Source organism: Mobula hypostoma, chromosome 16 (genome assembly GCF_963921235.1).
Source record: "Mobula hypostoma chromosome 16, sMobHyp1.1, whole genome shotgun sequence".
NCBI classification, from domain to species: domain Eukaryota; kingdom Metazoa; phylum Chordata; class Chondrichthyes; order Myliobatiformes; family Myliobatidae; genus Mobula; species Mobula hypostoma.
The window spans coordinates 4,684,679-4,756,767 of record NC_086112.1 but is presented as its reverse complement, the minus strand read 5'-3'; positions in this window follow the sequence as shown (position 1 = coordinate 4,756,767).

The following is a 72,089-nucleotide window of genomic DNA, read 5'->3' as shown; positions in this document are numbered from 1 at the left end:
TGGCTGGAATTGTGTAGACAACAGCGAGTTGATTGTGTTTGCCGCTGGCCTGTGCACTGTCTTCATTTATCAGGTACAGCTTCTCAAATGCGCGCATCCTGGATCAGGCCGTCTCAGAATGCGGTGGTTAGATGAAGTCAGAGCACAGGCCTGCTTTAGCCAGTTGAACAAGCCACCAATACACTTCAAACACTTTAAATGATCCCATAATTCAACAACATTCCAAAAGATAAATATATCTGTGCACCAAATTAGAATTATATATAAATGCACACACATATAACTAGAGTGACGAAGACTTTTGCACGGTACTGTAGTAATTTTATGTATTGCACCACACTGCTGCTCAAAACAAATTTCATAGCATATGTGGGTGATGATAAACCTGATTCTATTGTGGACTGGGAGTGGGAAGGAGGCAGGGAGGGGAGAATCATGGTTGGAAAAAGGGGTAGGGAGACGGGAGGGAGCGGAAAGCACCAGAGAGACATTCTGTGGTCAATAAACCAAATGTTTGGAATCAAATGAGTCTGCCTGGTGTCTTAGGGCTGGGTGTGCCTGCACCCGTGCCACCTCTCCCCCACCCACTGGGCCTGGCGCTCCCCTGCCACCCGTCCACCACCCCTCCAGCAGTGCTCCATTTTTGCCATTCCCAACATCCTTTGCTACTGCCAAATTTACAAATTCACTCTCCATTTCACATTGACAAATACATTACTGTGCAAAAGTCTTAGGCACCCTAGCAATATATTGTATATATGCCTCAGACCCTGCATATGAATTAAAGATAACGCACACAAAATGCTGGAGGAAGTCAGCGAGTCAGGCAGAACCTGTGGAAGTGAATAAACAGATGATGTTTTGGGCCGATGCCCTTCATTAGTAAAAAAAAATAAGAAACGGTTTTTAAAAATTAGAATACTTAAATATTTAAAAGCAAAAAGCCTCAGACAATTGGTCTTCAAAATTCAAGCAAAATGGGTTACTGTTTCTTTTAGTAATCTTAAACACAGATTGGTAATGTAGTGGTTAACACTATCACTTTACAGCATCAGTGATTACTGACTGGGATTGAATTCCCGTTGCTTTCTGCAAGGAGTTTGTACATTGTTCCTGTTACCGTGTGGGCATGGTCAGTGGGCGACACTTGTGTGCTGACCCAAGTACATTCTTGGACTGTGTTGGTCATTGATGCAAGTAACATATTTCACTGTATATATTGATGTTTCAATGTGTATATGACAAATAAAGCTAATCTCTTTAAATGCATACAAGAGGAATTCTGCAGATGCTGGAAATTCAAGCAACATACATCAAAGTTGCTGGTGAACGCAGCAGGCCAGGCAGCATCTCTAGGAAAAGGCACAGTCAACGTTCCAGGCTGAGACCCTTCGTCAGGACTAACTGAAGGAAGAGTGAGTAAGGGATTTGAAAGCTGGAGGGGGAGGGGGAGATGCAAAATGATAGGAGAAGACAGGAGGGGGAGGGATGGAGCCAAGAGCTGGACAGGTGATTGGCAAAAGTTATACGAGAGGATCATGGGACAGGAGGCCCAGGGAGAAAGACAAGGGAGCGGGGGGGAAACCCAGAGGATGTGCAAGGGGTATAGTCAGAGGGACAGAGGGAGAAAAAGGAGAGTGAGAAAACGAGTGTGTGTATATAAATAAATAACGGATGGGGTACGAGGGGGAGGTGGGGCACGAGGGGGAGGTGGGGCATTAGCGGAAGTTAGAGAAGTCAATGTTCATGCCATCAGGTTGGAGGCTACCCAGAAGGAACATAAGGTGTTGTTCCTCCAACCTGAGTGTGGCTTCATCTTTACAGTAGAGGAGGCCGTGGATAGACATGTCAGAATGGGAATGGGATGTGGAATTAAAATGTATGGCCACTGGGAGATCCTGCTTTCTCTGGCGGACAGAGCGTAGGTGTTCAGCAAAGCAGTCTCCCAGTCTGTGTCGGGTCTCGCCAATATATAGAAGGCTACATTGGGAGCATCGGACGCAGTATATCACCCCAGCCGACTCACAGGTGAAGTTAAACGCAAACAACAGGAATTCTGCAGATGCTGGAAATTCAAGCAACATACATCAAAGTTGCTGGTGAACGCAGCAGGCCAGGCAGCATCTATAGGAAGAGGCGCAGTCGACGTTTCAGGCCGAGACCCTTCGTCAGGACTAGTCCTGACGAAGGGTCTCGGCCTGAAACGTCGACTGCGCCTCTTCCTATAGATGCTGCCTGGCCTGCTGCGTTCACCAGCAACTTTGATGTATGTCACAGGTGAAGTGTCGCCTCACCTGGAAGGACTGTCTTGGGCCAAAAATTGCATAATCATTACCCTCAAGTGAAACGTAGCGTAAAATGCTCCACAGTGTAAGTTTGAGAGAATCACTGTAACTTTGCATGACCTCCTCATCTAAGAAAGGATGTTCTGACATTGGAGAGGGTTCAGAGGAAGTACGCAAAGATGATTTTGGGAATAGAAAGGTTATCATGCGAGGAACATTTGATGTCTCTGGGTCTGTACTTGCTGGAATTTAGAAGGATGAGGAGGGACCTCATTGAAACCTTTTGAATATTTAAAGGCCTAGACAGAGTAGATGTGGAAAGGATGCTTTCCACGGTGGGGGAGTTTAGGACAAGAGGGCACAGCCTTGGGATAGAGGGGCATCCATTTAAACAGAGATGCAGAGAAATTTCTTGAGCCAGAGGGTGGTGAATTTGTGGAATTTGTTACCACAGGCAGCTGTGGAGGCCAGGTCATTGTGTGCATTTAAGGCAGTGCTTGATATGTTCTTGATTAAACACGGTATCAAAGATTACAGGGAGTGGGGCTGAAGAGGAGAAAACGGATCAGCCATGATTGAATGGCAGAGCAGACTCGATGGGCCAAATGTCCTAATTCTGCTCCTATGTCTTGTGGTCTTCGGGTCTTATGGTCTGTTGGACTTTACATGGAGTTCAATGGACTAGGTTTCATTGTAAATGCCTATCAAGCAAAGAAGCTTTAGAACCCTTTATCACTACTCATGTCTTCTGTCTTCATATGTTCAGCTCATCTGTCTGAAATTGGTCCTTTATCCCATCAAATATGATATTCAGATTAAACAAAGTAATCCCTGCACAGAACATAATTACTATTTCATCTTATGCCTGTTTGCAATGTCATTATAAGTGGAATTTTAAATTCAGTATCATTGCTCACATCAGTTCATCTTTATCATTAAAATCAATTTTACCCGATGAATTGTTTCTTAGAATACATAAAATTATCACAAATTATTTGGATGTATATTATGTAAAATGTAGGAATACATTTACCACAGGCAATTTTATTCAAACTTCTTAGAATTCTGTGAAAAATAATAAATGTTACTTTACAATCCTACAGCAAATAGTTCTAGCTTTTAAATATCATTTGGGTATACCTTTTCAGATAAATAAATCTGTTATAATAGTTTCTTGTTTTCGCACATCTAAAAAAAATATAAAAGAGTTCTAGTATATATCTGTTTTCACACCTGCTTTCATTACTGCTACCATTCATTTGCACACTTTTACCATGCAGCATTATTCATGACTGAATGCATTCTCTCAAGAGATGCATTTGTACCAAGCAATTTGAGTGCAAACACAGTATTCGTTAAAAGGATGTCTGTGCTCAAAAGTTACTGAAACATGCCATCCGTTTTTAAGATTCAAAATTCAGGATTGTTTAATGTCATTTCCAGTACAAAGGTGTAAAAGAGAACAAAATAATTGTTACTCAGATTGGATGTAGCATAAAAAAACCATGAAAGATTAAAGAAATTACTTACTTACTTACTGCCTGTTACGCTGCTGGCATTTAGGACAGCAATGAAGGTCCCCTAGCCATCTGTCCTCGGCCATTCCGATGTGGAAGGGTTCTTCATTGCTGTTTCTGTAACAACTTTGTTTTTTTAGTCAGGATTATTAACAATGAGCTGAACCCCCAAACCTGGAGGACTGAGAGATAAAGATAAAGGACAAGATTATTGAATACACATTAATAATAATAATAATGATAATAATAATAAACAAAATAAATATAAATGCATAAGATAGTTTATGTACATAAATTGATTGTATGTCCATACAGTGACACTAGGCTATGCGTAACGTAACTAACAGAAAATAAGGAAGTAGTGGTTGGAGGTGTTGATCACCCTCACTGCTTGTGGAAAGTAACTGTTTTTGAGTCTGGTGCTCCTGGTGTGGATGCTACGTTGCCTCCTCCCTGATGGGAGTGGGGTAAACAGTCCATGAGGAGGGTGGATGGGATCCTTCATGATGTTACTGGCCCTTCTCCAGTACATTTCTGTATACATGTCCCTGATGATGGGTAGGCTGGTGCTGGTGATGCGAAGGGCAGTTTGGACTACCCGTTGTAGAGATTTCCTATCTGCCGCAGTACATTTTAGTGCACTGTCATCTTGTCTTACCAGTCCTGGAGACTTACATCAGTAACGTGTGATCAATAGATCATATTAATCAAACAAACTTTTTTAAGAAACAAAATGCTTTTTCTTCCTGACTAGAGTTGTAATAACTTCTGAGATGTCTCTGTTTCGATATTATACCCTTCCTTCATATTCATGAAGACATACATCTTTGAATAAGCAGACAGTAATATATGCAACTCCATCATACAAGCAGCCTTGTGATTATTGTCATACTGGTGGTGGCTTGTTGTATCTACCATTCACTCTGTGAGATGCTAGATGTACATTGAGTGACTCCTTTATTAGGTACATCTGTTCTTTTATACAAATATCTAATCAGCAAATCATGTGACAGCAAATCAATGCATAAACGCATGCAGACTTGGTCAAAAGGTTCAGTTGTTGTTCAGAGTAGGGAGGAGATGTGATCTAAGTGACTTTAACCGTGGAATGATTCTTGGTGCCAGATGGGGTGGATTGATTATCTCAGAAACTACTGATCTCCTGGGATTTTCTCACACAGTAGTCTCTGGATTTTACAGAGGATGGTACAAAAACAGAAAAAGAAATTCATCCAGTGAGCAGCAGCTCTGTAGATGAAAACACCTTGTTAATGAGAGAGGTCAGAGGAGAATGGCCGGATTGCTTCAAGCTGACAGGAAGGTGACTGTAACTCAAATAACCATGCGTTACAACAGTGGTGTGCAGAAGAGCAGCTCTGAATGATCCTTGAAGTGGATGGGCTGCAGCAGCAGAAGACCAGAAATAGACACTCAGTGGCGGCCTTATTAGGTACAGGAGTTTTTTATGAAAGTGGCCACTGAATGTAGATGAGAATTCAAGCTAACAGCAAAGCTATTTAATAATGAAAGTACTCAGCAGCATTCTACTTGGAGCTTTTACAAGTTGCCTCTGAAACTTTCAACGTGGTTGCAACACAGCACGCGGTTAATTACAGGACACAATCTTTAAAAGGCTCATAAATTAAAGCCACATTTTTATAGTGCATAGATTCACATTTGGCACAATGTAGAATATAGTATAGGATTCACAGAACATAGAACAGAGAACATATGTTACTATGCAAAAGTCATAGGCACGCACAGTAAATATAGCTGGGGTGCCTAAGAGTTTTGCATAGTACTTTATTTGTCATTGTGGAGTGGAGAGTGAGCTTTTAATCTGGTGGGAACAAAGGATGTTGGGAATAGTGAGGGTGGAGTGCCGTGGGAGGGGTGTGGGACAGGTGGCAGAGAAGGAGTGCCAGGAGGCACGGTTGTGGACACACCCAACCCTGAGACAAACCCAGGCAAATTTATTTGATTCCAAACAATTGATTTACTAATCATTACAGAATGTCTCTCTGGTGCTTCCTGCCCCATCCCCTCTCCCTTCTCCTTTTCCTAACCATCATTCCCCTCTCCCTTCCCCCTTCCCACTTTCAGTCCACAATAGAGACCCATATCAGAAACAGGTTTATCATCACTCACATATGTCATGAAATTTGTTTTTTTTATGCTTTAACAGTACAGTGCAATACATAAAACTACTACAGTACTGTGCAAACATCTTGGGCACACTAGCTATATACAATAGATGTGCCCAAGACGTTTGCACAGTATTTTAGAATATAGAACAGCACAGGATGGTTTGGATCTTTCCACCCACAAAAAATGCTGACTTTTTAACCTACTCCACGATCAAACTGATCCTGAACATGGTGTTGTGGGTCTTGAGGCTCCTGTACCTTCTGCCCAATGGTAGCAGTGAGAAGAGAGCATGACCTGGATAGTGGGCATCCTTGATAATGGATGCTACCCTCTGGTTTAAGGTGCCTCCATTATGCCCTCCATCATCAGAAAACAATGCAGTTTGTCCTGGTGTTATTTGTGTGCAGTAGGAGAGATAGAAAGGGGTTAATCCTGAGGTCCAGGAAAGACGACCTCCTGGCTGGGTAAAATGGTGGCATTGGACTCCCCTGCCTGAATTCTACCGCATGTTCTACTTGGAGGCTTTGTAGAGGAAAATTGGGAATATTCAAGGCAGAGGTTGATAGATTCTTGATTAGTCAGGGCATGAAGGGATATAGGGAGAAGGCAGGAGACTGGGGCTGAAGGGGAAATGGATCAGCCATAATGAAATCTAGGAGCAGACTCAATGGGCCAAATGGTCTAATTCTGCTCCTATACATTATGGCCCAATGGAAAATTTCACATCTATATTCCGTCAGGATAGCCTTCTGCTTGAAGGCATTAGCATTGATTTCTCTAACTCCTGGTAATTTTCCCCCCTCTATTATTCACTCCATTCCCCATTCCAGTTCCCAGCTTGCCTCTTCTTTTTTCCTTTCCTGCCCCTCACCTCCCTCTGGTGCCCCTCATCCTTCCCTTTCTCCCATGGATCACTTTCCTCTCCTGTCAGATTCCTTCTTCTTCAGCCCTTTACCTCTTCCACCTATCACCTCCCAGCCTCTCAATTCATCACTTCTCCCCTACTCATCCACCTCCCCCATTAGCTAGTCTGACCTATCACCTGCCAGCCTGTACTCCTTCACCCTCACCTACATCTGCAGAATCTCTAAGCTTTCTCGAAGAAATGCAATATCCTCACTGAATTTATTTATTTATTGAGATATAGCATAGAGTAGGCCCTTCTGAGGCCTAGCAATCCCCCAATTTAATCCTAGCCTAATCATGGTACAATTTACAAGAACAATTCACCTACCAATGGGTGCGTCTTTGGACTGTGTGAAGAAACCGGAGCACCCAGAGGAAACCGACACAGTCCTAGGGATAATGTTCAAGCTCCTCATAAGCAGCGGCAGGAATTGAACCTGGGTTACCTGTACTGTAAAGCGTTGTGCTAACCACTACCCTACAGTGCCACCCCTAAATCTCTGAGTCATGACCGCTCGTGAGTGGAGAAGCAGCATTGAACTTGACTGAGAGAAGAAGCACGCTACCTCGCAAACCTCCCCATCGAACACCTCAGGGCACATCTATGGAAGGAACACGTGTTCACTCAGCGGCCACATCAGCCTCCTCTGACCACATAAGATCAGAGAGAAAGCAAATTGTCCTCAATGCCACAGGACTGTATCAGATTAGCTGCAGAAGAAGATGCTATTACACCTCAGGATCTCCGAATGTGATCTCTACCACAGTAATTGCATCAATGGTTTGGCATAGTCATAATGCTTTTGATTCAGACTCAGATTTATCAGTTGTGTATAAAAAAGCGCAGTGAAATGCGTCACTTGTATTAATAGTCAATGGAACCTTGACGAGGTAGTGGCTGGTGTGATGCTATTACTATAAGACCATCCATTTCCCTCTCAGTCCCAGTCTTCTACCTTCTTCCCATAACCATTCATGTCCTCACTAATCAAGAACTATCAATCTTTGCCTTAAATATACCCAATGACTTGGCCTCCACAGACACTGGGGAAACTAATTCCACAGACTCACCATTCTCAGGCTATAGAAATTCCTGCTCAGCTCTGTTCTAAATGGATGTCCCTCTTTTCTGAGCCTGTGCCCTCTGGTCCTAGCTCAGGCCGTCAGAGTTTGGAGTTCAATTCCAACATCATCCGTAAGGAGTCTGTGGGTTCTCCCTGTGGAGTGTGTGTGTTTTTTTTTTCAGGTGCTCTGATTTCTTCCTAAGTACAGTCCAAAGATGTACTGGTTAGAGGGCTAATTGGTCAATGTAAATTGTCCCATGATTAGGATAGTGTTAATTGGGTGTTGCTGGGCCGTGCAGATTGAAGGGCTAGAAGAGCCTATTCCATAAATAAGATAAATAAGGAAGAAGCTTATGTCGGGTCTATCTATTTGCAGAAAGTTAGTATGTTATATATCCAGCATATGGAGATGGGAATTTGACACATTGCAAGTATTACATGGAGATAGGAATTCTGAGTGATTTTTTTTCATTAAATAACACGTACTGCTGACTTAACACTGAAATCAAGTCTTAACCATAGTTAGTGTCGTTTAGACAATCAATCATTCATAACTTATGTAACACATCTAGTGCCAAGCATTGAGAGGGTTGTGATAATTGCTCTGATTTCTTGTCTATTGCAATTACAACTGTCTCTGCAGCTTTTTACTGGTTTAATGCTTTCAATGTACAAAGTGCTGAAGCACACTCAGCTTAAATTTACAGGATAATATAGTTTACATATAGTTGAGTCATAGAGTACTATGACATGGAAACGTGCTCTAAAGCTGATCCAGTTCATGTCTTGTCCCATTGACCAACACCTGGAATGGACCATGTACTTCCTGGTCCCATCAACCAGCACCTGAACCATGGACCTCCTGGTCCCAATGACCAGCACCTGGACCATAGACCTCCTGGTGCAATTGACAGCACCTGGACCATAGACCTCCTGGTCCCATCAACCAGCATCTGAACCATTACCTCCTGGTCCCATTGACCAGCACCTGGACCATAGACCTCCTGGTCCCATCAAACAGCACCTGGACTGGACCATAGATCTCCTGGTCCTATCAACCAGCATCTGAACCATTACCTCCTGGTCCCATTGACCGGCACCTGGACCATAGACTTCCTGGTCTCATCAACCAGCACCAGTACCATAGAACTTATGGTCCCATCAATCAATACCTGCACTGAACCATACACCTCCTGGTCCCATCAACCAGCACCTGGACTGAACCACCATAATCCTCCCAATCATACACCTATCCAAACTTTTCTGAAATGTTACAGTGAAACCCACATTCATTACTTCCATTGGCAGCTCTTTCTACAAATTTATTTACAAAGGAATACAGTAATTGTTTTGGCTCCGGAGGTGCTGTTAATTTTATATGAACATCACTTCTGTTTTTTATCTCATTTCCTGGGTGGGTTAATTTTGGTTCGATTTGGGGCACACAATGGGAAAACATCCATCTCCATCCTCTCCTCATTTGCCCCTAAAACAGCAATCTCTGTGAGTCTTAAGTTCTGGTAATATTGGTAAACATTTAGCAGATATATTTTGAAGGAAATATTATGTTTATCATTGTGCCATAAGTTTACTCTGGTTTACACAGCATGGTTATGGAGAAGTTGCATGTGTGTGCACTACCTTGGATGGGAGAATAATCAGCAGTATTAGTGCATTCAGACACACAGAGATACGATATTGAACTTAGTACATATTTTACATAACTCTCTACAGTTCACAGTAAAAAGATCTCATTAAAAATCCTGAAGAAGCCTTTCATCTTGGTGATTTTTGAGAAGTTATCTAGCTCACTGCATAGCTGTGTATACATGCATACTGAGGGCAGAAAAATTATACTAATTTTCATATTCCCTGAGGAGAAAGGAAGTTCATTGGACTGTTGAATTTAGCCTTCCCATCAAGCAAACTCACGTCCTCTTCTTCTTGTCCCTACTGTCAATTGCTCCTATAGTCTCAACAATTCCCTTCAGGTTCCACCTCTGATCTGCTCGGTGAAGGCAATTCAGAATGGTATATTAACTGGCAAGTTTTGCAAGTCCTATAAAGGATACTATAACTTACCCTGAAGTTATATCCATCAGGTTTATGGGGAGCTGATTCAGTATTAGAATCAGTTTGGCTATCTAATCATAAATGCAAGAGACCATAAATGCAGATGCTAGAAATCCACAGCAACACACATAAAATGCTGGATGAACTCAGCATCTATGGAAATGAATAAACAGTCAATATTTCAGGCCCAAGCCCTTCGTCTGGACTGGAAAGGAAGGGGGAAGATGCCAGAATAAGGAAGTGGGGGGAGGAGAAGCAGTAAAAGTTGGCAGATGATAGATGAAGCCAGGTGGGTGAGAGAGGGGAGATGAAATAAGAAGCTGGGATGTGATAGGTGGAAAAGGGAAAGGGCTGGAGAAGAAGAAATCTGATAGAAGAGGAGAATGGATCATGAGAGAAAGGGAAAGAGGATTTTTTATTTTCTATAATGAAATTTGAAGTATGTTTATTATCAAAGTACATATACACTATGTCACCTACAGTATACACTGAAATCCATTAAAAAAAAACTTTGAAATTTATTCTTTTGTAGGCATTCACAGTAGAATAAAGAAATACAATAGAATCAGTGAAACATTATCCACAAAGACTGACAGTCAACCAATATGTAAAAGACAAACTTCACAAATACAAAATAATAATAATAATAATAAAAAATAAGTAAGTAAGTAATAAATAATACAAGAATGCGAGTCCTTGAAAGCGAGTCGACAGGTTGTGGAGTTAGTTCAGAGTTGAGGTTTTCCTACTAGGCAGGAGCCTGATGTCTGAAGGTTCGTAACTATTCCAGAACCTGGTGGTGAGGGACCTGAGGCTCCTGTACTTCCTTCCGGATGATAGTAGCGAGAAGAGAGCATGGCCTGGAATAGAAGGCCCTTGATGATTTCTTGTGGCACCACTCCTTGTAGATGTGCCCAAAGGTGGGGAAGGCTTTGCCTGTTGTGGACTGAGCTGCATCCACTACTTTATAATATAACTACTATTTAATTATTAATTATATTAATTAATATAGCATATTAATTAGCACAGTAGCATAGCAGTTAGCACAATGTCATTATATCTCGGGGCATTGAAATTAAGAGTTCAATCCCAGCAACCTCTACAAGGAGTCTCTGTATATCCTCCCCTTGGAACGTGTGGGTTGCCTCCCAAAGTCCAAAAATGTACAGGGTAGGTTCATGGATCATTTTAAATTGTCCCGTGTTTAGGTTAAGGTTAAATCGGGGTTGTCAGGGGTTTCTGGCTCAGTGTCACTCGAAGAGCTGAAAGGGCCTGTTCCATGCTGTATCGCTAAGTAAAAGAAAATACAAATTAAATTAATTATTGGAGCCTTGGAGCCCATACCACTAGATTCAGGAACAGTTATCACCTCTCAAACGTGGATTTCAATATTTAAGAGAAGTATGGCTCGGCACATGGATAGTAGGGTTATGGAGGGCTATGGTTCCAGTGCGGGTCAATGGGAGTAGGCAGGTTAAATGGGTCAGCATGGACTAGACGGGCTGAAGGGCCTGTTTCTGTACTGTACTCTTCTATGACTCTATGGCTCCAACCATCAAGCTTTTGAACCAGAGGGAATAACTTCACTCAACTTCACTTGCTGCATCACTGAACTGTTCCCACAATCTCTGGACTCACTTTCCAGGAGTCTTTATCTCATCCTCTTAATATTTATTGATTATTGATTTATTATTATTATTATTATTATTATTGTTTCTTTATTTCTTTCTTTTTGTATTTGCTCAGTTTGTTGTCTTTTGCACATTTGTTGTTTGTCCATCCAGTTGGGTGTGGTCTTTCACTGATTTGATTGTGTTTCTTGTATTTGCTGTGAATGTCCACAAGATAATTGGATCTCCAGGTGCTGTGTAGTGACATATATGTCCTTTGATAACAAATTTACTTTGAACCTTGAACTTTAATTCCTTTTCTCTAGCCTCGTAACTCATGATTTTTTTTTTGTTCCAATTGCCTTTCCATATTTAATGGTTACTTTGCATTTACAGGACTTTTACTCACCTTTCTGGCAGTGCAGCCCACATCTCTGACAGACACCTTGCATCAGCATTCATCCGTTATTAAGCTCTTTCCCATTGGAAACAGTTTCTCTTAATTTATTAACACTCATATCATTTTGATAATGGGTTAGTCCTGATGAAGGGTCTCGGCCTGAAACGTCAACTGTACCTCTTCCTAGAGATGCTGCCTGGCCTGCTGCGTTCACCAGCAACTTTGATGTCTGTTGCCATCATTTTGATCACTTCAATTGTATCTTCATCTGACCTTTGCTCTGAGGAAACAGAAATCAGAATATGCTGTGTTCCCACAGAACTAAGTACCCCCTTCTCTAAAAGAGGCCCTTGATAGGCCCAAAAAATGGGCTTCTTATTTAAGAAAGGATATGCCGGAATTGGAAAGGGTCCAGGGAAGTTTTATGAGAAGATTCTTGGGAATGAAAGGTTTAATGTATGAGGAGCATTTGAGGGCTCTGAGTCTGTATTCACTGGAGTTAGAAGAATGAGGAGGGGGATCTTAGTGAAACCTTTCAAATGTTGAAAGGCCTAGATGAAGTGCACTTGGATGAGGATGTTTCCAATAGTGGGAGAGCTCTAGGACTAGAGGGCACAACTTTACAATACAAGGACAGAGATGAGGAGGAGTTTCTTTAGCCAGACAGTAATGTATTTGTGGAGTTCATTATCACAGGCAGCTCTGGAGGTCAAGTCATTGGGTATATTTAAAGTGGAGGTTGATTGGTTCTTGATCAGTCGGAGCATCAAAGGTTAGAGGGAGAAGGCAGGAGAATGGGATTGAGAGGGATAATAAATCAGCTGCAATGGAATGGCAGAGCAGACTCAATGGGCTGAATGGCCTAATTCTGTTCCTATATCTTATGTTCTTATGATCCCTGTGTTTTAGTGATCTTCCTTTGTATTCTCAAAAAAGGCTTTCATATCCTTGTTAAAGAATAGGACACAACATTCCTGCTGATGTAACTACCCATTTATAAGGTTAAACGGAACTTCACTGCTGTTATTCTCAATGTATCTGTACAGAAAGAAAGAATCCCACAAATGCTTAAAGACCTCATCAATTTTTTTTACACACTACTTTCAAAGATTAGTGTATGCAAATCCCCAGGCCCCCCTATTACTAAAGTGCACTGCCTCCTCTCCCCTTTCTTCCCATCTAAGAGGCCTACACGATAAAAACATTAAACTTATGCATACACGGTGCCATATTCCCAACTGGTCGACAAAATAGAAATGACTTGAATCTCCAGAATGTGATATCTCAGTCTTTGATAAATCATAATGATTTCCATTGGTTGAGCACAATCTTATACAGAGCAAATTAAACACTGGGGATAGAGCGATTTCTATTAGTTCCTCATAATCGTGATGTTATATTTGACCTGGATTTCAGCTTCAGTAGTACGAGTGCCTCCAACAGAGAATGATTCCATCCCTGCCTCAGCTCATCTGCTGCTGAAACGTCATCCCTGTTTTTATTACACCAAGAACTAAAGATTCCAATATTTTTCTTTCTTGCCTCCCTTTTTCTCCTGTCCATAAACATAAGGTCAGATTTTTGGTGTCTATATAACGATTCACATTGACCCTATTCACTCACCAGCTTTCATCACTTACAGTACATTGGCTCCTGAGAAGCAATACTTGAAATTTTTTAAATCTCCTTCGCTGCTTTCAAACCCTTCTCTCTCACTATAATCTTCTACAGCCTTACAACATATGCTTCTCCCTATGCACCACCCATCTCCTTCATCCCTTATGTGCATCCATTAAATTTACTCTCTCTCTTCACTCTCTATCTTTCCAGAATCCAATATTATTAATTTTGCTTCATTTTTAGTGCATTCATCTACCAACTTCTCTGAAACTCCCAAACTTACTCTCTCTCTTTTGCCTCTCTCTCCACTCTCTCTCTTTCCTCACCATCTCTCTTTCTTACTCTCTCTCCTCTCTGCTTCTCCTTCTCTTCCTCTCTCTCTTCTCTCACACTCACTTTCCTCTCTGTCTGTCTGTCTCTCTTTGTCTCACTCTCTCTGTCTGTCTTTCTCTCTCTCTCACTCAATTTCTCTCTCTCACTCTCTCTCCACTCTCCTCTCTCTCCTCTCTCAACAATTTGGCAAAAGCGGAGGCTGGGACCTACCTGATGCAGCAGGAAACAAACCGGCAAACAACAGGCAGTTGGAGGTTATACAGAGAATTGTGAAAGGACACATTGGGGCAGAAGGGATGCAAGGAGAAATAGAAACTTAATAGCTCAGTACTAATCGACAGTATGTGTGTGAAACAAGGTAGTGTTGTGCACATGCGCCGGTTGTGCATACAGCCGGTTACAGTTGCTCTGTTTAACCAATTTCCCCTGGGAACTACCAATTTCCCCCGGGATCAATAAAGTATGACTATGACTATGACTATGACTAAACAAGTGATGTCTTGGGGTTCTTTGAGGACTGTGGTTTGAGAAGAAGGTATAGAATAGAATAGTACAGCACAGTACAGGCCCTTCGGCCCACAATGTTGTGCCGACCCTCAAACCCTGCCTCCCATATAAGCCCCCACCTTAAATTCCTCCATTTACCTGTCTAATAGTCTCTTAAACTTCACTAGTGTATCTGCCTCCACCACTGACTCAGGCAGTGCATTCCATGCATCAACCACTCTCTGAGTAAAAAACCGTCTTCTAATATCCCCCTTGAACTTCCCACCCCTTACCTTAAAGCCATGTCCTCTTGTATTGAGCAGTGGTGCCCTGGGGAAGAGGCGCTGGCTATCCACTCTATCTATTCCTCTTATTATCTTGTACACCTCTATCATGTCTTCTCTAATCCTCCTTCTCTCCAAAGAGTAAAGCCCTAGCTCCCTTAATGGAGAACAATGCAAGGGTCTGCGTCATGGTTCATCCTAAACTTCTGCAGGATAAAGGATTCTCGGATCTACAGGCTCTTCCCAGGGACACAGATGGAGACGGACATCAAGTACTTCTGGCAGATCATCAACTCAATGAAAGATGCCCTTTGGTCTGCCCAAATCTTGCTGGTCTGCCAACCAGTGAGATGCCCTTGGAAGAATGCTGCTGACTGGCATATTCCAAGCTGCAGGAGTACGTGCCAAGAGATGCAGTGAAGTTTAGTGCAGTCACCGCAGAGGCTCAGTGGGGAAGGACCATAATATAGGGTTCTTCCGCTATTGGAGAGGGAGGGGCCAGTTTGGGTGCGGAAGCCACTAAATTATTTTAGTAGATTGCCACCCCAAGGGGGCACATGAGTGGCAACCATGCTATTGGTTTTAGACAATGTAATTTTACACTATGCATCACTACACATTGTCTATTAATGTAAGAATAAAAATACATTGCATGTTTTATTCTTATATTTAATTTTTATTATGAATGGTTATTTTGATATAAATAAAAGATGTCTTAAAATGGAACAGTATATTGAGAGAATTATAATCAAAGTATATCAAGAGCTGGGCTGTATAAATTAAAGAAAGCAATAGTGTGGCCACAAACACTGCTGTGTGTGACTTTGAAAGGATATCATGATCCTTAAAGTTACAACTTAGGTTTGCCAGAAATTTTCCAGAAAAGGAAGAATTTAGCAACAAGGTTAAGATGGAAAAGCTGATGGTATTTCTCCCTTGGAGCAAAGGAGCTTGAGGGGAGATTTAATAAACTCCTGCACAGGAAATGAACAATTTCAAACTCCTGGGAGTGCACATCACACAACACTTGACAGCGGACATAACAATTTCCCCTCCACCATCACAGACCTGCAACTTACCCTCAACAATTTCTCTTTTGCCTGCTCCCACTTCATCCAATATTTTTTCCGTCTATTATCTCCTAGCTTTTTGCATCATTTGGGAAGTCAGGAGAACACTCATTGAGGGGACAACAGCTTTGTGTTCCCAGGTGACAACATCCTGGGCCCAACACATTGTTACAATCACAAAGAAGGCACACCAGCAGCTATGTCTCATAAAGCACTTTCGGAGATTTAGTATGTCACCAGAGAGTCTAGTGAAGAGCATTCTGACTGGTTGCCTTATCGTCTGGAATGGAGGCTCCAATATACAGGATCAAAAGGTTGTGGACCAGCCAGCCTCATCACAATCGTGATGGTTCTTTCCACGATTATTGACATCTTGATAAGGTGGTGAGTCAAGAAGGTGGTATCTACTATTGTGGAACCTCTCCATCTGGGGTGTTTCCTCTTCGCATTACCACCATCAGGGAGGAGGGACAGGAGCTGAGAGACCCACACTGAATGCTTCATCAACCCTTGAACATTACATCAACATTCCTCTTCCTTACTGCTTATGCACTTATTTTGCCTTTCACTGTACTGCTGCCACACAATGACAAATTTCATAACGTATGTCAGTATTACAATGAACCTGATTCTGATTCTAAACTGGTTCAAGTAATAATGGCTTTGAACTTACTGACTGTAAAGGTGGTGAAAGAGAGATGATAAATAATTTAGATCAGAAACTGGTGACATAAGCTTACGGGCTTATGAGGACAAGATGGGGGAAAAGCCTCAATGAGGCCAACATAGAATTAGTAAGTTCAATGACTTTCCACTATGTCCAAATAATTCTTTGATTCTCCTACGTAGTGAGTTGATGTAGTGAGCTCTTCAACCCTGTGCGGGGAGCAGGAAAGCGTTGGGCTCTGAGGTTTTCAGAGCACCTGAATTGGTTAATTGTCGTTTAAGGAGAGTCGTTAATCGTTTAGAACTCCTTGTGTTTTTCTCGCTCTTGGTAATGCGGTCACCCGGGATTTTCTGTTTAACTTTGTTAAATTTATTTTGATAAGCTCAGGGTTTCTGTGTTACTTGTATTATTTAAGTGATGACCAATTAACATAAATTGTGGGGTCCTAGTTCTGAGGATCTTACGTCTCATGGTATCGCTCGGTGACCCACCAATGTTCTGTTGGAATTCTTATGAATAAATTTCGGTCGCCATCTCTACCTGGGAGTCTGTATTTCCTCTGCACTTGGGTTCTGACATTGCCTGTGCACATTGTGACAACTGAGTACCCATCCTATCAGCACTGTTACCTCTCTGTGCGGGAGTGCAGCTACGCAGTAACTGAAATGCTCCCATGCACATAGCCGTTGTTGCTGCGCAGCTGGGACTTGCTTTTCGAAAATGGTAACATAATTTTGAAATCTATCAATATAATTGTGAAATACCCTGCGATTAAATATACATTAAGGAACATAATCCATAAGTTTTCTAAATAAGAAATGTACCACAACCTTTACTTTGAAACACCTTAGAGTTTCAACATACTTACATAGTGAGTATATCAAGATACAACATTGTTACAAATTCTGAAAATAAACCCAGAATGGAAGTCAGTAGCTTATTGTTAAAAAACCATTGGCCCACAGAACACCGATGGTGTAATATGCATCTTACAAAAAAGAGCGTTTAGAATGCTGCGTAGTTTTCAGGTCATGTAAACATTTCATGCTCAGAGCAATGCAGCTGTAATATAAAATATAGGGAACATTGCCTGCCACTTAGCCAATTTCTTTGCTAAAAATCAGTAGCTTTGATGTCAGTTAGATCATATGATATAGGAGCAGTTTTAGGCTATTTGGATCATTGGGTCTTCTCTGGCATTCTATCAGGGGTGTTTTATTATACCTCTCATCCCCATTCTGCTGCCTTCTCCCCATAATCTTTGATACCCTGACTAAAAACCCCCGCTTTAAATATACCCAATGACTTGGCCTCTACAATTGTCTGTGGCAAAGAATTTCACCAATTCACTACCCTCTGGCTAAAGAAATTCCTACTCATCTCTGTCTAAGTGGTCTTCTGGTCATGATAGCACCAGCATACATCGCTCCCTCGGTTGACATCTTCCAGGTAGCTCCCGAAAATATCTTTTTTACTTCTTTTACGTCTGTTTTTTCACCTTAAATGTGATTTTGGAACTGTTAGAACCTGCCATTTACTGATTGGAGATCGCTTGAGCGATCAAGCAATTCCAGGAAGTGAGTGCATACTTGGACAGCCCTGATGCAAAAAAGTTTTGAGACAGGGCGCGAGACAAAACCCTGGATCAACAGTTCCATGTGTGTGGCACTCACCGCGCGAGACAGAGCTTTGGCTGCCTGTAATCAAACAGGAACTCAAGAAATGCAGCTACAATCTACCAAAGTCACCAAGGCAGCAAAATGACAAGACAGGGGTAAGATCCGGGCACATCTCTCCACCAACAACATATTCAGCCTATGGCAAGGTCTGCACACCATCGCAGACTTCAAAGCTAAACACAGTGGTGTAGCCAACATCGCTGCCTCTCTCCAGATGAGCTAAATCTTTTTTATGCTCATTTCGATGTCACCAACGCTGAGCCTCCAAGGAGAACCACTGATGCGACCTGCGCTTTGGTTCTCTCTGAGGCTGAAGTACGCAGATCTTTCCAACGAGTGGACAGCCACAAGGCTGCTGGACCATTTGGTATCCCAGGGCAGGTACTCAGGATGTGCGCGGCACAACTGGCTAGTATGTTTGCAAGCATTTTTAATCTCTCTCTCTCCCAGTGTAGAGTGCCCTCCTGCTTCAAAACATCCACCATTGTCCCTGTACCTAAAAAAGACCAAGGTAACATGTCTGAATGACTGGCGTCCTGTCACACTCACCTCAATTATAAGCAAATGTTTTGAGAGGCTGGTCAAAGGTTACATCTGCTGCATGCTAACACCCACACTGACGCCCCCCCCCCGACAATTCACCTACCAACACAACCAATCGACGGATGACGCAATAACCACAGCTCTACACATCATCCTTACACACCTGGAGAAGAGGGATGCTTTCATGAGAATGCTGTCCTTGGACTACAGTTCAGCATTCAACACATAATTCCCTCCAGGCTTGACAAGAAGCTCAGAGACCTTGGCTTCACCCTGCCTTGTGTAGTTGGATCCTGGACTTCCTGTCAGATCACTGGCAGATGGTAAGAGTGGGCTCCCTCACTTCTGCCCCTCTGACCCTCAACACAGGTTCCCCTCAGGGCTGTGTCCTAAGCCCCCTCCTTTACTCTCTGTATAACCATGACTGTGTTGCCACCCACAGCTCCAATCTGCTAATTAAATTTGCTGATGACACTACATCGATTGGCTTTATCTCAAATAATAATGAGGCAGCCTACAGAGAAGAAGTCATCACCCTGACACAGTGGTGTCAAGAAAACAACCTCTCCCTCAATGTTGCAAAATCAAAGGAGCTGGTTGTGGACTGCAGGAGGAATGGAGACAGGCTCACCCCTATTGACATCAATGGATCCGGGGATGAGAAGGTGAACAGCTTTAAGTTCCTCGCTCTACTCATCACCAAGGATCTCTTTCACCTCAGACGATTGAAGGAGTTCGGCATGAGTCCCCAGATCCTAAGGACTTTCCACAGGGGCACAATTGAGAGCATCCTGACTGGCTGCATCACTGCCTGGTATGGGAACTGTACTTCCCTTAATCGCAGGACTCTGCAGAGAGTGGTGTGGACAGCCCAGCATATCTGTGGATGTGAACTTCCCACGATTCAGGACATTTACAGTGATTGTTGTGTTAAAAAGGACCCGTCCCCAACCACAGACTGTTCCAGCTGCTACCATCCTGGAAATGGTACCACAGCATAAAAGCCAGAACCAACAGGTTCCGGGACAGCTTCTTCCACTAAGCCATCAGACTGATTAACTCACGCAGACACAATTATATTTCTACGCTATATTGACTGTCCTGTTGTACATACTATTTATTACAAATTACTATAATTTGCACATTGCACGTTCAGATGGAGATGTAACATAAAGATTTTTCTTCCCCGCGTATGCGAAGGATATAAGAAATAAAGTGAATTCAATTCAAGACAATGTTCGACTCCATTGATCGCGGATTAAAGCGTAGAGAAAGATTGAGACATTGAGATGAATGTGGGAGGTGAGTGAGAGTTCGATGATGACTGCTTTCCTTTTGATCACTGCCGGAGAGCGAATCTGTGAGCGGCCTATCACTGTGTGGCTTGCTGTGGTGGGCGGGTAGGCCTCTCTATCTTGTGTGGTGTCCCTCCCTATCAATGAACGTTGGTGATTTCAGAGAATAGTTCTGTGTTTATGGACTAAACTATTGTGTTTATAGGCTGTGGACTTTTTCAGGCTTATAGTTTTTATATTCTGTATTTTTATCACCCATTCCTTTTCCATTTAGTTGTGTGAGGGGAGGGTGTTTGGGAGGGGGGTTGGTGTTCTGTTAGTTTTTTTGTGCGGGGAAGGGGTTGGTTCTTGGAGGGTCGATGTTCATGTTCTGTTTTGTGTGGGGGTCGTGGTGTTGGGGATTAATGATCGGGATGTCATCCTTTTTTATCCAGGGGGTGGGTTTGATGTTTCTCTCTAAGTGACTTTCCTGCTCTTTCTTTGTTTCATGGCTATCTGGAGAAGACAAATTTAAAATTTGTATATTGATACATGCTTTGATAACAAATGAGGCTTTGAACGTTGCTCTATTTCGGAGCTGTGTCCTCTGGGCCTAGTTCTCCTGTTGTTTATTTCTCTCTCTCTGTGACTATTGCAGTAACTGGGCTCACACAGTGGGGGTTCTGCAACTCAATCTAATAGTGACAGAGTGCTTCAAACAGATACTAAAACGTCACTTGAGTGACAAAGGCCAAGAATGAAGAGGTGTCTTCATTGTTACATGTAATAATCATTCCATGGTCAAAGTCACTTAGATCATATTTCTTCCCCATTCTGATGTTTGCTCTACACAACAACTGAACCTCTTGACTATGTCTGCATGCTTGTATGCATAGAGTTGCTGCCTCATCTCATGTTCCCTATATTTATTACATATTTATTTTGTTCTTCTTATTATTTATTTCTTTTTGTATTTGCACAATTTGTTGTCTTTTGCACACCAGTTGAACATCCAATTTGATGCGGTCTTTCATTGATTCTGTTATGGTTATTATTCTATAGATTTATTGTGCATGCCTGCAAGGATATGAATCTCAAGGTTGTATACAGTGACATATATGTACTTTACTATTAAATTTACTATGAACTTTGAAATGACTGGCTGTTGAGATATTTGTATTAGTGCGCAGGTTACAGGTGTACCTACTAAAGTGGCCACTGAGTATATTTTTGTTTTAAATTTTGTTTTAGTTAACACTCAAAAAAGTCAGATTTAAGCCTCTTGCTTGAGCCACTCAGTCTAAGGTTTTTTCCATTTGGGGAGACCAGTTCCCCATTTGAGTCATCTCCTAGTGGGCTGATAGAAGACAGCTTTTGACCTGACGTAGACAGTGCTATGGTTTGATCAGCTCATAAAGATGCCATAGCACAATTTAATAAAACAGAAACCAGAGGTCCGTTCGCCAATCCTCATTAGGGGATCGAAGGTGGAGAGGGTCAAGAAATTTAAATTCCTTGGCTTCTCCCCATCAGGTTTAGGAACATTTAGTACCTATAACCATCAGACTCCTGAAGCAGCGTGGTTAACTTCACTCACCTCAACTCTGAACTGATACCACCAACTATGGACTCACTTTCAATGACTCTACAAATCATGTTTTCAGTATTATTTATTTATCTATTTATCTATCTGTCTACTTGTCATGCAATCTCTCTATCCATCTATCTATCTATCTCTCCATCTATATCCATTTCTAGAGTCACAGAGTACAACACAGAAACAGGTCCTTTAGCCCAGCCATGCTGAAACCATTTAAACTGCCTGCTCCCATTGACCTACACCGGGCCATTGCCCTCCATACTCATTACATTCATTACTTAGTCAAACTCCTCTTAAATATTGAAACCAAGTTCACATGCACCGTGTGCTGGCAGTTCATTTCACATTCTCACGACCCTTGATAGGTAGATAAATCAATCTGTCTATCTATTTATATTTGCATGATTTGATTCATTTGCACATTTGTTGTTTGTCAGTCTTTGCTTATGTAGAGCTTTTCATAAATTCTATTATAAAAATCCTCCCGGGAGAGGGGAGCGGATGGCGGCGCGATGGCAGCGCGCGCGGCCACTTCGGTGATGAATATCTGTTATCTGTCAAGTAGGAGACCGTGCACAATCCTGATTTGATGGAGACAGACGTTAGAGCACAGCAGAACATCTGGAAAACTTCTGAAATGTCTGCTTTGCTACCGCTGCTACTGTGTGGTAACCGGAATCTCCAGAGCAGAAGGCCCCGAAATCCTCAACTTTGCGTGTTTCAGCAGCTGGGGAGAGGTCGAAGGCGCTCACCAGAGGATGGCGCTCGGGAGGCTGTATCGGAGAATATGCTCGGAAGCTCAGAGTTTTCAGACGGATGGACTCAGGGTCGGCTGGGGTCGGCTGCTTCAAAGGTATCGGCAAGTTGACGGGGCCTGGAGGTTTATGGCAGGGAATTCTCTCTTTTGCCGCCTGCTATCGGGGACTCGAAAGTCGATCAACTTGAGACTTTGAGACTTTTTTTTACCGTGCCTGTGGTCTGTTCTTTATCAAATTATGGTATTGCTTTGCACTGCCGTAACTATATGTTATAATTATGTGGTTCTGTCAGTGTTAGTCTTTGGTTTGTCTTGTTTTCTGTGATATCACTCCGGAGAAACCTTGTATCGTTTCTTAATGCATGTATGCATTTCTAAATGACAATAAAAGAGGACTGAGTGTTCTCATAATCTAATCTATATTTATTTATTTTCCTGTAATTGCTTGCAAAAAATGAATGTCAAGGGAGCATAAGGTGACATATACACACTTTGATAATATAATTACTTTGAACTTTCATCAAAGCAAAGAAGACATCAGGGCAGATGATCACAGAGGAGGGAGTTGAAGATCTCTCAAAGGGGAAGAGTTAGAAAGGGAATGAATACAAGGTGGTCATATGACTGTTCGCTGCTAACTTGTCACTCAGCTGTAAGTGTGTTACTCTGGACTTCCAGCACCTGCAGAATCTCTGGAAATAGACGGTGCTGCAGAACGATGAGCTCAAAAAGGTGAAGAGAGTCTTAAAGTGACATCGAATCATTTCATGAGTCAGTTCTCATTAGAGGATCAGAGGAGGAAAGGGTCAGTAACTTTAAATTCCTTGGCTCCACCTCACCAGGTTCAGGATTAGTTATTATCCTACAACATTCAGGCTCCTGGACTAGCATGGATAACTTCATTCACCTCAACTCTGAGCTGCCTTCATAACCCATGGACTCATCATTTTGTGTGTGCTACTCTCGATTTCCAGCACCTGCAGAATCTCTTGTGTTTAGGAAATAAAACTGGGCAATTTTTCATTGAAAATTATATCAATAAAATGAAAAGGAAACAAATTTATTACAAACAGCAGTCCTCTCAGCTTTGTTACCAATTATGTGATTAAAAACTCTACTCCAGTGTCAGACATCAAGGCTTCATGAAACAAGAAGTAAGAAAAATATGACTGGAGATTTAAATTTTCAGCATGATAATATTAACATAAAAATAGCTGGTGACATTTTGTGTTGACGCTCCCACATTCTGTGCTGTTTGTAGCAAGTATGCAGTTCGATGCCAATAATGTAAAATTAATAAATAAATTGCTGATGGGGAGATTGGTGCTTGATCACAGGAAGAGTGAAAGCAATACAGGACTGTTTATTCACACCTCCCAGTGGCCATTTAAAAGACAACACTGGATTTTGTCTCTGTTTAAACATTCAGCCAAGAACTAATGTGGGATGGGGAAAAACTGTAACATTAAATTAAAAATTGAAACAATTACTTACAACTGCATGAAAATTTATTTTCAATTAGAGTTTTTTCTAAAAAGAGTTAGAAAAAGGTATAATATCATGAGAGGCAAAGATATTTTGAATACAGATATTGAATCTTTCACAGAGTAGGGGATGTCAAAAATGGCAGAGGAGAGATTAAAAATAACTTGAGGGGCAAATTTTTCACACGGAGGGTAATGAGTGAGTGGAGCATGCTGTCGGAGGATCATATGGAAGTAGATATTAGAGTCATAGAGTCATAGAAGAATACAGCACAGAAGCATACCCTTCAGCGTTTTAGTCCATGCGGAACTGCCTACTCCTGGACCACAGACCTCCATAACCCTACTATTCATGTACCTATTCAAACTTCTCTTAAACATTGAAATCAAACTTGCATGAACCACTTGCACTGGCAGCTCACTCCACACTGTCAACACTCTCTGAATGAAGACATTTCCACTTATGTTCCTCCTAAACTTTTCACCTCTCACCCTACTTTAGTGGAAAAAGCCTGCTAGTATTTACTATATCTATACACCTCATAATTTTGTATATTTCTGTCAAATCTCCCTTCAATCCTTAATGTTCCAAGGAATAAGGTCCTAACCTATCTTTCCTATACTCATCTTATAGCCAGGGAACTGATGACCTCTCCTGTTTGTGGTAACTTTTTTTTATTCTTTCTACATCTCTTCTAATATTTATATCTGTGCAGTTGTAATGGTACTGTGACACTATAATTTCCTTTGGGATCAATAAAGTATCTATCTATCTATCTTTCCTTATAATTCAGGTCCTCCAGTCCTGGCAACAACCTTGTAAATTTTCTCTGTACTCTTTCAGACTTGTTTTACATCTTTCCTGTAGGTAGGTGACCAAGACCGTACACAGTCTCCAAATTAAGCCTCACGAACGTCTTGTAGAACTTCAACATAACATTGCAACTCCTGTACTCAATACTTCGATTTATGAAGCCCAATGCGTCAAAAACTTCCTCTGTGACCCTATGACCCTGTGTTAACACTTTCTGTTAATTATGGACTTTTTAAATTATGTAACTCCAAAAGGTAAAGCTATTTGAAAGTAAAACATGGAGATGGGCATAAGCGTTCTCTACGTTCTCTTTTCTTAGTGAGGCACGCACGTATGATGTGATGTCATAATGACGTATGCCATTCACATCACATTTATCTAAAATTAGTTATATAAACAACAAAGAATGCTCAATTAAACAATATAGTTACAATATTACTCAAATATTACTGAAATATTCATTACATAGCAGATATAATTATGACAGTAAGAAGTCACTTGGAAAGTTACATGGATAGGAAAGGATTAGAAGATTATGTTCTAAACATAGGCAAATAAGACAAGCTTAATTAGACACCTTGGTGAATTGGTTTATTCAAAGTTCAATGTAAATTTATTATCAAACTGCATATATGTCACTAAATACAACCTTGAGATCCATTTTCTTCTGGGCATCCACAGTAAATACAAGAAACAGAATAGAATTAATGAAATACTACACCCAACAGGATGGACGAAGAATGGAAATACAAAGGAGATGAAGAGACATTGAAAGTGACATAGGTTGTGGGAACAGTTTCATGGTGGGGTGAGTGAAGTTGTCCCCCACTGGTTCAACAGGCAGATGGTTGAGGGTTAATAACTTTTCTTCAACCTGAGGCTCCTGTACCTTCTTCCTGTTGGCAACAGCGAGTGGAGAGCATGTCCTGGGTAGTGGGGGCCCTTGATGATGAATGCTGCTTTCCTGCGATAACGCTCTGTGTAGATGGTGGTGGGGGGGGGTGCGGGGTGATCTTTACCTGTGCTGGACTCTACCCATACACATGCTGAGGTACAGTAAAACTTTGTTGTGGGAAAACAATGAAATGCAGAATGAAATGTTGCAGTAACAGAACTTGTGCAGAACAGGCAGACCACAAGGTTCAAGGTCATAGCAAGGTAGATTGTCAAGTCAAGAGGTCACCGTGGGGTGACATGGTAATGCAGCGGTTAGCGTAACACTGTGCAGCACCAGCTATACATTCAGGGTTCAATTCCCACTTCCCACTGCTGACTGTAAGGAGCTTCCACTTTCTTCCAATGACTGAGCGGGCTTCTTCTGGGTGCCCCAGTTTCCTCCCCCAGTCCGAAAAGACGTACTGGTTACAGTTACTATGCTTTGAGCAAGTTATTTTGGTGCTGGAAATGCGGTGACACTTGCGAACTTCCCCCACCACAGTCTTGGAATGTCTTGGTGTTGACTGAAACAATACATTTCACTGTATGTTTCGATGACATGTGACAAATAAAACTAATCTTTAGAATCTTCATCATACAAGGACATTTTAAATGCACAGATATGTTAGGCTGAAGGGCTTGTTTTCTGACTCTAATTATATTACAAGGATGATGAATTTAAAATCTTTTCATCCTTATAACCAATTCAAGTGGTGGTATTTCAGACCTGAGAGATTATCTTTAGATTTATGTGTTGTCTTAAAATTGCTTCCTCTAGTACTCAGCCATACAGAACTGCGTAGGACATGGAGGACCAATCACATCAGCAACTCACCTGGGTTGGGACCCGGCTGTGATGGAATGCAGAGCAGGGGGCCTAGTCTGAAACACCCGTTCAACTCTGATGAGGGGAAACTTGGGAGAAGAGTTCACAGCTCCGATCAAAGCTGTGAGACATTTTAATCGCTTTTTAAATGTCTCTGACATTCAAGGACATTAAAACTATTAATATCGGCATGAATAATTAAAAATATAATCAGGGACTTGCTGTGCAAGTTGTTAAATCTGTAATTTTCCATCAGGATCCTTGGTGTGTCTGACTTGCTAATAGGCTGAGGGATGTGGACATGTGACATGCCTTTTTAGTGAGTTTCATCTGACTGAGTGTGACCACAGGCAGTGCAGACTACCAGACTGAAGGCCATAACACCGTAAGGCATAGAAGCAGGATTAGGCCATTCAGCCTATCAGGTCTGTTCTGCCATTTAATCACAGCTAGTTTATTTTGCCTCTCAACCCCTTTCTCCTGCCTTCTCCCCATAACCTTTGACACTCTTACTAACTGAGAACCTATCAACCTTCACAGATTCACTACCCTCCCGTTAAAGAACTTTCTCCTCACCCCTGCTCTAAAAAGACGTCAGTCGATTCTTCAGCTGTGTCCCCTGGACCTAGACTCTCTCAGTAATGGAAACATCCTCTCCACGTCCACCCTATTGAGGCCTTTCAATATTTGGTAGGTTTCCATTAATTCCTCCCTCAATCTTCTAAATTTCAGCAAGTCAAATGCCTCTCATATGTAACCACTTTCATCCCTGGAATCATTCTTGCGAACCTCCTCTGGACCTTCTCCAATGCCAGGAGATCTTTTTTTTTGGTAAGGGGCCCAAAACTGCTCAGTACATTCCAAACGCAGTCTGACTAATGACTTATAAAGCCTCAGTATTACATCCTTGCTTTTATATTCTAGTCCTCTCAAAATCAATGTCAACATTGCATTTCCCTTCCTTACTATCAATTGAACCTGTAAGTTAATCTTTAGGGAATCCTGCATGAGGACTCCCAAATTCCTTTACAGTTCTGATTTCAGAATTTGTTCCCCATTTAGGAAACAATCTACACCATTATTTCTTCTACCAAAATGCATGCCCATACACTTCCCTACATTGTATTCCATCTCCCACTTCTTTGCCCATTCTCCCAATCTGTCCAAGTTGTTCTGCAGACTCTCTGCATCCTCAACACTACCTCCCCTCCGCCTGTTTTGTACTCTCTGTAGACTTGGCAGGTACAGGGGTGACATCGAAGTGGATAATTATTTTAACTTGATTACATATCATCCCACCCAGTCTGACAATCAGGATATACTCCAACCACCACCACCGGTGAGAGTTACCTTCTTCCCCCAGGCCATAAGTCAATTTGAATTCCCTGCACACACTGGGTCAGCACTTCGACAGGAGGGCTAAACCAGGTGAGGGTAGCTGGTAGCCTCATTCCCTGGTGAGATAGGGACATGCCTGTCCTAGCTTGTGAAGTCAGCTCTGGCAGGCTGCATGGATGAGACCTACAGTGAGATCCAATGGCCCAGAAGGTGGTACTGCAATGCTCCATGCAGAGGGAAGGGCATGACGAGGCATAGAAAACGTTATGGCCATCCACTGCAACCAAGACTGATCCCAGTTTGTGATGCTTGATCATACTACTGGACTTGGACTTCTGAGATTGAAAGAGTGGAACTACCCCAGTGCAGTGGATTTTCCACTTTAACAACTCTGAAGGCTTTCAAAATACATTTATTATCTAAGTAATGGATGCAGTATACAAACCTAAGATTCATCTTACCCACAGCCAACCATGAAACAAAGAAAACCATGGAACCAATTCAAAGAAAGTTATCAACACCCCCCACCCCAGGCAAATGACAACAACAAAAAAAAAAGTGATTAACACAAAATCGGAGGAGTCCAGGCATATTCCGTTCAGCTCAGTGTTCATTGTCTGCAGGCCGCTCCGATTTAAATTACCCAAAATAGCAACAAAAAAGGTTTCTTGTCATCTTCAGACATGATGGACAACCACCATATATAATATGTGCTGTGGTCTGGAGGAATGTTGTTTCATTTGGCGGTATACGTGCGTACGGCTGAATGATAATAAGCTGAACTTGAACTTGACTCCCATCCAAACCAAACTCCTGAACTATTCAACCAAGCTTTATCCCCACCCCTTCCCCTGCTCCAACCTCCAACCTTTCACAATTCATCTGCTGAACTAGATCTGTGTCCCATATTGCACCATTAAGGAAAAATGCTGCGGCTGGGGGAAATGGTATCTTTTTGTTGACCCCTTATTTCAAATTAGATGCAGCAGTATGCTGGCCTGCTTTTTTCAGAGTTCTGATTCATAGTGCATTAAGCCTGTCCTCCATGAGTGTGGCACTGTGGTGAAGAGGCTGGCACAACACCTTACAGAGCTAGCAATCGTGGCTTAATTCCTGCCACTGTCAACTGTCTGTAAGGAATTTGTATGTCCTTCCTGTGACCACGTGAGTTTCCTCCAGGTGTTCCGGTTTCCTCCCACAGTCCAAAGACGTACTGGGTTAGTAAGTTGTGGACAAACTACTTTGGCACCGGAAGCGTGGCAACCCTTGGGAGCTGCCCCCAGCACACCCTCGGACTGAGTTGGGCAAATGACGCATTTTACTGTATCTTTCAATGTACGTATTGTATATTGTACAAAGTACACAATGAAGCAGGCTCTGGTCCTGTACCCACTGGAATTTAGAAGAATGAGGGGGGGATCTCATTGAATATTGAAAGGCAATGTAGAATGGATGTGGAGAGTATGGTTTTTATACTGGGGTGGGGGAGGGGGTCTAAGACCAGAAGACATGGTCTCAGGAACGTCCATTTAGAACAGAGATGAGGAGGAATTTCTTTAGCTAGAGGGTGGTGAATTGGTGGAATTCATTACCATGGAGGGCTGTGGAGGCCAAGTCATTGGGGATATTTAAACAGAGGTTCTCGATTAGTCAGGGTATTAGGGGTTACAGAGAAAAGGCAGGAGAATGGGATTGAGCGGGATAATAAATCAGCCATGCTGGAATGGTGCAGCAAACCCTATGGGCCGAATGGTCTATTTTGCTCCTATGTCTTATTGCCTTATGGTCATATATTACAAATAAAGCTAATCTTTATATTTCTCTTTCTATGGTAGTACACAGAAGAATGCTCTGGATGTATACTGGGTAACCATCAGGAGCAAGAGGTCTAAGCATTTTTCTGACTCAAATGGCCAAAATGTCAGCCAAACCGCATTCTCTCAACACCCATTAGAGATTAATCCTGAGATCACCCTGACTGGGAAGCCAAAGCTTGGGTGACTCACTATGCCTCTGAACGTTTGCTGCCAGAAACCTTATCATCATTCACGGATACCACTTATGCCAAAGGTGACAGCTGAGAAAATCCAAAGTATGCAATGTGCAACTTTGAGGAATTTGCACAATTCTTAACCACACCAGATATTGAAAGCAAAAGCACTTTGGATTACATTTTGCAATCCAAAAAGCATCTTGCATTTTGGATAAACTATAATGATTCTGTGATATTAAATTGAGACGGCATGGTAGCGTAATGGTTTGCACAATGCTTTACTGTACAGTTGACCCAGGTTCAGTTCCCACTGCTGTCTGTAAGGAGTTTGTACATTCTCCCTGTGACCATGTGAGGTCCATCTGGGTGCTCCGGTTTCTTCCCACAGTGTAAAGACGTAGTGGTTAGTAGGCTCATTGGTCATTGTAGCTTGTTCCGTGATTAGGCTTGGATTAAATCGGGAGATTTCTGGCTGGCATGGCTCAAAGGGCCAGGAGAGCCTGTTCCACACTCTGTCTCAATAAATAAATAAAATTTCCTGCATCACTTCCTGAATCGTCAAATGAGATACAAATGCCCTTTGGAGACTGGTTGGAGGGCTGATGCATTCACAAAATTAGCAGGAACTTTAAATAGCCAGCACTGATATCCTCTAGTGGAACAAGTTGATGTCATCTGTCACAGGGCTTTGTGTGAAGAGTCCTGTACAGCAGTTGGGAACTGTGCTACCTAATTGGAGGATGACAAATCTAAGTAGGGTTTTACTAAGCTGACAACCTTATCACTAATACCGCTTTGCTTGATCTACAGGCTCAAGCCCCCGGATATTAATTCCAGAATATAACAATTCAGAAATCCACTCCCTATCTACCATAATTAGGTGCAAATAGTGCCACTGTAGTCAATCACTTTCGGGAGATGTTAAGCAAGTAGCTACAACCGTCATGAATAGTACAAAGTAAGAGATATGCTTTAAGAGTGTTTTAATCTTTTGTCAAGTCTTCAAGAGTTTTATTTTTAACTGATGAAGAGTAGTTCCATAGTTAATGCTGAATTATTAAGCATTTAAATTTGAAATACCACCAGAAACAAGAGGGCAAAGGCTGCAGGGTCTAGGCTTGTGAATCCATATCTCCTGAGTCCCTGCTCATGTTGGGGTTGAAGGGAATGAGGTGGCAGTCATTTTAGCCAAGCAATCACTTAAAATTGAGGATAGTGGTGCTTTTGCTTAAGGAGAAGGTGAAAGCCATAATTAAACAGTGTATTTGATCACTGTGGTAACAAAGTTGGGAGAAGGAAAAGAAAGGACAGCATTTACATAAAATTTAGAAGATGGTGAGAACTCAGCTGAGAGATGGATATAAAAGAGAGAAGAAGTTGGAGTAACTCGTTTACGTATTGGATCTATTAGGTTGAATAATCCCTTATTCAGAATTAATATGCATGATTCAGGCACTTGTCAAGAAACGGTGCAGCATATACAGCATTGTTTAAATGCAGTTCGTGTGAGGTGTAAAGGAAACATCAAATTGCTAAATTGAGATCCTTGGGACAGACACAGTTTAACATGAAAAGTTTGTCAGGATATTACTGTCATCATAATGTATGTAAGTGCGTATTTGACTTTCTGAAAAGCTTAGACTTTTTGATATTATTTAAGGTTTTTTTGGGGTGTGATTAGTGGGTATATTTCATGTCTCTTTGCTCCATGCTCCGTTTCGGTAGGTGGCGGTAATGTACTTTATGTTGGTCTGCCAACCGCCACTAAACTTTGCAAAAACTAAAAGAAGCAAGATGGCAGGCAAATTATCTGTTAATTGTTGTAACCAATTGCAAAGGGTTTTGTTATGGAGTTTAGATCATTCCAATCACTCATTTTTTTTTCCACTGTATCACCTTCTGATCTGAGGAATTGTAAGTATGCAGCCAAACTTTATTTCAGCAAAGTTTAGATGTTATATTATGTAAATTTACCATCAATGCTATTTGACACAATTGCAAAAATTTGCATAAATTTAAATGGAAAACGGGTGCTGAGACCTGAAGACTCATTGCAATGGTATTCTAACCCTAATAAATATACAAACAGGCGCCTTTGCTCCAATTTACACATAGCTTAAAATTCTTTAGAAAGCTACAAGACTTTTCAGTTTGCATCTTTTGGAAGTGCTGTTGGTAAAGGAGAAAATTAGGTGCATAACACACAAAATGCTGGAGGAACTCTGCAGGTCAGACAGCATCTATGGAAATGAATAAAAACAGTCAAAGTTTTGGGCCAAGACCTTTCATCAGCACCAATTAGACAAATTAGATGCATTCATCTTTTCTGTATTTAATTAACTTCAGTTGGCATGTAACCGTTTACTTCTGGAAGTATGGTAGTAATTTTTATACATGTAACTATATACCTAGTCACTAATAGTAATGGTGATGGAAAAGATAAATATAAAATTGTTTCCATATTGCTTGAAATAACATTTGAATTTAGTTTTTTTATGTGAAATAAAAAAGGCAATGGTGAGGAAAGAATTGGCAAAGTGGTATGCAATTTGATTTGAATTAGGTTTGTGGCCATTAGTCGGGACTATTCTTTCTATAAACCTGTTTCTGTACCTGATATATTTGCAAGATTAAAGTCTACGCAATTTGAACCTCAAAAATATTTTTGACAGTGTGTTGCAGAAGCCATGAACTTTTGAAACCACAGCAGAAATGGGGCCCATTATTACCTAATTGGATACACTGTTGATCTTTGGAAATATTGATCACAAAAGCTGATTGGTGCAATTGGGTGTTGATGGATTCAGGTCATTTTCCAATTGCAATGTTATTCTATGCATAATTCAGCAAATTATGCTGATGACCTACAGGGCAGATTAGAGGCAAGTGAGTGGATTTGGAAACATGTGTAGGAAAATCAGTAATTATTATTCCTGTTAGTTATGAATGATGGTGTTTTGATTTCAAAATACATAAGGTTTCCTGACATTATTTACTGAGGTCCTCTGTTTGTCAGGGTCGACCATGGATATTGCACCCTAATTGTCTATTTGTCATACAAACCAGTTGGCAAGCCAGGGCCGTACGATATGGAGAGCAAGCTGTTGCCCATGTAGCAGGCTCCCCGTCGCCACACAGCCGATAAATCCAAAGGAACAGCAAAGACTGGTACAGTTTGGCACCAGCAGCGTCACAGGAGCTGCCAGTGAGTGTTGAACTCAACATAGGACTGTCTTAGGGACTCCAGCTCGGGGTTTTTCTTTGGGGTTTTCTTCCAAAGCCTTCCCCATGAACGTAGACTGCGCTAACCACTACACTATTGTGCTATCTTATAGCGTTACCAGTAGAAGCTTTAGAAAGCGAGCATGTTACACCACCATACAGTAATTTGATGTAATGCTTAATGTGGGTACAAATACCAAACTTGAATTCTCATCAATATTAGAGACATGCAGCCAGTAGCAGAGCAGTTCTGGGGAGCATTCTGAGGGCTGATTATCACTTCAGATTGAATAGATCATTAGCACTTGCTAAATGAATCTATTACAGCACAATATTTGCAGAAGTCACAGGGACATAATCCACTCCATAAAACATTCATGGAGCTTCTGCTAATCTGTATAAGCTCAGCTCAGTTTAATGGAAAAAAAACACCATTCAGAATAAATGTTAATTCTTGGAGTCAAATCCAGCTCCTTCTCCTTGGAGAGAAGTTTGTTATTCTCTTTCTCCATCTTTCTCCACTCTCCCACCAGCCTCTCTCTGCTCTATTTAGTTATTTATTTCGAAGTGCATTGTGGAACAGGCCCTTCTGGCCCTTCGAGCTGTGCTGCCCCAACAATCCATCGATTTAACCCTGTCACAGGACAATTCACAATGACCAATTAGCGTGCTAACTGATAAGACCTCAAACTGTCGGAGGATGCTGCAGCACCTGGAGGAAACTCACACATTCAACAGGGAGGACATACAGACTCCTTACAGATGACATTAGAATTGAACTCCAAATTCCAACAACTCAAGTTATTATAGGGTTGTGTTGACTACTACACCTCTGTGGCACCAAATCATATGCCCTGAATGCAGAAACCGTATTCCAAGGGTAAGGTATCGCCACATCTCACTAAACATAACCGGTATATCTTTGGCCAATGGGAGGAAAGTAGAGTGCCCGGAGAAAACCCAAGCATTCCACAGGGAGGACGTACAGACTCCTTACAAATGGCAGGGAAGTTTATCGGAACGCTTGAGTTGTAATAGTGTCACCCAAACCACTATGCCACCATGGTGCTGATCTGGTCTATTTATCTGGTCAAGGGAAGTTCAAAACTAAAAGTTTAGTAAACAGAACAGTGAGAACTAAGTCTAACAAGTCAGGGAATAGTCTGTAAGCTCATCTGATCTGACCCCTTCACACTTTGACCCCTATGTATGAATTTCAGTAATATTGTTTCTGTTTATGAGGTCAAAAGCCAGCAATGCAGGTATGGAGGGCAACATTTCTAATCATCCAAGTGCATTTTTGCAGGTAAAGTACATTGCCACAGATGGCTATGGAGGCATCAACTCTTTGAGTGATAATGCAGAAAGTTAATAACTCATGTCCTTCTACGTTAGGCCATCACCCTGTCAATCACCCCCGCTGTGGACCACTTCTACAAAGAAGGGATCCGCATGCTCCACGACACTGGACTAAGTGTGTACATGTAGGAGGTTGAAAAAGGTTGAAAAATAAATGTGCTAGGTTTTCTAAAATTGACTCCTTCTACCCTAGGCCACAAACTTATCAATCACCCCTCTTATACATAGACTGGTTGTACGTCCACAAAGTGACTTTAGGCTATATGGGGAGAAGACTGGAGAATGGGTTTCAGAGGGATAATAATCAGCCATGATAGAATGGTGGAGCAGACTCGATGTTCCAAATAGCCTGGCTCTGCTTCTCTGTCTTATCCTCTTATGATCTAAAGGCTCTCTGATTTACAGGTTTGCTTTTGTTTTGAAGCAGTTTGTCTTTAGCTCACAGGCATTTTATTTTAAGGAATCCATTTTGTCTTTCACAGGAGAGATCCAGGTTTCATATTCTTGTCTTGTAGTGTGTGAGGAGCTCAGCTCCTATGAAACCCGGGATTTTTTCTTTTAGTGTGTTTGGAAATCCTATTTATGCTGATGTGCTCACAAGGCTTTGCTATGTACATCCATTTGTGTTCTTCACAAAAAACGGATCTTCATCTTGCAAGGTAAGCAGATGTCACAGCACCCCTGTGTATCTACCATGCCTGCTTTCCCAGCTGACCGAACGTCTTGTGCAAAATGGATGCTAATCGTTTGCACATCCTACCAGCCAGTCATGAAATCTCAAATAAAATCCATGCAGAATTTCTTTCATCTGTATTAGATAGATAGATAGATATACTTTATTAATCCTGAGGGAAATTTGGTTTCATTACAGCCACACCAACCAAGAATAGAGCGTAAATATAGCAATACAAAAAACCCCAACAATCAAACAACAAAATGCAAACTATGCCAGATGGAAAATAAGTCCAGGACCAATCTATTGGCTCAGGGTGTCTGACCCTCCACGGGAGGAGCTGCAGGTTTGATGGCCACAGGCAGGAACGATCTCCCGTGCCGCCCAGTGTTGTATCACGGTGGAATGTGGCCGAAGTCCAACAGTAAAAAGTTCAATATCTGGTCTACAAATACGTTCCTCAATCGTAATATGACCCGGATTGCACCATCCGTTGTTAACCAGATCAGTAAGCACCCAACTCCTTTACGCTTACCGCTCTCAGTGCACTTCCGGTCAGCCAGAACGGTATTACCCACCGAACTCCTCTTCTCCATAAGTTTCTGTTGTCTCGACCCGGTCCTCTTTCCTCGACTTTGTGATTCCCCCTCTGCATCCTTTGTGCGTTTTCCTCCAGATTTCACCAGGGGTGTCCGCCGCTCTGCTCGCTAAACTGGCCGGCTTTAGCGCAAACAGCTGGTCCCTGGAATACACAATGTGACTTTGCTTCTGTCCCGCGTAGTTAATGAAGGGATTTGGTTTCTGGTCCTCTGAGCAAGATGGTGCCAGCGTAAAGTGTGACCAATGGCGACGCCTTTCAGACAGCTCACAAAACTACTTCTTTTACTTCTTTCAAGTATGTTTCTGTGTGTGATTACATTTTGGTGGTGTGCTTTTGAGTCAACAGAGTAATCTGCAGCTTTGCTGTCTCCAAGTGAGTTAGGTGAGTTTTGGAGCAGGGCGCATGGTCTGGAGGCCAAGAGGCGTGGAGATGGGGGCATGAGCTGATTAAAGCATCGGGCCAGATTGAAATCAACGAAGACGTGAGCAGAAGCCGAGCAGGTTTTCAGCACCATTTGACTGGTCTCCTTCTCGCTCTCACTCACATGCTGCCGGAGGATGGTGCCAGAGTCTTGAGGCTTGGGCAAGGTGTGAGCGGCGCGGTTTGTGATTTGGAGTTTTTTTTTGCAGATTATATTTTATGTGTTTCTAGTTTCTGGTTACTCCTTCTTTTATTGCTATTTTGCATGATTTTTATCTGCTTCTGCGGCCTTCTGCCAACGAGTGACACAACGCTAGATTGAACTGAACTAGACTGTTTCACGGACTGTGTTTGATATTTACTACTCTGTGTGTTGCTGGCTCATTTCTTGCAATTTGCATGATTTGTTCATTTTTTTTACATGTTAGGTGTTTGATGTTTTCTCCCAACAGGTTCCATGGTGTTTCTTTGTTTTATGACTATCTGTGAGGAGACAAATCTTCAAGTTATATACTGTATACATACTTTGATAATAAATGTACTTTGAATCTTTGAATCATATTTTCTTGTTAGTTTTTGATACAAAACACACTTCAATTGTGTTTTATGTGGTAACATGCCCTTCCGGCCCAAAAAGCCCGTGCTGCCCAATTATACCATGTAACCGGAGCTCTTGGAAGAAAACCACGGGGTCACAGGGAGAGCGGATAAACTTTTAACAGATGTTGGCAGGAATTCAATCCTAATCTGTGATTGCTGAATAAAGTGATCTTCTTTGGCAATCCCTGTGACCTGTGACGACTGGAAGCAGAATCAGAATCGGGTTTAATATTTCTGACGTAGGTCATGAAATTTGTTGTTTTGCAGCAGCAGTTCAATACAAGACCTAATAATAAAAACTGTAAGTTACAAAAAGAAGTTTATATATATAAAAGTGTGTGTGTATGTATATATACACACACTTAAAGTAAGTAAGTAAGTAGTGCAAGAAAAGAAGAAAAAAAACAGTGAAGTAGATTACATGGGTTCATTGTCCATTCAGAAATCTGATGGCGGGTGGGGAAGATCTGCTCCTGAAACACTGATTGTGTATCTTCAGGCTCCTGTACCAGCTCCCTGATGGTAGCATTGAGAAGCAGGGTGATGGATGTCCTTAGTAAAGGACGCTGTCTTTTTGAGGTAATGCTTTTTGAAGGTGTCCTGGATACTGGGGAGGCTGGTGCCCATGATGGAGCTAAATGAGTTTACAACTTTCTGCAGCTTTTCGCAATCCTATGCAGGCCCCCACCCCCATACCAGATGTTGATACTACCAGTCAGAATATTCTCCACACTACACCTGTAGAGATTTACCAGCTTCCACACAGACTTACAGAAAAGTGTTGACTGTACTCTTTTCCATAGATGCTGCCAGCATTTCGTGTGGGGCACAGAGAGTTTTAGGGGTTGGCGATGATTGGAGGTTAGCCTCTGCTACACAAGCCTAACGCATACATACATGAACAATCTCATAATCTCAGCGCTGAGATTCCTTACTGACCTCACATGGACAGAACTGTTCCGACCTCAGTCCAAAGGCATAGCAGTTAGGAGGTTAATTGGTCATTGTAAGCTGTCCCGTGATTAGGCCAGGGTTTAATCGGGGGGTTACTAACAGCACAGTTCAAAGGGCCGGCAGGGCCTCTTCTCCTCCGCATCTCAATAGATAGATAGATAAATAAATAAATAAATAAATAAAGAGATGGGCTGAAATATAGATAAATAAACCAAAACGCACTTGATCTTATCTAGAGCCCCTCATCTTTCCCTTGTCTTGTTAAATAAACAAATAGCTATGTTTAAGGTACTATTAGAGTGGGAATGGCAGAGGACATTTCTTTACAGACACAATGCAGAACAGGTTCTTCCAACCCAACAAACCACACTACCCAGCAACCCACCTATGCTCAAAAAAATTTACAATGACCAATTTTAAATTGCTAAGCGGTCCACCTTTGGACTCTGGGAGGAAACCAGAGCACCTGCAGGAGAACCACATGAACATGGGGAGAACGTACAAACTTTCTTAACAAGGACGCTGGAATTAAATTCCGAAATCCAATGTCATAAGCTGTAATAGTGTCGCACTAACCTTCACGCTACCCTGGTACCCATAGAATAACAATTATCTCTAAAATTAATAAAAGTTTGGACATTTTTGCTTATAGATACCTTGCTTGCTCTGTATTGTATACTGATAGTTCACCAAAGGATTGAGATAATTACAACGATTATAATCTCCCGGATAACATTAAATTTTTATCCCATTAGTTGTCAAGGGAACGTCAAATATTTTCACTTCAATAGTTTAGTATTGACCACGGACTTCAACAAACAGTGTAAAAGCAAATATAATGGGAAAACCTATTAGAGGCCGCATTTCAAATCAAGTATTTGCACTGAATTCAAAAACTTCAAATGTTAATGTTTTGCTGGAGAAGTTGTTTGACTGTCACCATAGTTACGAGACAAGGGATTTTCTCATACCCTGGAGAAAGTGACATGTCCCCACCAGAGGGAGCTGCTTGCAAACCCTTGGGCAATTTTGAAGTTTTTTTCTTGAAAAATAACTCCCTTCAAAACAATTCAGTTTCTGAAAATTGACTGTTTAAAATCTTACTTATGGGAGATAAGTGATGAGTTCAGTATTTATGACCATCTCTGATTGCCCATGAGCTGGCAGACTTGAGGTTGTTCATAGTCTGCGATGTACACTGTTTTACAATGGATTCCTTAGACAAGGAATTCCCAAGTTCACATACAACAACAACAACACCCAAGTTAGGGCTTAATAACTGTACGTGTTGCATCCTAACTTTGCCAATTTTAATGATGGAGTAGGTGGTACTGAACATGAGAAAACTGTGGCTTGAATAAAGATAAACAAAGTGTACTTTTCCTTATGGATTCTTCTATAATATACTTTTTTTAAGGCCCTCTCTTGATGGATGTGTCTTAGCAGTCTACATAATATGCAAGCCAGGGCAGTACGATATGGAGAGTAGGCTGTTGCCCAAGTAAGAGGCTCTCCCTCTCCACGCAGCTGATGAATCGAAAGGGACGGCAGAGGTTGATGCAGTCTGGCTCCAGCGTCATTGCACGAGTTGCCAGTCAGTGTTGAATTTTACATACGAGTGCCTTAGGGACTCCCGAAGTCTTTCCCATGAGTGGGTATAGCTGCAAGCCAGTGCGGGTTTGAGATTAGAGTTCTTCTCCTAGATGAGTTGCCAGCCACAGCTGATGACCCCCATCTGCTTGAAGTGACTGTCAGCAACCTGCCTTTGCTCCTTCTTCTGTCAGTAGAAATGGCTCTGCTGGGCTTAATAGCTAAGCTACATGTGAATCCAGGAGCTGGACTTGACTATCAGAAGCTATTTGAGACACACGCTGTTGAGAGCACTTAATAGATCGTGGAAGCTCATCCCCACTATCCTTCCCTCCCAGCTCATCATCATTATATCCTGTGTCACATGACGAGGGTGATGATAGTCTTATCCATGACCATGATAGTCTTGGCAAATTTTTGCAGAGGTGATTTGCTATTGCCTTCTTCTAGGCATTGTCTTTACAAGGAGGGTGATCCTAGCCACTGTCAAATACTCTTCAATGATTGTCTGCCTGGAGTCAGTGGTCACATAACCAGGAATTGTGATGTGCACCAGCTGTTCATGCAACCATCCACCGCCTGCTCCCATGGCTTCACGTGACCCTGATGGGGGGCTAAGCAGGTGCTACACCTGCCCAAAGGTGATCTGCAGGCTAGTGGAGGAAGGAGTGCCTCTCACCTCCTTTGATGGAGATGTACCTCCACTCCGCCATCCAAGACATCTCAGCCTAGCAAATTTCGATGCTAATATTAGACATCAGAAACAGAGTTGGGTTTATGACATGAACTCTCTTGCTTTTACAGCAGCAGTGCAGTGTATAACATCAAAACAAATTTACTATCAGTTCAAACATATAAAACAAATAGGATAGTGTCACAGCTGCAGAAAAGGTGGATGTCATGGAGGGATTGTCTATGGAGTCTCTGTGGGTGGAGGTTAGGAACAGGAAGTGGTCAATAACTCTACTGGGTATTTTTTATAGGCTGCCCAATAGAAACAGGGATATGGAGGAGCAGATAGGGAAACAGATCCTGGAAAGGTGTAATAATAACGGAGTTGTCGTGGTGGGAGATTTTAATTTCCCAAATATATATTGGCGTCTCCCTAGAGCGAGGGGTTTTGATAGGGTGGAGTTTGTTAGGTGTGTTCAGGAAGGTTTCTTGAAAAAATTATGCAGATAAGCCTACAAGAGGAGAGACTGTACTTGATTTGGTATTGGGAAATGAACCTGGTCAGGTGTCAGATCTCTCAGTTGGAGAGCATTTTGGAGATAGTGGTGATAATTTTATCTCCTTTACAATAGCATTGGAGAGAGATAGGAATAGGCAAGTTAGAAAAGCGTTTAATTGGAGTAAGGGGAATTATGAGGCTATCAGGCAGGAACTTGGAAGCTTAAATTTGGAGCCGATGTTCTCAGGGAAAGGTATGGAAGAAATGTGGCACATGTTCAGGGGATATATGTGTGGAGTTCTGCATAGGTATGTTCCAATGAGACAGGGAAGTTATGGTAGGGTACAGGAACCGTGGTATACAAAAGCTGTAGTAAATCTAGACAAGAAGAAAAGAAAAGATTATGAAAGGTTCAGAGAGCTAGGTAATGTTAGAGATCTAGAAGATTATATGGCTAACAGGAAGGAGCTTAAGAAGGAAATTAGGAGAGCCAGAAGGGGCCATGAGAAGGCCTTGGCAGGCAGGATTAAGGAAAACCCCAAGGCATTCTCCAAGTATGTGAAGAGCAAGAGGATAAGACGTGAAAGCATAGGACCTATTAAGTGTGACGGTGAGAAAGTGTGTATGGAACCTGAGGAAATAGCAGGGGTACTTAATGAATACTTTACTTCAGTATTCACTATGGAAAACTATCTTGGTGATTGTAGTGATGACTTGCAGTGGACTGAAAAGCTTGAGCATGTAGATATAAGAAAGAGGTTGTGCTGGAGGTTTTGGAAAGCATCAAGTTGGATAAGTTGCCGGGACCGGATGAGATGTATCCCAGGCTACAATGGGAGCCGAGGGAGGAGATTGCAGAGCCTCTGGCGATGATCTTTGCATCATCAATGGGGACGGGAGATGTTCTGGAGGATTAGAGGATTGCCCTATGAGCCTGATTGAATTTTTTGAGGATGTGACTAAACACATTGATGAAGGCCAGGAGCTGGACTTGACTATCAGAAGCTATTTGAGACACACGCCATTGAGAGCACTTAATAGGTTGTGGAAGCTCATCCCCACTATCCTTCCCTCCCAGCTCATCATCATTATGCCCTGTGTCACATGACGAGCGTGATGATGGTCTTATCCGTGTCCATGATAGTCCTTGGCAAATTTTTGCAGAAGTGATTTGCTATTGCGTTCTTCTAGGCACTGTCTTTACAAGGTGGGTGATCCTAGCCATTGTCAATACTCTTCAAAGATTGTCCGCCTGGCGTCAGTGGTCACATAACCAGAACTTGTGATATGCACCAGCTGTTCATGCGACCATCCACTGCCTGCCCCCATAGCTTCACGTGACCCTGATGGGGGCTAAGCAGGTGCTACACCTGCCCAAGGATGACTGTATTGTGTTGTGTTGTATATGGATTTCAGCAAGGCATTTGATAAGATACCCCATGCAAGGCTCATTGAGAAAGTAAGGAGGCATGGGATCCGAGGGGACATTGCTTTGTGGATCCAGAACTGGCTTGCCCACAGAAGACAAAGAGTGGTTGTAGATGGGTCATATTCTGCTTGGAGGTTAGTGGTGAATTAGTGGTGAGTGGTTAATGGAGCAGGCTGATCTTGCAGCCCTCTTTTCCCTTTTCTTATCCCGTGCAGTGGCCCCTCCACACCAGACGGCGATACAACTCATTAGAATGTTCTCCATGGGCTTATCTAAGTCGACGTGCCTCTGGGATATACGAGCTGTATTGTATTTGACAGGCTCGTAGTTCTGCTTACTTCATTATATTTTCAAAAATTGCCTTTTTCCAGCCAAAAATGTCCTGGCAATGAAAACAAAGAAAGCTGGAAAGACTCATGTAGTAACCAAAAAAAAAAGAGAGATACCTGGCATGAGAGCAATCCAAAACATTTCATTTGTGTCATGCATTTTTACGACTGAGATTGTGGGATATACACAGTGGGCCTGATTTATTTATTTACTTATTGAGATACAGTGTGAAGTTGCTCCTTCTGGCTGTTTGAGCCACATTACTCCGCAACCCTTGACTTAACCGTAGCCTAATCACAGGACAATTTACAATGAACAATTACCTGCTGACCGGGACTGTGGGAGGAAATTGAAGCAACCGGAGGAAATCCACACATTCCATGGGGAGAACGTAGAGACTCCTTAAGAATGACGTCAGATTTGAACTCCGAGCTCCAATGCCCTGAGCTGTGATAGCGTTGTACTAACCACTCCCCTACCGTTGTGCTACGACACAAATAGAGAAAAAAGAGCGGTCAAAGTGATAACAGTCAAAAATAGCCAGTAATGATCGAGAGAGTAAGTTATCTGAAGATGGAAAAAATCAAATATTGAATCCAAAAAGTTGCATTCTTCTATTGAAATATGCAGCTTTATTTGTACAGCTTGTGGTGTGCTATTCATGTTCAGGAGACCATAGCCAGATATTGGAATTGGTTTTTTATTGTCACATGTACTGAGATCCAGAGAAGAGCTTTTCTTGCACATTGTAGGAACCATGTATCTGTTCTCTATCTGCATTGTACTTTGTGGTGTGAGTTCATTATGTTAATTATGGTAGTTAGGTATGTGGGTGGGGCGTAGTAGAAGTGAAGAGTTTAATTACATATTTGTGTCTTTCAGAGTCACTCTGGTTAGTTTAAAACAAGGGAGTAGATTGTGATGATATCTTTTTGTTGATCATTTAATTTCATTTAAACATTTATGTTTAACTTTGGTTAATTTTGTAGGTTTCAGTTTTATTAGTTTTTATCATTTCAAAATTGTTTGTTTTACTAGTTTTTTAATAAAAGAACAAGCACATTTCTTCAACCTTGAACATTATTTTTATTAGATTCTACAGAAGACGTGTCAACCAGGATACACCTCCTCACCTCCTCAGCCGTGCCTAGTCTCTAAACGGTGAGGGTTGTTCCAGTAGCCACTGCATGCACAATCTTCATACAGATCATATCATTACACAGTGCATTAATTAGAAAATAACAGAACGCAGAATAAAGTGTCACAGCTACAGGGAAAGTGCAGTACAGGTAAGGTGCAGGTAATAATGAGATTGGTTCTGAGGTCAAGAGTCCATCTTATTGTGCTTGGCAACCTTTCAATTCTCTTAGAACAACAGGGTGGAAGCCGTCCTTGAGCCTGCTGCTGTGTGCTTTCAGGCTTTTGTATTTTCTGCTCGATGGGAGGAGGGGAGACATTATGTCTGGGGAGGGAGGGGTTTTTGGTTATGCTGGCTGCTTTATATTAGTTTTTATTTAAGGATATAGCTTGGAACAGGCCATTTCAGCCCTTTGAGCCATGGCATCCCAGTTTAATACCGGTCTAATCATGAGACAAGTTACAAAGACCAATTAACCAGCAAATCAGTGGGAGGAAACCAGAGCACCTGGAGAAAACCTACATATTCCACAGAGAGGACATAGAGCCTCCTTACAGATGACATCAGAATTTAACTCCAAACTCTGTTGCCCCAAGCTGTAATAGATCTAGAAATATCTAGAAAAACTCATCCATGCATTTATTTTTAGTAAGCTCGACTACTGTAATGGCATTTTCACAGGCCTCTGTAAAACGTCCCTCACACAGCTGCAGCTCATTCAGAACTCTGCTGCTAGATTCCTCACTAAGATCCAGAAAGTAGAACAAATCACTCCAGTTTTCAGATCCCTACACTGGCTTCCTGCCCATCAGAGAGGACTGACATTAAAATATTACTATTACTATAAAGCACTGAATGGTCTGGGGCCAAATATATCTGCGATCTCTTGCTGCGTTATGAACCTTCCTGAGCTCGCAGATTGTCTGGGGCAGTCTGCTTACCGTCTCCAGGGTCAAAACTAAACATGGTGAAGCAGCTTTTAGTTACTATGCTCCGCTTGTCTGGAATAACCTTCCAGAGGGTCTGAAGTCTGCCCCAACTTTAAACTCTTAAATCGAAGCTTAAAACTTTTCTTTTCACTGTAGCTTTTAATTAGAATCTCCTGCACTGTAACTTCTATTTATCATATCTATTTTCTTGTGATTTGATTCTCTCATATATTGTCCAAAATTTGATGTTTGATTTTTATATTTGTTCCATTTAAAGTCCTTGAACTGCCTTGTGTTGGAACTTGCTTGCAAACTGCTACGTCAACATGGGTCCCTACTGAGACAGCAACAAGGATAGACAAAGTCCATATAAGGTTTGCCCATTTCTATGATTTGTTGATCTGCACCTACAAAGTATCTGTAGTTTCTTGCGTGTTGTCAGGGTGGGGATTGTGGGAGAATGGTCAGTTGTGGTGATGGGCAACAGGAAACTCAAGAGCACTTTTATGGACTGAACGTTTGCCCCCTAACAAGCGTTCAGCAAATCCTCACCAGTGCCAAGGAGACCACATTACAAATGCCGATTTTACAGCAGCCCGGAAGAATATTTTCATAATACCCACTCACAAACTGGCATCTGCAGGGCCATCATCTACTAAAAGTAAATTTATTACCAAAGCACGTATATGTCACTATTTACATCCCTGAGATCCATTTTCTTGTGGGCATTCTCAGTAAGTCCAAGAACTATAAAGTAATCAGTGAAAGACCACACCCAGCAGGACAAACAACCAATGGGCAAAAGACAACAAAATGCGCAAATAAAAAAGAAATAATGATAATAGGTAAATAAGGAATAAATATCATGAACGTGAGGTGAAGAGTCCTTGAAAGACAGTCCATAGGTTGTGGAAGAGCCAACTAGAGGATCTTCTAGAAAATTGAGATGATTTCATTGAAACTTATCGAATATTCAAAGGCCTAGATAGAGTGGATGTGGAGAGGATATTACCTACAGTGGGTGAATCTAGGACCAAGACGACACAGTCTCAGAATACAAGGATGTCCCTTTAGGATAGAGATGAGGATGAATTTCTTCAGCCAGACAGTGGTGAATCTGTGGAATACATTGGCATGGATGGTTGTAGAGGCCAAGTCATTGGCTATATTTAAAGCAGAGACTGATTGGTTCTTGATTAGTCAGGGTATCAAAGATTACGAGGGGAAGGCAGGAGATTGGGATTGAGAGGGATAATAATAGCCATGATGGAATGCAGGAGTGGACTCAAAGGGCTGAGTGGCCTCACCCTGCTCCTGTGTCTGGTGATATTATAGCCTTTCTGCTCTATCTTTTGCTGATAATTTTTCAATATTTATATTGGCCAAGTAGCCAGTTATCTCCAAATCAGAAGAAAATTTATTATCTCTGACTTATGTGATGTTACGTGTTGTTTTGCAGCAGCAGTTCAGTGCAAGGCACATAAATTACCATAAACACCAAAAATAAACGAATGAAAAGTGGAAAAGAGAAATAACAAGGTCGTGTCTTTGGGTTCATGGACCATTCAGAAATCTGATGGTCGAGGGGATGAAACAGTTACTAAGATATTAAGTGTTACTCTCAGGCTCCTGTACTTCCTTCAACATGGTAGTCATGTCCCAGATGATGAGTGTCCTTAACGATGGATGCTGCTTTCTTGAGTCACTGCCTCTTGAAAATGTCCTCGGTGATGGGGATGGTTGTGTTCATATAGAAATGGCTGAGTCTGGTCGTCTAGAGGGCTTCCCAACCTGGAGTCCACAGACACCTTGCCTCGTGGTGTTGATCTATGGCATAAAAATGATTGAAGAGAGCCTGCTCTTCTGTGTCTTTCGATTTTGGGAATTGAAGCCTCCATACCTGGCTGTGATATAACCAGTCAGAATGCTGTTTACCTGCAGAAAGCTACAATAAAGATGAGCATTGGTATACCTTCTTCATGATTGCTGCAATGTGCTGGCCTCAGGGTTGATCTTATAAGAACTTGACCCCCAGTATCTTGAAATTGCTCACCCTTACCACGGTTGATCCCTCGATGTGGACTGGTGTGTGTTCTCTTGATTTCTCCTTCAGGAAGTCCACGATCGTTTCCTTGGACTTACTGACATTGAGAGCAAAGTTGGTGCAACACCTCCCAGACATGTAACCTATCTCACTTCTTTACGCTTCCTTGTCGTCATCTGAGAATGGTAAAGGATTATTAGTACTGGCATACATTTGTAAACCTGGTGGGAGCAAAGGGTACTGGGAATGGTGAGGGTGGAGCACCACAGGAGAGGTGTTGGACAGGTGGCAGAGAAGGAGTGCCAGCAGTCAGGGGCAGGGCGCAGACAGCCCTGAGACACTGGGCAAGGTCATTTGATTCCAAACAGTTGGTTAATTGATCATTACAGAATGTCTCTTTGTTGCTTCCTGCTCCCTCCCCTCTCCCTTTCCCTTTTCCCAATCATGATTCCCCTCTTCCTGCCCCCTTCACACTCTCAGTCCACAATCGAGACCTATTTCAGAATCAGGTTTATCGTCACTCACATATGTCATGAGATTTGCTTTTTGTTTTTGTAGCAGCAGCATTACAGTGCAATACATAGGATTACTACACTACTGTGTAAGACTCGTAGGCACCCTAAATATATATATGTTATACACACAAAATGCTGGAGGAACTCAGTAGGCCAGGCAGCATCTATGGAAAAGAGGACTCTGGTGAAGGGTTTCGGCCTGAAACAAACACTGTTCACTCTTTTCCACAGAGGTTGCCTGGCCAGCTGAGTTCCTTTAACATTTTGTGTGTATTGCTTTGATGTCCAGCATCTGCAGATTTTCTCTTGTTTGTGATATATATATGTGTGCGTGTGTGTGTGCTGACTTTTGCACAGTACCATAGTTTGCATTAACAGCTGTCAGGAGAAATGTCGTTTTAAAATTTTGTTGTGCTATGTATTTCTACTGCAAGAAGCATTCTTGTTACAGAATTCATTTGTAAAATATTTCATGGCAGTATTTATTTAAATAATGCACAGCGTCCATCAGTAATCTTTTGCATTTAATCCTTATTAAATAAAATAAAAATAATGTTCATTTTTTAAATGTTGCAAGAATTCAACAACTTCAACTAAACATAAACTAAATGTGATTTCTACTGTAAAAACAAACTATGTTTTAAGAAGCTGTGAATTGCAGTTCGTAGCATACATTCAGTGGCCATTTTATTAGGTACACTTGCTTTTTAATGCAAATATCTAATCAGATTATCACGTGGCAGCAACTCAACGAATAAAAGCATGCAGACATGGTCAAGAGGTTCAGTGAGCCCAAAGACAAGATAATCCGCAGATACCGGAAATCCAAGCAACACACACAAAATATTGAAATAACTTACCAGGCCAGGAAGCATCTATGGAAAAGAGTAAACAGTCAACGTTTCAGGCCAAGATCCTTCATCAGGACTGGAAAGAAAGATGAGAAGTTAGAGCAAGAAGGTGAGGGAGAGGAGGAAGAAGTACAAAGTGGTAGGTGATAGGTGAAACTGGAAGGGGGAGGGGTGAAGTAAAGAGCTGGGAAGCTGATAGGTGAAAGAGATACAGGGCTGGAGAAGGGGAAATCTGATCGGAGAGGGCAGAGGACCATGGAGGAAAGGGAAAGGGGAGGAGCACCAGAGAGAGATGATGGGCAGATAAGATAGGGAAAAGGGAATAGGAATGAAGGAAGAACCACGACTGGAAGTTCGAGAAGTCGATGTTCATACCATCAAGTTGGAGGCTACCCAGATGGAATATAAGGTGTTGCTCCTCCAACCCATCACGGCAGTAGAGGAGGCCATGGACTGAGACATCAGAATGGGAATGGGAAGTAGAATTGAAGTAGGCGGCCACCAGAAGATCCCACTTTTTCTGGCAGATGGAGCATAGATACTCAGTAAACATGGCTCCCAATCTACTTAGGGTCTCATGAATATACATGAGGTCTCACTGGGAGCACTAGTTACAGTAGATGACCCCAACAGACTCACAGATCAAACGTTGCCTCACTTGGAGGGACTGTTTGGGGCCCTGAATGGTAGTGAGGGAGGAGGTGTAGGGGCAGGTATGGCACTTGTTCCTCTTGTAAGGATAAGTAACAGGAGGGAAATCAGTAGGGAGAGATGAATGGACAAGAGAGTCACATAGGGAGCAATTCCTTCCTTTGGTGCTCCACCCCGTTCCCTTTCTTCCATTTTCTTCTATCCTCTCCGATCAGATTTCCCCCTCTCCAGCCCTTTATCTCTTTCACCAATCAGCTTCCCAGCTCTTTACTTCACCCCTCTCTCTCTTCCAGTTTCACCTATCTCCTACCAGCTTGTACTTCTTCCTCCCCTCCCACTACCTTCTTGCTCTAATTTCTCATCTTTGTTTCCAGAGAATTGCCAGACTGGTTCAAGTTGACAAAAAGGCAGCAGTAACTCAAATAACCATGTGTTACAACAATATTTCAGAAGGGCATTTTTGAACACACATGTTGAACCTTAAATTGGATGGGCTGCAACAGCAGAAGACCACAAACATACACTTAGTGGTCACTGTGGTAGGTATAGGATGTAACTAATAAAGTGGCCACTAACTGTAAATTCTCAACATAAATATATTTAATAAACCTGTATCAATTTTCCAGTTTAAAATGAGAAAAAAAATTCTTACAGTAAATCAGAAATCTAGAGATATCAGTAACTGAGTAATAATTGTTTCATATAAATAGACAGATCATATTAACAGCCATTGAATGAAATTCACTTGGTATTGTCAAAATATTTTTTATAACACAAGTTAGATTGGTGATGTCAGTTGCATTTCTATTAATGCCCTCATTAAATATGATTACTAAGTAAAATTTGCAGCTTTTAATCTGGAAGAGGTCCATGTTTGAAGTCCAAAGGAAGTTTCTACAATTGTTTCCAGTTTTTGGTTGTAACATTTGTTTCAAATCATGTTGCCCAGTTTCTTCCTCTCTCCACCAGGCCTCTTGTGAACTTGGAGCATCTCTCATACCCTTCCAGAGGTTTTTTATTTTGTTTAGTGTCACAGTGTGGAGTAGGCCCATCTGGTTCCTGGAGACGTTCCTCCCCAGCAACTCCCAACCACACAGATTTAACACTAACCAAATCACAGGACAATCTATCAAAGCCAATTAACCTCCCTAGTATGTCTTTAGATTGTGGGTGAACACTGGAGCACCAGGAGAAAATCCACTCATTCCATGAGGAGAAGACTCCTTTCAGAAGACACTGGAATTGAACTCCATTCTCCGATGCCCCAAGCTGTAATAGTGTCACACTAACCGCTACGCTCTCATGGTGCTACTGTGGCATTTATCAAACATGGAACAGAATAGCAGAGGAACAAGCTCGTCAGCCCAGAGTGCTGTGTCAAACTAATTGAACTAGTTATTGAGTGCTCAATCCCCAGACTCCCAAACACTCACCAGTTATATATACCAGAGATTCTGCACATGTTCGAAATCCATATGCAACACACACAAAATGCCGGAGGAACTCAGCAGGTCAGGCCGCATCTATGGAAATGAATAAACAGTCAACATTTCAGGCTGAGGCCCTTCATCCAGACTGGAAAGGAAGATGCCAGAATAAAAAGATGGGGGGAAGGGAAGGAGTCATTCCACATCAAACTAATTGTATATCTCCGTTTCTGATTGCCCCAAAATGAGGTGCATCTTCAGCAGCCGAGGCATCAAGCTGCGATGTTCCTCCCTGAATCTCTCTTTGCTCTCTAGCATCTCTTTGAGGTGTGTCTTGAATCCTACTTCTCTGACCAGGTCTCCATCACTTTTCATTGCTCGGGGTCGGACTTTATGTGGCGGGGGTCTAATGAAGTACCTTGGGATATTAAGAATTCCAGTAACAGCAAGTTGGTGCATGTTTTTAAGATATTTATGCTGCCTGTTCTTGTATTTTTTTTCTCTTGTTCTTCATATTATTGCCGAGGGTTTGGTTTAAGCTGATGCTTCTGTCCTTGAGTTGTCTGATACTGTGGTTGCTTCTGGCTTCCTCCAGAATGTCTGTGTTCCCTCCTTGGTTGACTGGGAATTAGTGCCTGCCCTCCCTCCTTGGCTGATTGGGAAATGGTAGTACCCTTCCCTCCTTGGTTGATTGGGGATTAGTGCCTGCCCTCCCTCTTTAGCTGACTGAAAATTAGTGTCTATTCTGAGATTCTTCAAGCAAAGGCATCGAGCTGTCAGCTCAGTCTTCTTTTGTAGCTTGTATTTCAACACTTTTCCAGCATTGCACATTTCGATGTGCAATTTTGACTGTCTGTAGAATGTGCTGTGCTTTTAATTGTAATGACTGAGCCTGTAAACAGCGAACCGGGTATCTAAAAATAAGAGACAATCAATGGCTGATAAGACAAACAGTGAAAGATATTCTGAGCTGGATCCTTCTGCGATGAGGTGAGGCTGATAGTTAAAATGTGCACAGGACTATAACTTAATGCCACAGGAGGTGCTGCTGTCAATTCTAGATAGTCTAGATATGCAACTATTCCATATACTGTACATATCCACATTTAATTATTAAATTTTGTGGTTTTGGAATAAATAGGAACTGGTAACTTTAAATTTGGTTTGTGAAGGGCCAGCTCATGCTTGACTGAGTTGGGAAGTTTGCAATTATTAAATTTTATTTTGAAATACAGTATGGTAACAGGCCCAGCTGGCTCAACATGTCCATGCCACTCAGTTACACTCATGTGACCAATTAACCTAACCGGTACATCTTTGGAATGTGGGAGGAAACCAGAGCACCCGGAGCAAACCCACACTGTCATGGGGAGAACGTACAAACTTCTTACAGACAGCATTGGAAATCTGTAAAGTGGCATCAACTGTGAGTGATAACAAGGCCTTGGCCATTGGAGGATCCTGCCTCAGACCATTTGACAAGTCTCTGCTATCAAGGGCATTTAAAACATTTACTAAATGTCTCAGGTAGGAACATTTCAACTAAAAATTAAAATAAGTTACTTATGCCTAGAAATTGGATTCAAGTATGGTTGTTGAATGCTAACACCCAACTGTGTCTCTTAGAAAGAGATTTTGAAGTAGGTCGCAGAGAGATAGAAGCACAAGATGTTCTGCAGATGCTGGAAATCCAGAGCAACATACACACATAACAGTAGGGGAGCTCAGGAGATCAGGCAACATCTATGGAGAGGAATAAATAGTCAACGTTTCAAGTCGAGACCCTTTATCAGGACTGGAAAGGAAGGTGGAAGATGCCAGAATAAGAAGGTGGAGAAGTTACCCAACCATCTACTTCCGGCTACCTGGCTTCAGCTACTGTCTGCCAGCCTGTACTCCTTCCTGTTGCCCCACCTTCTTCTTCTGGCTTGTTTCTCCCTTCCTTTACAGTGCTGATGAACCATTTCAGCCCAAAGCATCAACAGTTCATCTCTCTACATAGATGCTGCCTGATCTGCTGAGCTCCTCTAGCTTCTTGTGTATGTTGATTAGATCAAACATTTTTAAGCAAAAGTCGGGCCCACATCATTAATAATTCACTGTTAACTTTTGAAGCAAAGCTCTGTCTCTCTGTTGATCCTGTTCTCCAGAATACCAATGGGACTGCGGGCGAATCAGTTCCATTCCCCTTGCTGCCTGGCATTTTATGAGAAGTTCAGCACTGAGATGCTGGCTCCTTTAAATAACATCAGGGATACCGTATTTGCCTGCCTACATCCCTCACAATGTGAATTATCAGTTGATAAGTCAAGTGTCCTTCCTATTCAATGATAATTTAGCTGCATGTGTCGGGTCCGTCGTTGGTCCAGTTTTCTGTCCAGTTGAGTTCTTAGTTCCTCGCACATTAACACCTCATATATGAGCAAGCAGAAATATTTCCACTATTTCATGAATCATTAGCAAAAGCTATAGCACCTGCAAAAGTCTCAGCCACATGTATATAGCTAAGGTGCCTGAGACTTTTACACAGTACTGTATTTGTCAAAGTGGAGTGGAGAGTGAGTTTGTAAATTGGAAGGATGTTGGGAATGGTGAGGGTGGAGCGACATGGAAGGGACGTAGGACAGGTGGTGGAAAAAGAGTGCCAGGGCAGGCGGGGGGAGGTGGCAGAGGTGCAGATGCACCCAGCCCTGTGACACAAGGCAGGGTCAGTTGATTCCAAACAATTGGTTTATTAGTCATTACAGAAAGTCTCTCTGGTTCTTCGCACTCCCTTCCCTCTCCTTTCCCCTTTTCCCAACCATGATTCCCATCTCCCTGCCCCCTTCCCACTCTCTGTCCACAATAGAGACACAGATCAGAATCAGGATTATCAGCACTCATATGAAATGATGGCATGACTTACATGAAAAATTTCATGTCATGAAATTTGATTTTTTGTGGCATCAGTACAGTGCAATACAAATAACTACCATGGTACTGTGCAAAAGTCTCAGGCACCTTGGCCATACATATGATACCTAAGACTATTGCACAGTTCTTTACTTATCTGGTGAGTGGCTTCTTTCTTAACCCCCAACCTAACCCGTTCCTATTCACCACCACCCTTCTCCGTCTGACTGGAATGGTACTCACCCTGAACAATTTCTCTTTTGGCTCCTCCTATTTCCTCTAATCTGACCTCCACTTACCATGTTCTAACTTCTCTCATCATTCGGGAAGTCAGGAGAACACACACCAATCTTCACTGAGAGGTCAACAGTAGAAAGGGTGAGCAACTTATGGAGGAGGAGAAGATGGTGGCGCAACACAGCTTGCAGTGGCCACTCCGGTGAATAATATCTGTAATCTGTCAAGTAGGGCGCAGTGCACAATTCTGATTTGATGGAAACAGACTTGAGAGAATGGAGAAACATCTGGAGAAACTTCTGAAATCCCTTTTTCGCTGCCGCTGTTACTGTGTGATCCTGAATCTCCGGAGGAGAAGGCCCTGAGTCCTTGGTTTGCTTGTTGCTTGGCAGCCAGGACGGGGTCAAAGTGCTCGGCAAAGAGGGTGCTCGGTGCTCAGTGTCGAAGGGCTGGTTGGAGTCTTAAAGTTTTCAAACGGACTCAGAGTCAGCTGGGGTCGGGTGCTTCCACTGCATCAACAGTTGTTGGTGCCTGGAGGTTTATGGCAGACAGAGTTTCTCCCTTCTGCCGCCTGCTATCGGGGACTATCAGGAGTCGATCAGAACTTTGAGACTTTTTTTTACCGTGCCCATGGTCTGCTCTTTATCAAATTACAGTATTGCTTTGCACTGCTGTAACGATATGTTATAATTATGTGGTCTTGTCAGTGTTAGTCTTTGGTTTGTCCTGTTTTTTTTGTGATATCACTCCAGAGGAACATTGTATTATTTCTTAATGCATGTATGCATTTCTAAATGACAATAAACGAGGACTGAGTGTCGTCATTATCTAATCTAATCTAATCTAAAAACTTCAGGTTCTCAAAGAATCTATCCTGGACCCAACATATTGATGCAATTGCAAAGAAGGCATGGTAACAGCTATATTACATTAAGAGTTTGAGGAAAAAGTTCACCAAACTCTTTGAGTTCGCCAAAGGCTCTAGCAAATTTCTACAGATGTACAGGGTCGTTAGAGGCGGCAGAGGGATTGTTGACTCAGCCAGTTCCATCATGGGCACAGCTTCCCACCAGTGAAGACATCTTCAAAAGGCAGTCCCTCAAGAAGGTAGGATCATGAAGGATCCTCAGTAAGACTTGACCTCTTCTCATTACTACAATCAGCGAGGAGGTACAGGAGTTTGAACATGCACAGTCAGTGTTGTAGGAACAGCACCATCCCCTCCAGAATTAGATTACTGAATAGTTCATGAACACCACCTCACTATTCCTCCTTTGCACTAGTTACATATTTTATTCTTTATTGTAACTTATAGTATTTTGTGTCTTACAATGTACTGTTGCTGCAAAACAACAAATTTCACAACATATGTCACTGAAAATCTTCTACGTCCTTGAATGTAGAAGATTGAGGGGAGATTTGATAGAGGTATACAAAATTATGAGGGGTTTAGATAGGGTAAATGCAAGCAGGCTTTTTCACTGAGATTGGGTGAGACTACAACTAGAGGTCATGAAAAGTTTAATAGTAATGGGAGAGGAAACTTCTTCACTCAGCAGGTTGTGAGAGTGCAGAATGAGCTACCAGCACAAGTGGAGTATGTGCACTTGATTTCAACGTTTAGATTAGATTAGATTATGAGGACATGCAGTCCTCTTTTATTGTCATTTAGTAATGCACGCATTAAGAAATGATACAATGTTCCTCCAGAATGATATCACAGAAACACAAGACAAACCAAGACTAAAATAACTGACAAAAACCACATAATTATAACATATAGTTACAACAGTGCAAAGCAATACCGTAATTTGATAAAGAACAGGCCATGGGCACAGTAAAAAAAAGTCTCAAAGTCTCTCGAAAGTCCCATCATCTCACGCAGATGGTAGAAGGGAGAAACTCTCCCTGCCATGAACCTCCAGCGCCGCAAACTTGCCGCTGCAGCATCCTGGAAGCACCCGACCACAGCTGACTCTTGAGTCCGTCTGAAAACTTCGAGCCTCCGACCAGCCCTCCGACACTGAGCACCGAGTACCATCTCTGCCGAGCGCTTCGACCCCGCCCCGGCAACAGGCAATAGGCAAAGCTGAGGATTTGGGGCCTTCCCCTCCGGAGATTCTCGATCGCACAGTAGCAGCGGCAGCGAAGCAGGCATTTCAGAAGTTTGGATAGGTACATGGATGGCAGGGGTATGGCGAGCTCTGGTCCTGGAGCAGCTTGATGAGAATAAGCAGTTTAAATAGTTTGACGCAAACTAGATGGGCTGAAGGGCCTGTTCCTTTGCTATACTTCTCTATGACTCTATAATAAACCTGACTGTAATTCCAATTCCCTTCCATTTCCTTCCCCAACCACTTATCCACTGCTCACCTGGATTCACCATTCAGCTCTTTTCCCCTTTTTATCCTAACCACTGCCCTCTTCCTTAGCCGTCCCGATGATGAGTCTCAGCTCGAAACATCGACTGTTAATGTCCCACCCACCAGACACTACCTGACCTACTGAATTGCCCCAGCATTTTGTGCATATTTCTCTGGATTTCCAGCATCTGCAGAATCTCTTGTGCTTCCATTTGGAGCGTGGTAATGTTTTTAATGTAATATTATGTCTTGTATTTATTGGGCCTTCAACTCTGAATCAACACTGGGTAAACTTTGGCTGAACTGGACTGCTGTTGAATATTATTGATAGCAATGCATTATTGTTACTCTTATAAAATTGGCTTATCAATGCTTGTTAACATTAAAAATACCACCAGCTACTGCAATGTTTATGGAAACATACTGGTGGCAATTCTTTCTTGCCACTTTGAAAAACTAAAAATGAATCTAAGAAGGTGCAACATATAACAAAGAAGGAATTTATTTAGAACCCACACACACAAAATGCTGGGGGAACTCAGCAGGAGATGCAGTATCTATGGAAATGAATCAACAGCTGATATCTCAAGCCGAGACCCTTCTTTGGGGCTGGAACAGAAGGGGGGAAGATGCCAGAATAAAAAGGTGGGGGGAGGGGAGGAGGGCAAGCTAGAAGGTGATTGGTAAAGCCAGGTGGGTGGGGAAGGGGTATGAAGTAAGAAGCTGGGAGGTGATAGGTTGAAAAGGCAAAGTCCTTGAGAAGAAGGAATCTGATAGGAGAGAAGAATGAACCATGGGAGGGGAACCGGGGGGAGTGATAAGCAATGAGATAAGGAGGTAAGAGGCCAGAGAGGGGAATTGAAGAAGAGGCAAGGGAAGGGGTCTCGTTTATTTTATTCTGGTTTCGCCAAGGTTTCTTGTGCAGTCCTGTGGCCACATGCTATGAGTTACTCAGCCTTGAAATTTTAACCACAGAATCAGGATCAGGATCGTCTGTAGAGAAATTTGTGGTTTTGCCACAGCAGCATAGTGCAAGGCATAACACGATAAGTTAAAAAAAGAAGAGCCAAAGAGAAATAGTGGAACTCCGCCATGGACGGTCCCAAACCCGGCTGTGAAAGGAAGAGGGTTGGGCTTGGAGCTAGCAACCCCATCCTGTAAAATCCAAGGCTACAGAATCACCAAAGAAAACTCCGGGGACCTCATTGCTGGGAGAGGCAGGATACAGCAACAGGATGGGCTATACCACGGAACAACTCGAAAGACTGGCCCAGGACAGAGGACTCAGGCGAGCTGCTGTCGGCGGCCAATGTCCCAGTAGGGTGATGGGCTAAGAAGAAGAAGAATGAGGAATAGTGAGATAGTGTTCATGGACTGCTCAGAAATCTGATGGTGGAGGGAAAGAAGCTGTTCCTAAAGAACTGGGTGTGTCTTCAGGCACCTATGCCTCTTCCCTGATGTTAGTAATGAGAAGAGAGCATATCCCAGATGGCGAGGGTCCTTAGCGATGGATGCGGTCTTCTTGAGACACCACATTTTGAAGACTTTCTCAATGTGAGAATGCTGGTGCTTGTGGTGGAGGTGGCCGAGACTACAACCCTCTGCAGCCTCTGACTATCCTGTGCCTTGGAATCTCCATACCAGGCTGTGACACAACCAGTCAGAATGCTCTTCACTGCAACTGAGAAGAAACCTGTTAGAATTTTTGGTGACATACCAAATCTCCTCAAACTCCTAATGAAGTATACATGCATCCTTCATGATCCCTCACTGTGTCAGTGTGGATCTATAACTATTTTACTCTACAAACACTCTACATTTTATAGTATATCTGTACTTTATCATCTAAATTATTTTTACATAATTCTTTATTCTTTATAATTGTTGAATGTTGTTTTATGTTTCATATTGCACAAAAAACACAACAATAATAATTCCCAATAAAAGTACATCATCATCCTCATCACCATTAATGCCTGTTATGCCACTGGCCTTTAGGGCAGCAATGAATGTCCTCCAACTCTGTCTGTCTTTGGCCATCTTCTCCAAAGTGCCATCGGTGTGGTTTAGGATCCTCATTTCTGCCTCTGTGGTACAGTGCCAAGTTGCCTTTGGTTTCCCGTGTTTCTTCTGCCCTTCAGGGGTCCAATAAACTGCTGTCTCAATGATGGAGTTGGCCTCCCTTCTCATCATACATTCCAAAATCCAATTTTGGTCTTGGTCTTGGCCATGTTCCGGGCTTCCTTCATCACGCCACCTGCTTCTTCTCGGTTTTCACTACTGTCAGTCCTGCAGATCCTGGGTGGAGATTCAGGAACACCATCACACTCAGACATTAAAAAGATTCTTCATTGCCATTTCCTTAACAATTTTTTGACCAGTCAGGGTTTTTAGTCCTGAGCTGAACCCTGAACATGAAGGACTGGTGGACCACTCTTACTCAGGTCTCTACCCTCTGACCTGTTTGCCATGGGTGACCATTCATAGCACAAGACCCTGACTCCAACCGACATAGCTCTCCAGGTCACTGAGGCATGCAAGGCTCCAAAACCCTATGACAACATGCTCCTCTTGGAGGAATAAATGCACAGTACTGTGCAAAAATCTTAGGCACATATATATTGTTAAGGTGCCTCATATTTTTGCAAAGTACTGTATATGTCAACAAGGAATGGCAAGTCAGTTTTTGGATCTGGTGGGAGCAAAGGAAGGTGGGAATGGTGAGTGGGAGTACTGTGGGATAAGTGGCAGAGAAGGAGTGACAGGGGCAGGGTGTGGCATGGGTGCAGACACACCCAGCCCTGAGACACCCAGCAAGGTCATTTGATTACTAACAATTGCTTTATTGATCATTACAGAATGTCTCTCTGGTTCTTCACACTCCCTCCTCTTTCCCTTCTCCTCTTTCCCAACCAGGATTCCCATCTCCCTGCCCCTTCCCATTCTCACTCCGTAACAGAGATCCATATCAGAATCAGGTTTATTATCATCACTCAAATTTGTCAGGAAATTAGACTTTTTTTTGGGCAGCAGTACTGTGTAATACATAAAATTATTGCAGTACTGTGCAAAAGTCTTGAGCCTATATCTGTGCCTAAGACTTTCGCGCAGTATTGTAAATGCATGTGGTGAATAAAGTTGATCCTTGGTCCTTGAACAAAATATATGACAATGAAGGTCACTCGTACATCAATCAAACATTCCAGAACAACCTCTGCTCCTTTTTTTGCACAAGATAAAAATCACACAATATTAATGAAGTGAATTTGTTCACTGGCAAGGTTGAGAGATAATTTGATATTCCATCATCTGTCTGTTCTATTGTGCACAACTAGGCTCATCTGTGAACTAATAGTGCCTAATAATTCATCTGTGTCTTTTTTTTTGGGTGTTAAAGCAACAGAGTTGGCCACTCTATCATTGCATATGAAAGTCAGAGAAGTTTACAGAACACAGAATGCCAAGTTTACTGAACGCTGTCAAATGTCCACTGAAGCTGGATTTGTCAGTTCTCTACTGGTCTATCAACGTTACTGAGCAGTGTAAGGCTTGCACTCAGCTCCTAAGAAGACAGGCTACAAACAAGCAATGGGAACTCCAATAGCCTTGAATGGGAAAGCCTACAAAAAGTAGTGGATAAGGCCCAGTCCACCACAGGTAAAGCCCGCCCAATCATTGAGCACGTCTACACAGAGGGCTGTCACAGGAAAGCAGCATCCATCATCAGGGACCCCCACCGCCCAGGCCATGATTTCTTCTTGCTGCCGCCATCGGGAAAGAGGTACAGGTTCCTTCACATCACCAGGTTCAGAAAAAGTTATTAATCCTTAACTATCAGACTCCTGAACTGGCATGGATAACTTCACTCAGTATCACCTGCCCCATCACTAAACTCTTCCCACAACCCATGGACTCACTCACAAGGACTTTTCATCTCATGTTCTCAATATTAATTGCTTATTTATTTTTTTAAATTTTTCTCGGTTCAAGCATGGCCAAGCACCCTCATTTCTCAATTGCTAGGAATTTTTTGACTATTCTAGTGGTGTTTAGTATTGTGGCTTTCTGGAGATTTAAATAGATATCATGGTGTAGGCCTAATTGTTTAATGCTACTGTATAGTGAATCTGGGATGATACTAGTTGTAGATATTACTATTGGGACAGTGTATGCCCTATTCATGTTCCATAGTCTTTCAATTTCCTCTTTTATTTCAGCATATTTTTGATGTTTCTCACATATTGATTTCTGTAAATTATGTGTGTTTGGAATGAATGTATCTATTAAGTAAACAACAGGAATTCTGCAGATGCTGGAAATTCAAGCAACATACATCAAAGTTGCTGGTGAACGCAGCAGGCCAAGCAGCATCTATAGGAAGAGGTGCAGTCGACGTTTCAGGCCGAGACCCTTCGTCAGGACTAACTGAAGGAAGAGTGAGTAAGGGATTTGAAAGTTGGAGGGGGAGGGGGAGATCCAAAATGATAGGAGAAGACAGGAGGGGGAGGGATAGAGCCGAGAGCTGGACAGGTGATAGGCAAAAGGGGATATGAGAGGATCATGGGACAGGAGGTCCGGGAAGAAAGACAAGGGGGGGGGTTGACCCAGAGGATGGGCAAGAGGTATATTCAGAGGGACAGAGGGAGAAAAAGGAGAGTGAGAGAAAGAATGTGTGCATAAAAATGAGTAACAGATGGGGTACGAGGGGGAGGTGGGGCCTTAGCATTGTTCTTGTTTGTTTATCCTGTAATATTATATCCTGATGGTTATTATGGTTTGGCCTATCTGTGATAATGCATCAGTCATAATATAATTTGTGGAACTCTGAATCTAAAACTGGATCAGGCTTGTACTTACAGTAAGGTGTGATGTATTTTATGAGTTTGTATTTTAAAGCAAGATTTTGGTGAATAATGTTTACTACTTGATTGAGCCTGTGTAAGTAATCAGATTGCCTCATGGGAGGTTAGTTCAGAAGGTTCAGACACTAGGTATCCATGGAGAGGTTGTAAACTGGATTCCAAATTGGCTGTGTGGGGAAAGACAGAGAGTGGTAGTGGATGATTGCTTCTCAGACTGGAGGTCTGTGACTAGTGCTGTGCCTCAGGGATTTGTGCTGGGACCATTGTTGTTTGTTGTCTATATCAATGATCTAGATGATAATGTGGTAAATTGGATCAGCAGGTTTGCTGATGACACTAAGATTGGAGGTGTTGTGGACAGCGAGGAAGGCTTTCAAAGCTTGTAGAGGGATCTGGACTAACTGGAAAAATGGGCCAGAAAATGGCAGATGGAATTTAATGCAGACAAGTGTGAGGTGTTGCATTTTGGAAGGACAAATCAAGGTAGGACATACACAGTAAATGGTAGGGCACTGAGTGCAGAGAAACAAAGGGATCTGGGAGTTCAGATACATAATTCCCTGAAAGTGACGTTATAGGTAGACAGGGTTGTAAAGAAGGCTTTTGGCATCCTGGTATTCATGAATCAAAGTATTGAGTATAGGAGCTCGGATGTTATGGTGAGGTTGTATAAGACATTGGTGAGGCCAAATTTGGAATATTGTGTGCAGTTCTGGTCACCTAACTACAGGAAGGATATCAATAAGATTGAAAGAGTGCAGAGAAGATTTACTAAGATATTGCCGGGTCTTCAGAAGTTGAGTTACAGGGAAAGATTGAACAGGTTAGGACTTTATTCCTTGGAGCGTAGAAGAATGAGGGGGGACTTGATAGAGGTTTACAAAATTATGAGGGGTATAGACAGAGTAAATGCGAGTAGGCTCTTTCCACTTTGATTAGGAGAGATAAATATGAGAGGACATGGCTTTAGGGTGAAAGGGAAAAGGTTTAGGGGGAACATTAGGGGGAACTTCACTCAGATAGTGGTGGGAGTGTGGAACGAGCTGCCATCTGATGTGGTAAATGTGGGCTCACTCTTTTAACAATAAATTGGATAGATACATGGATGGGAGAGGTCTGGAGGGTTATGGACTGGATGCAGGTCAATGGGACTAACGGAATAAAGCTTCGGCACAGACTAAAAGGGCCAAATGGCCTGTTTTCTGTGCTGTAGTTTTCTATGGTTCTATGGTTCTATTGAGTTAAACTGCTGCAGGATCCTATAATGTGTTGGATTGTTTCTGGTTTCTCTTGCCTTTTTTTTTGCATTTATCATCTTGAGTTTGTTGCTCTGTTTTTATGTGTTTTGATAACTTCTTAGCGATAAGAACGCAGTCCTCCATTGTCACAAGGAACACTTCTGTTTCTGGGAAGAGGTCTCCAACGCTGAGCCAAGTGGGTGCAGTCTTCACTGACTCTATCCTGTTTCTTGTATTTGCTGTGACTGCCCACAGGAAGCTCAATCTCAGAGTAATATATGGCGACATATATGTATTTTGTTAATAAATGTACCTTGGACTTTGAACACCACAGACTCCTGGAATTGTTACAATAGACGATGTGACAGAAGGATGGTTCCAGAAGATTAGAGGAATCTGTTTGGACTACTGAAGAACAGAGGCATGCTGTTTGTGCAGCGGTCCAAAGAGTAATTCAGTGCCACAGCCAGGTATTTCTGGCTGGAGAAAGCTAGGAAAGTCTTAGACCATAAGACCATGGGATATAAGAGCAGAAATAAGCCATTTGGACCATCAAGTCTGTTCTACCATTTCAACATGGCTGATCCATTTTTCTTCACAGCCCCAACCTCCTGCCTACCCCCTCTATCGCTCTATGTCCTGACCAAACAAGAGTCTATCAACCTCTGCCTTAAATATACATAAAGACTTGGTCTCCACACCAGCCTGAAGCAACGAATTCCAGAGATTCACCACTCCCTGGCTAAAGAAATCCTTCTTCATTTCCTCTATTTTACACTGTGATCTTTGGTCTTTGACTCTCCCACCATAGGAAACATCCTCTCTATATCCACTCTATCATGGCCTTTCACCATTCAATAGTTTTCAATGAGCTCACCCCTCATATGACAAGCCGTTTAATCCTGGAATCATTTTTGTGACCCTCCTTTGAAACCTCTTCAGTTTCAGCACATCCTTTCTAAGACAAGGGGTCCAAAACTGCTCACAATACTCAAAGTGAGGCCTCACCAGTGCTTTATAAAGTCTCAACATTACATCCTTGCTCTTATATTCTAATCTTGAAATGAATGTTAACATTGCATTTGCCTTCCTCATCACAGACTCAACCTGCAAATTAACATTCAGGGAATCCTGCACAGGGACTCCCAAATCCTTTTGTGCCTTAGATTTTTCTATTTTCTCTCCATTTAGAAAACAGACAACACCTTCATTTCTTCTACCAAAGTACATTATCATACATTTCCCAACACTGTATTCCATCTGCCAATTCTTTGCTCATTCTCTAATCTGTCTCAGTGCTTCTTCAGCTTCCTTATTTCCTCAAAACTACCTGCCCCTCCACCTATCTTATTATCTGAAAACTTTGCAACAAATCAATCAATTCCATCATCCAAACATTGACATATAATGTAACAATAATCAGTCTGAACACAGACCCCTGTGGATCACCACTGGTCATCGGCAGCCAACCAGAAAAGGCTCCCTTTATTCCCACACTTGGCCTTCTGCCAATCAGCCACTGCTTTGTCCTTGTTAGAAACTTTCCTGTAATATTATGGGCTTATCTGAGATCCCTCCCTTCTGCTTCTATCTGACCCACAGAGGTGGGCACACAGAGGCAGGTATAATGGAGGAGTACTATATGTGAGGTTAGTTTTTAGTTTGTAGAAGCCTAGTCACCTGTGAGAACAAATGCAGTTTGAATATTAACTGTTTAAATAGCACAACTTCAGGGGAAATTGGATGAGAAGAAGTTGGGTGTCCTGTGGAGAAGTTAAACAAATTGTTATTCAGATTGGAGAAGTTGGAAATCTTACTGCAGGTGATATTTGTGAAGTACATGAGTGTTAATATTACACAAGGGGGTAGAAAATCAGAGGGAAATTGTGCCAGGAAAATCAAAAGTCTCACTCCAAAAAATTAGCTGAAGTATGCAAAACCATTTTTGTTTTTGAGAGATCAAAATGAATTTCCAGGCCATTATTTCTTTAGGTGTGGGCACGTGGCCAAGTGGTTAAGACATTGGACTAGCAACCTGAAGGTCGAAAGTTCGAGCCCCAGCCGAGGCAACGTGTTGTGTCCTTGAGCAAGGCTCTTAATCACACATTGCTCTGCGACAACACCAGTGCCAAGCTGTACGGGTCCTAATGCCCTTCCCCTGGACAACACTGGTGTTGTGGAGAGGGGAGACTTGCAGCATGGGCAACTGCTGGTCTTCCATACAACCCTGCCCAAGCCTGCGCCCTGGAGAGTGAAGACTTTCCAGGCACAGATCCACGGTCTCGCAAGACTAACGGATGCCTTTACTTTTATTTGTTTAGAGAAGTTAATTGTTTATAGTGCGTGAATCTTTGTTTGAAGGTATCAAAAATTTTAAGGTAATGCTGCAGAAATGATTTGGGGGGATCGTTTGGTTTGAGACCAACAACTCTTGCAAATCTCTTAGAGGAGAGCATTCGAATTAGTTCCATCACAGTCTGGTATGAGGCATCCAATGCTCAGGATAGCAAGAGGCTGCAAAGGATTGTAGACTCACCCAGCTTCAGCATGATTTTCAGCAGAACTCGCAATTCCTGAATTTTCAATTAGATTGTGCCCATTTATAAATACTCAAAGTTCAAAGTAAATTTATTATCAAAGTACGAATATGTCACCAAATACTTCCCTGAGATTCATTTTTGCAGGCATACTCAGTAAATCCAAGAACCATAATAGAATCAATGAAAGACTGCATTGAACAGGGCGGACAGCCAATGTGCAGACAACAACAAACTGTGCAAGTACAAAAAGAAAGAAAATAAGTAAATAATAATAATAAACAAGCAACAACTATTGAAAACATGAGATGAAGAGTCTTTGAAAGTGAGTCCACAGGTTGGTGAACAGTTCAATGATGGAGCAAGTGAAGTTGAGTGAAGTTATACCACTGGTACAATAGCCAGCTGGCCAAGGGTTAATAACTTCCTGAACTGTGGTTTGTGCCCTTAGGCTCTTGTTCCATCTTCCTGATGACAACAATGAGAAGAGAAGTTGGCCTGGGTGGTGGGGGTCCCTCAGGCAGGAAGTTGCTTTCCTGTCACAATGCTCTGCACAGAAGAATCACAGGAAGAGAAAATCTGCAGATGCTGGAAATCAAAGCAACACACAAAAAATGCTGGAGGAATGCAGCAGGCCAGGCGTCATCCATGGAAAAGAGTAAGCTGTTGACGTTTTGGGCTGAGACCATTCACTTGGACTCCATGAATCAATGATCCATGCAGATGTGCTCAATAAGGGTGAGGGCTGATCCATACATCAACACTCTGTGTACACGTGATCAATGGAGGGGAGGGATGTCCCCATATATCAACACTCTGTGTACACATTCTCAATGGAGGGGTGGGCTATCTCCATATATCAACATTCTGTGTACACATTCTCAATGGAGGGGAGGGCTGACTCCATTTATCAACTCCCCGTGTAAACGTGCTCAACAGGGGAGAGGACTTTACCTGTGATGGACTAGGCCATATCCACTATGTTCTGTAGGTTCTCCCTTCAAGGGCATTGGTGCTTCCATACTAGGTTGCTATGCAACCAGTCAATATACTCACACCACACATCTACAGAAGTTCTTCAAAGGTTTAGATGTTATGCTGGAGCATGCAGAGAAAACCCACACATTCCATGGGCAGGATGAACTAACTGCTTACAAAGGATGCTGGCACAGAACTTTAAAATCCAATGACCCGTGCTGTAACCCCCATCAACCATTGGTCACATGAAGTCATGGAGCAGGTGGCAAATGGCCGTATGAGCAGCTGGAGCATATCACAAGTCCTGGTTATGCCACCACTGATGCCAGGCAGACAGTTTCTGAGGAGTATTGGTAATGGCTGGGTTAGATTAGATTAGATTAGATTAGATTCAACTTTATTGTCTTTGTGCCGAGTACAGATACAAAGCCAATGACGGTTACCAGTCTTGTAAAGACACTGCCCAGAAGAAGGTAATGGCAAACCACTTCGGTAGAAAAACTTACCAAGAACAATCATAGTCATGGAGACCATGATCACCTACATCAAATTACATGGCACATAATGATGATAATGTCAGTTACTCTGACCTCAGTGGTTGGGAAGATGTTGGAGTCAATTGTTAAAGATAAGGTTATGGAGTCTGTGGTGACACAGGACAAGACGGGTTTCCTTGAGGGAAAATCTGGCCTGATGAGCCTGTTGGAATGCTTTGAGGAGATTAGAAGTAGGATAGATAAAGGAGATGTAGTGGATGTTGTATATTTGGATTTTCAGAAGGCCTATGACTAGATGCCACACATGAGGCTGCTTACTAAGTTAAGAGCCCATGGCATCACAGGAAAGTAATTGGCATGGTTAGAGCTTTGACTGATTGGTAGGGGGCAGTGAATGGGAATAAAAGGATCATTTTCTGGTTGGCTGCCAGTGACTAGTGGTGTTCCACAGGCGTCAGTGTTAGGACTGCTTTTTATGCTGTATATCAATGATTTAGATGATGAAATAGATGGCTTTGTTGTAAAGTTTGCAGATGATACAAAGATTGGTGGAAAGGCGGGTGATGTTGAGGAAACAGGTAGGCTGCAAAAGGCCTTAGACAGATTAGGAGAATGGGCAAGAAAGTTGCAAATGAAATACAATGTTGGAAAATGCATGGCCATGCACTTTGGCAGTAGAAATAAATGTGCAGACTATTTTCTAAATGGGGAAAAAATCCAAATGTCTGAGACGAAAAGGGACTTGGAAGTTCTGGTGCAGGACTCCGTAAAGGTTAACTTGCAGGTAGAGTTAGTGGTGGGGAAGACAAACGCAATGTTAGCATTCATTTTAAGAGTCTAGAATACAAGAGCAGGGATGTGATGCTGAGGCTTTATAAGGCTCTGGTGAGGCCTCACCTTGAGTATTGTGAAGAGTTTTAGGCTCCTCATCTTAAAAGAGATGAGCTGGAATTGGAGAGGGTCCAGAGGAGGTTTACAAGGATGATTCCGGGAATGAAAGGGTTATCATACGAGGAACGTTTGATGGCTCTGGGTCTGTACTCTCTGGAATTCAGAAGGATGAGGGCAAACACATTGAAACCTTTCAAATGTTGAAAGGCCTAGAGAGAGCAGATGTGGAAAAGATACTTCCCACGGTGGGATGCCTAGGACTGGAGGGCACAGGTTCAGGATAGAGGGGTGTCCAATTAAAACAGAGATGCAGAGAAATTTCTTTAGTCAGAGCGTGGTGAGTTCATGGAATTTATTACCACAGGCAGGTCATTAGGTGTATTTAAGGCAGAGCTTGATAGGTCCTTGGATCAGACATGGCATCAAAGTTTACGGGGAAAAGGCAGGAGAGTGGGGCTGAGGGGAAGAAAATAGATCAGCCATGATTGAATGGTGGAGCAGACTCGATGGGCCAAATGGCCTAATTCTGCTCCTACATCTTGGGGTCTTATGGTGTATGGTCGTATAATGATGATGATGTATGCCCAGTTCTGGGTCAGAGAGGAGCTGGTGAATTACAATCTCAGCATCCTCTTTCCAGGGATATCTGATTTTGCCATTATGGATCCTTCCACCGTGCAGCTGTGGGCAAAATGTATTTATAGTTACAGTGCATAACAGGACCTTCCAACTCACTGCTCAGCTACCCACCTATTTAACCCTGGGCTAATCCCAGGACAATTTACAATGATCAACTAACCTGCTAACCGGCACATCTTTGGACTGTACCAGGAAACTGAAACACCCAGAGGAAACCCACGCATTCATGGATACAATGTACAAAGTTCTTACAGGCGGTGCCAGAATTTAACTCCGAACTCTGATGGCCCGAGCTGTAATTGTATCGTGCTAGCTGCTATACTACTGCGACTTCCCGGTATGGCTCAAATTGTGGCTGCATGTTATGTTACCAGTATTAGAAAAACATGTGATTGTATGAGACAGGGACTATTCGTTCTATTGTCCGGTCAACATTTTTTTACATCTCCTTACAAAGGAAGCAGGAGGACCGTTTCTGCAGTTTACAAATCGCAGTTACTGAAAACTAACAAGAACCTTTGAGAATTTCCTGTGTGTTCACCAACTCTCTGTCCAGATGTTTTTTGTGAATATTTTTCTGTTTGACAGTTGTTTAACAAACTGTAAAATAGTCAGTTACAGCTTACATTAATTTCTTTTCAGCTACAGGAACTGTTGAACCTTGATAGAAAGATTCCACTGCTTTCATAGAGGGCCTAAACTTTTCCACTTTATCTATGTTTGCTTCTTTCCATAATTTCCTTTGGGGAAATGATACTTTCTTGAGGAGAAAAATCTATTTTATTGGTAAATTCCATTTTCTTTACATGCTCCTCTCTGAGCCAATAAGCCATCTTTAATACTTTTTAGGATGTTTTTAAAAGCTGTACCTTTGACGTGTGAATGCTGAGAGATAGTTGTGAAAAAGGCTTGAAACCATCAGCTGCATTTTGGAGTTTCTAAGTTCTTAATGTTCTTATTGTGAGTGGTGTAACTAATTTCAGATCTGCTTCTGTTACATTTCATTCCAGCTTGGTGTTTGAGACCAGATATTTTTCACTGTTTTCATGCTGCTTTGAATCAGAATCAGAACTAGGTTTAATATCACTGGCATCTGTCATGAAATTTGTTCTTTTGGATTTGTTGCAACACACACAAAATGCAGGAGGAACTCAGCAGGCCAGGCAGCATCTATGGAGAAGAGTAAGCAATCGACGTTTCAGACCAAGACCCTTCATCAGGACAGGAGAAAAAAAGATGAGAAGTCAGAGTTAGAAGGTGGAGCAAGGGAGGGAGAGACACAAGGTGATAGGAGAAACTGACAGGGGAAAGGGTGAAGGAAAGCTCTGAGAAGTTGATTGGTGAAAGAGATACAGGGCTGGAGAAGGGAGAATCTGATAGGAGTGGACAGAAGGCCATGGAGGGAAGAAAAAGGGGAGGAGCACTAGAGGGAGGTGATAGCCAGGCAAGGAGATAAGGTGAGACAGGTGAAAGGGGATGGGGAATCGTGAAGGAACTGAGGGGGGGCATTCCTGGAAGTCTGAGAAATCGATGTCCATGTCATCGGGATGGAGGCTACCCAGACGGACTATAAGGTATTGCTCCTGCAACCTGAGTGTGGTCTCATCAGGACAGTAGAACAAAGGAAGACCATGAACTGACATATGGAAATGGGAAGTGAAATTAAAATGGGTGGCCGCCGGAAGATCCCGTTTTTTCTAGCAAACGGAGTTTAGGTGCTCAGTGAAGTGGTCTCCCAATCTATGTCGGGTTTCGCTGATATACAGGGGGCCACACTGGGAACACCAAACACGGTATATGACCACAACAGACTCACAGGAGAAGTATCGCCTCACCTGGAAGGACTCTTTGGGGGCCTGAATGGTAGTGAGGGAAGAGGTGTAACACTTGTTCCACTTGCAAGGATAAGTGCCAGGAGGGGGAGTGAGTGGGTAGGGATGAATGGATAAAGGAGCGATTCCTGAGGAAAGCAGAAAGAGGGGAAGGGAAAGACATGTTTGGTGGTGGGAACCAGTTGGAGGTGGCAGAAGTTGCGGAGAATTATGTGCTGGACGTGGACGTTGGTGGGTTGGTAGGTAACTTTATCCTATAATTAATGATCACAATGCTTAAAAGTTCTGTGTTTTCCCTGGCAGACCACTCATTCCAGTGCTGCTTCAACTCGATTAAGTGTTGTGTCATCTTATACATGGAGTAGAAATTTTTTCTGTATTATATATGATCCTCTTAATAACTGCATTTAGAGCACGGATTCCCAACATAGGGTCTACAGACCCCTTGGTTAATGGTAGGGGTCCATGGCATACAAAATGGTGGAATCCTTGATTTAAGAATTCTTAATAAACCAAACCTGCCTGAAGATATTGTGGATGTATTTTTAATAATTATTTAGAAAAAAAAATCAAAGTTTTTTTACTAAAACCATTATAGTTAATAGTCCCTCTGCATGTAATGTTCAGTAACTAGGCAGTTTAAATGGTTTGGCATGAAATAGATGGGCTGAAGGGCCAGTTTCTGTGCTGTAGTGTTCTATGATTCTATGACTCTGTCAGGAATCCATCATTGAGCTCAGGGTACACAGCAAACCTACTAATTACATTGGGGTGTATGGGGTGTCAGGGAGGGGTAGAACCTCTGGTGGGGGAACATGTTGCGTCCTTTTCAAGGTGGTTAGTCCACCTTTGGTCCCCACCTGGCACTCAACTCTCACATGTGGCTCCCCGTAGCTGTTTGCATGCGACAGCGGCCACACCCCGGGCAACGGCTTTGACAAGCCGGCTAAACCAGGTGAGGGTAGCCGACGGGTCTCAAACCCTCGGTGAGATAGGGAGTTGTCTATCCCAGCAGGTGAAGACGGATTGAGCGGACGAGACCAATGGAAGGTCCAATGGTCAAGAAGACGGTCTCTGCAAGCATTGTGGAACATGTAGAGCAGGACAAGACACAGAAGACGTCCTGGTCATCCACTGCGCCTAGTCCCATCTTCAGCCGTTTCGACTCTGTCTTTCCACTGGATCCAGATGGGATTTGGGAAGGGAGAGCGAGGCTGACACTGCGCAACGCCCCCTCACTTAAATCCAAATCACGCGCTAGTCTCAACACCATTTGGTGTCGAGGTCCTCATCGACGTTGACGATGGATGAACAACAACTAATTACATTAAAGGTCTTCAATGTTTTGTCCTTCTGTGTTATCCAATTTATCCACACTATCATCACCATTATGTGCTGTGTCGCGTGATGTAGATGATCATGGTCTCATGACCATGATTGTTCTTGGCAAATTTTTCTACAAGAGTGGTTTTCCATTGCCTTCTTCTGGGCAGTGTCTTTACAAGATACATGACTTCAACCATTATCAATACTCTTCAGTGGTTGCATAACCAGGACTTGTGATATGTACCAGCTGTTCATGCGGCCATCCACCACCTGCTCCCATGGCTTCATGTGACGCTGATCGGGGGTGGGGGAAGGCTAAGCAGGTGCTACCCCTTGACCAAGGGTGAACTGCAGGCTAGCAGAGGGAAGGAATGTCTTACACCTCCATTGCTAGAGACGTATCTTCATCCCGCTACCTATTATTCACACCATTGAGCCGAATAACTTCAAATTGAAGAGTTCACTAAAATATATAATAATAATTTTGAAACTAATTAGAGGTGAAAACATAAGCTGTGGAATATCAGATGTTCGAAGTGGTGTTACATTGGAACGAGTAGTGTTGCAGAGAAGACAGTGAACTTTTCAGCATTATGAACCTTAGTCAGGAGAATGTAAAACACAGACTTCTGCTGGGCACCCGTTATGTTGCATGTATAGAAATAGAAGAAAATGATCAAATAATGTTCAGAAACAAAGTGAAAATATACCACATTAATTCCAAAACTGTAGCTTGCAACCCCAGGGACAGTGAAAAGACAATAGCCAAGCCCAGTTTTTGCATGATAGAGCATCTTGTGTTCTCCCGAGGTTATAAATACAAGGATACAAACTACAAAGATAAACCTTAGAAAACTAAAAGAACAGGGGATGCCGTCAGTTGTGTGTGTGGTTGGGGAAGGATAGAAGGGAAGGGAGAATGAACATAAAGATGGTATTTAATTTGCATTTTAATTAAACTCAAAGTTCAAATAAGTTTTATTATCAAAGTACATATATGCCACCATATACAATCCTGAGATTCATTTTCTTATCGGCATAAAAAATCTATAGAATAATAACCATAACAGAATCAATCAAAGACCATTCAACTATGGTGTTGAACATGTTGGCAGAAGACAATAAACTGTGCAAGTACGAGAAGTAAATAAATAAATAAATAAATAAATAAGCAAGCAAGCAAGCAATAAATATTGAGAAAATTAGATGAAGGCTGTGAAGGCTTCCCTGAGGCTGTGACCCTGCTGAACCTCACATCACAGCGCTAAGCAGTATTGCACCCATATTGTACTGTCTCAGTACTTTTATATTTGTGTGCTGTAGCACTACTTTTTATTGCAGTTATTTTGTAAATAACACTATTCTTTGCTTTTCTGGTTGGATGATAATTGCAATTCATTGGCTTTGTATCTGTACTCGGAAAGTTGAACCTAACCTAATCTAATCTAATCTAAGAGTCCTTGATAGTGAGTCCATTGGTTGTGGTGCCATTTCAATGACGAGCCAAGAAAAGTTGAGTGAAGTTATCCCCTTTGGTAAAAGAGTCAAATGGCTGAGGGTCAGTAACTGTTCATAAACCTGGTGGTGTGAGTCCTGAGGCTCCTGTAGCTTCTTCCTGATTACAGCAGTGAGCAGACAGCATGCCTTGGATGGTGGGGGCCCCACGGATTCATTGCCATGTACTGTAAGTACTTGAAAACTGTGAAATCTTGCCACAGCCATATCCAGCAATAAATGTTGTAATTACTGCAATGTCTGGAATGCTGTAGATCTAAAGAATCCTCTGGCATATTATTAGCTTAATTTCATTAAGGCTGACACATTTTTTAGAACAAAGGTGAGGAGGGATTTCTTTAACTAGAGAGTGTCCTGAACAGCCATATCACTATCTAATACGGGAATTGCAAGGCATCAGACCACAAATTCCTATAAAGGATTGCGAGGACTGCTGAGAGAATCATTAGGGTCTCTCTTCCATCCAGATATTTATCAGCAGTGCTGTGTATGCAGGACCCTTAGCATTGTCAATGATCCCTCCCATTCATAAAACAACCCCCTATCATCAGGCGGGAGGTACCGTAGCATTAGGACAAGAATTATTCAGATGGGAAACAGCTTCTTCCCCCAGACCGTGAGAATACTGAACTCCCTGCCACCACCCAGGTATGAAGTGCCAGTAGTGTTAT